The sequence below is a fragment of the Scomber japonicus genome, chromosome 11, assembly GCF_027409825.1.
Source record: "Scomber japonicus isolate fScoJap1 chromosome 11, fScoJap1.pri, whole genome shotgun sequence".
Lineage (NCBI taxonomy): Eukaryota > Metazoa > Chordata > Actinopteri > Scombriformes > Scombridae > Scomber > Scomber japonicus.
The window spans coordinates 26,339,122-26,411,210 of NC_070588.1; the positions used below are offsets into that span (position 1 = coordinate 26,339,122).

At 39.5% G+C, this 72,089-nt stretch overlaps 2 protein-coding genes across 2 annotated transcripts; one reads left to right on the top strand and one right to left on the bottom strand.

The window, feature by feature from the left end:
- Positions 1-19,240: 19,240 nt before the first annotated feature.
- LOC128367678 (C-type lectin domain family 4 member E-like) lies at positions 19,241-23,793 on the top strand. The gene is made up of 4 exons (XM_053328292.1): positions 19,241-19,259; positions 19,932-20,036; positions 23,259-23,401; positions 23,656-23,793. Exons 1-4 carry the CDS (start codon positions 19,241-19,243, stop codon positions 23,791-23,793), a joined length of 405 nt encoding a protein of 134 aa, XP_053184267.1.
- Positions 23,794-44,454: 20,661 nt separating this feature from the next.
- LOC128367679 (CD209 antigen-like protein E) lies at positions 44,455-51,839 on the bottom strand. The gene is made up of 7 exons (XM_053328293.1): positions 51,770-51,839; positions 51,573-51,674; positions 50,975-51,061; positions 50,083-50,187; positions 47,111-47,253; positions 45,508-45,611; positions 44,455-44,622 (listed from the first exon to the last, which is right to left on the bottom strand). The coding sequence occupies exons 1-7, from the start codon at positions 51,837-51,839 to the stop codon at positions 44,466-44,468; spliced, it is 768 nt and encodes a 255-aa protein (XP_053184268.1). The 3' UTR covers positions 44,455-44,465.
- Between the last annotated feature and the right edge of the window lie 20,250 nt (positions 51,840-72,089).

The following is a 72,089-nucleotide window of genomic DNA, read 5'->3' on the forward strand; positions in this document are numbered from 1 at the left end:
TGGAAGGGTGTTTCTGTTTTCAGAACGAACGGTGCGTGAGGAGGTCTGGGGGCTGAGGAGTTCCTTAAGGTATAGGGGGGCATGTCAGTGAATGCACTGGTGGGTAAGGAGGGAGACCTTGTACTCAATTCTGAGTGGGACAGGTAGCCAGAGAAGGGATGGGGGTGATATGATCATATTTGCGCAGCCTCATCAGGATCCTGGCAGCACTGTTCTGGATGTACTGCAGCCTCTGGATGCTCTTGCCAGAGATCTCGATGAGGAGTGCATTACAGTAGTCCAGTCTGGAGGAGACAAAAGTGTGGATGAGCTTCTCTGCATCTGCCAGGGTGAGTGTTGGACGGAGTTTGGCGATGTTCCTGAGGTGGTAGAAAGATGTTTTACAGAGGTGTTTGATGTGGGTGTCAAAGGTGAGTTGAGGGTCCATTTTAACACCCAGGTTGGTGACAGATAAGGAAAGGGGGATTTTTTGGCCAGAGAAGGTGATACTGGTGATGGTGGAAGAGCGGAGCTGATGTGTTGTGCCAACTAGGATGGCTTCCATTTTGGAACTGTTTAGCTACAGAAAGTTGAGCTCCATCCACGCCTCTATCTCCTCCAGGCAGGTGGTCAGTTTATTTTTTGGATAGCATAACATTGGTAGGATACCATGCCTGCTAATTACATTGCCCAGGGGGAGCAGGTAGAGAGTGAAGAGGGTGGGGCCCAGAACCGAGCCCTGAGGGACACAGCAGGTGACATTGTGGGTGTGTGATTTTGCCTTTCCCAGGGCGACGTGCTCGGTTCTGTCGGTCAGATATGAAGTGAACCAATTTTGTACATTTTCTGAGAGTACAATGGTGTATTTCAGGCGGTGGAGGAGGATGTTGTGGTCAACTTTATCAAAGGCAGCTGTTAGGTCCAAGAGGATGAGTAGAGATCTGCTGCCATCAGGAGGTCATTGGTGAGCCTGACCAAGGCTGTTTCTGAGCTACAGCCAGGGCGGAAACCAGACTGAAACTTCTCAAAAAGGTGATTGAGTTTGAGGTGAGTTTGGGGTTAAATGCAACATTGATTATAATCTACAGTCTATGTTTACAATCTATGGTGATCATGGATGCAGAATAGCAGTCGCATTTATGCTGATGCAATCCCTTTGTATTTGTCAGATTTGCAAATACAAGTGTTGAACTATGTGGAGGAATGAAGTCATGTTGTTGTTGCTATGCGTGATTCTGATTGGCTAACGTGGGCTTCAGCTGCTCTTGACGGCATATATACATGGGTTTGTATAAACAGAAACTTTTCTGAAAACGGACTGGTGTGCACGCAGTTTTTTTTGTAAATGGAGAGGGTGAAATGTCCGTTTATGAAAATAGCCGGACACGTGTAAACGTAGTCCGAGACAGAGGAGGGCCCTCCTTCATTATTATGCTATCAATCATCATTTCACACCCCTCTCACTTCATACCACGCCCCCAAACTAACATCAAGGCTAAAAGTCTGAAATCAAAAGATAAGATTTTGAACTGTGAAAAGGAAAAGATTTGGTCAAAATAATATTTTTTTAAATACATTGTTGTATTTTTCAAAATTCAATATCAAAACTTGGACTTTCATTTTCAAATATCTTTTGAATGAGGAAACTAATGATCCAGATGTGGCTCCATTGCACAGCTTTTATGTCGCAGTCAAAGCTGGATGAAATGTATTTCTAAAAAACAAACTTGCTTCCTACATTCAGAAATGAAGAGTAACTTCTAAGATCTAGGAACACAAGGATTTTTTTCTACTACCGTGGTTTGTTCTGCACTCTACCAACACCCTGTAAAAGAGTGTTGGTAGACTTTGTTATTTGCTTTAGAATGATAATGGAAAATGTAATTCCTGAAAATGTATATATTTTAAAATGGTAGAGTGGTAGAGATAAATGCCTAAATGAATGTAATGTATGTGTGTGTGCTGCCTCTAAGGCATTCTTTTATTTCTTACAAATTTCTCCTTTGAATGATTATTTGTGTTTGTTTCAGTTAAAACAATGTATTGACATCTTCTCTTAAGTTTAACTTGTCTTTAAGAAAGACTTATTTTGATATTTGATTACTGATGACTTCACATCCTGTCAAGTCACTTCCTGATAGCTCATTTCCTGTTTATGTTCACTCCCTGGTTGCTCAGAAAAGCATGGCAGACATCTTATGCATGCTCTGAATTTAATCTGTCTCTGTCCGCTAAAAAGCATCATAGAAGCAATGCCGTAAGTTCATTTATTTAATGTTTAGAATGTTAAAAAGAGATAAATAGTAATGTTTTGATAAAAAGTAGATTTGATAAGTGGTTAAAAATTAGTTTATTTACATTTATTTACAAGCTAAGAAACATGCTACTAGACATTTTAACTTCTACTTAAAGTGCATACAGTGATGTAAATCTATGTTTATGGTCGTGCAATGTTATATTTAGTTAAAAACACGGATACTGAATATTTTGTATGGTTTGTTCACAGTTTTCACCAGCATGTTAATGAAGAGGTGTGACAGTAAATGGTTGACCTTACTACGACTCTGTCTTCATTGGCGATGGTTTAACTTGGTGTTTAGTCAGAGTTTTGACACACTGCACGAGAACACTATAGTGAAAAGGCATCATTTGATGTTTTGAAGTGGTCAAGATGGCAACGAGCAACAAGTCATCTGTATCTAGTGCTAAGAGCAGCAAGACATCGGCATCAGCGGCAAGCGTGGCTCTTGCTAGAGCTAAAGCAGAAGCTGCCAAGGTGAGAGCATCATATGCTAGCCAAGAGGCTAAACTGAAATTAGAAAAGGCTGCCAGAGAAGCAGAAAGGATAACAAAAGATGCTCAAAATCAGTTGGAAGTCACTAGGATAGACACAGAGTTGGAAGTGCTAACACTATATCGAGAAGCAGATGCAGCTATGGTAGAGGCACAAGTGTGGGAAGATGCTGCAGAAATGCATGATGTAATGGAAAATATAAAATCTGAATCAGAAGAGATCAGACTGCGACGCACCAGTGATTATGTTGAATCTCAAATTCAGCTTCAGAATCAGTCTCCCTCCCCAATCTTACTGGTTCCCCCTGTCGAACCCTCAGTAAATGCGGGTTCACGAGACAGCTTCAAGACATCACGACCAACTGTACACATTACAGGATCACAACCTATCAACAACAAGCCCAAGACTGGAAAAGGTAACGAAACTCAACTACCTGCACCAAACCTACCTCAGTCAACCAGACTTGAGTCAAAGTTTAAGGCAGAAGGGGAAAATCCCTTCATGAACGTACCTCAGTACCATACTCCCCAAGGTATGCCTCCGGCTGGAACATCCGTTTTCCCAGATCTATTTGCACAATATTTAGCACGACGAGATTTGGTTACGTCAGGACTGTACCAATTTGACGATAGGCCAGAGAACTTCCGTGCATGGCAGTCCTCATTCACCAATGCAGTGGCTGAAGTTAATCTCACAGCAACCCAAGAATTGGACCTCATGACCAAATGGTTAGGCAAAGAGTCCAGCGAACAGGTGAGACGCATACATTCAGTGCATGTAAACAATCCCAAACGAGCCTTAGACAAAGCATGGGAGAGACTGCGTGACTGCTATGCCGCTCCTGAAATAATTGAACAGTCACTGTTTCAGCGGTTGGACAGCTTTCCTAAGATTTCAGCCAAGGATCACACTAAATTACGTGAACTTGGAGATCTGCTCATGGAGATACGAGGCGCCAAGGAGGAGGGATATCTCATGGGCCTATCGTATCTAGATACCTCTCGTGGAATTGGACCAATTGTGGAAAAGCTCCCTTATGGGCTTCAGGAGAAGTGGGTGTCATCTGGGTCATGGTACAAAGAGGACAACCATGGTCGCTTCCCTCCTTTTGATTATTTTTGTGACTTTGTGTGCTATGAGGCAAAGAAGCGAAATGACCCTAGCTTCATTCATCAAAGCAGCAATGCAACACCCGCAAAACCAGAAAAATTCACTGTGAGGAATTTCAGCAACAAACCCATCAGTACACAAAACCGATGTTTCTACAACCAATAATGACCCTAACAAGAACTGCTCACTACACCTCAAACCGCATCCACTTAAAAGATGCAGGACATTCAGAAACAAATCCCTTGGAGACAGGAAGGCCTTTCTAAAAGAGAAGGGTATATGTTTCAAGTGCTGTTCTTCAACCACTCACCTCGCCAAAGACTGCAAGTTTTTTGTGAAGTGCTTTGAATGTGACAGCACCAATCATGATGCAGCCATGCATCCTGGCCCATCACCTCAATCTGTCATGGCTTCTCCACCGCCACAAGACAATGGCGGGGAGAGAGAAGATAATGTGACCGATATTACAACAAGCTGCACTGAAGTTTGTGGTCTAGGTCAATGGGGTCGCTCATGCTCTAAGATCTGCCTCACAAAGATCTATCCCAAGGGTTTTAAGAACAAAGCCATCAAAGCCTATGTAATTCTTGACGACCAGAGCAATCGGTCCTTAGCCAGACCAGAATTTTTTGAACTGTTCGGCGTGGAGAGTACACCGTTCTCGTACCATCTGAGAACATGCTCTGGCATCATAGAAACATATGGCAAGAAAGCAGAAGGATTCCAGATCGAGTCACTGGATGGCAACGTTCTCATCTCTCTTCCATTGCTCCTTGAATGTCTTGAGATCCCGAACAATCGGGCGGAGATCCCTACACCCAGCGCAGTTTTGCACCAGCCTCATCTTCATCACATTGCCAGACATATTCCAGAACTGGACCCAGAAGCAGAAATACTTCTGCTACTTGGAAGAGATGTGCTCAGAGCACACAAGGTCAGACAACAGATAAATGGACCACATGATGCTCCCTTTGCCCAACGTCTGGATCTGGGCTGGGTAGTGATAGGAGAGGTGTGCTTGGGTAACGTACATAAGCCGACAGTTAACTCATACAAGACACGTGCTGGATAGTGGCCGTCACTCCATTTTTCAACCTTGTACGAGCTTTATGCACGTCAAGGAAACTCCACCAAGCTTTAACAGGCCTGGTAAATCACCAGAGAGGTTGCTGGGAAGGACAGTGTTCAGCCAGAATGAGCATGACAATAAGCCTGCTCCATCAATAGAAGACATCCTCTTCCTAAAAATAATGGACACAAGTGTCTACAGAGATGACACCAACAATTGGGTTGCCCCCTTACCGTTCAAAGAGCCACGTCAGCGCTTGCCAAATAACAGAGGGCTGGCGGTCAAGCGGTTTGCATCTCTGCAACGAAACTTCAAGAGGAAACCTGAGATGCAGGACCAGTATGTATCATTTATGGAGAAGATCTTCACTAATGGTCATGCAGAGGTAGCACCGCCACTGGATCAAGACGAAGAGTGCTGGTATCTCCCGTCATTTGGGGTATATCACCCACAAAAGCCCAACCAAATCAGGGTAGTTTTTGATTCCAGTGCCCAGTACTCTGGTGTCTCTCTTAATGACACACTTCTCACGGGCCCTGATCTTAATAACTCTCTCCTTGGAGTCCTCCTACGCTTCAGGAAGGAGAGAGTTGCAATCCTGGCGGACATCCAGCAGATGTTCCACTGCTTTTTGGTGCAAGAAAACCACGGCAACTTCCTCTGATTTTTGTGGCACCAAGACAATGACCTCAGTAAGCCAGTTATCGAGTACCAAATGAAGGTCCACGTTTTTGGCAATGCCCCATCTCCTGCTGTTGCCATCTATGGACTGCGAAGAGCCATTGAAGAAGGTGCCCAGAAGCATGGTGCTGACACAGTGAAGTTTGTCAAAAGGCACTTTTATGTGGATGACGGCTTGATATCTTTGCCATCAGAGATAGAGGCTATTGACCTACTCCAGCGTACACAAGCCTCACTCGCCGAGTCGAACCTCCGCTTGCACAAATTTGTGTCAAACTGTCAGGCAGTGACTGAAGCTTTCCCGCCAGAGGATTGTGTTCCAGTCATCAAAGACCTAGATTTCAATGGAGAAACGGCACCCACACAGCGGAGCTTAGGCTTACTCTGGGAGATCACGTGAGACACATTTACCTACGCAACATCAACTGCTAGTAATCCATTTACTAGACGTGGAGTCCTATCTACTGTCAACAGTGTCTTTGACCCCCTAGGTCTACTGGCACCTGTCACAATCCAGGGAAGAGCCCTTCTCAGGGAACTGGCCTCTCAACCATCTGAATGGGATGCTCCCCTTCCAGAAGACAAGCTGAAGAAGTGGGAAGCGTGGAGAGATTCTCTCCAAGACTTAAAACAGCTTCATGTGCCTCGCACATACACACAAACCTCACTTCGCAAAGCAGTGCACACAGAATTGTGTGTATTCTCAGATGCCTCAACCATGGCTGTTGGTGCTGTGGCTTATTTGAAAGTAGTTCAGGAAGAAAGGAAGGTCGAAGTAGGGTTTGTTATGGGCAAGGCCAAGCTGGCACCCCAATCTGAGCCTACCATCCCACGGCTCGAGCTCTGCGCTGCTGTTCTTGCCGTGGAGATGGCAGATCTCATCAGAGAAGAACTAGATCTTAATTTGGACAGTAAAGTGGTGCTCGGGTATATCTGTAACGAGACAAAACGTTTCTATACATATGTCCACAATAGAGTGCAACGTATCCGTCAATCCTCCAAACCAGAACAATGGCATTATGTACGCACAGATGAAAACCCAGCAGACCACGCCTCGAGGTCCTTACCTTCGTCCCACCTTGGACTGAGTTCTTGGTTCACAGGACCTTCATTTCTACGTCAACTATCGGCAGAGGCCACACGAACTACTGAGAACTTTGAGCTCATTGAACCTGAAAATGACTCAGAAATTCGACCACAGGTGCAGACCTGCACTACTTACCTGGAAGAATGCGTACTGACCTCTGATCGCTTTCAACATTTTTCCACCTTCAACTCTCTAGTGAGAGGAGTGGCATTTCTTATCCACATGGCAAGGTCCTACAAAAATTCAAACCAAAACGACACATGCAGAGGATGGCATAAGTGTTACTTGCCACGCACTGTGGATGAAATGAACCAAGCAAAGGATGTTATCCTGAAAGCAGCACAGAGGGCGGCCTTTGCAAAAGAAGTGTCAGCCCTTCAAGCTGGCAAAGTGGTACCCAAAGACAGCCCCTTGCGAAAACTCAGCCCATTCTTGGAGGATGGACTAATTTGTGTCGGAGGCCGACTAAAGCATTCCCACCTTACACCTGTGGAAAAGAACCCTGTAATCTTGTCCAAAGATAGCCACATCTCCCTACTGCTCATACGACATCACCATGGGCGGGTGGAACACCAGGGTCGTCACCTGACCGAGGGAGCAGTCAGGGCGGCAGGACTGTGGATCTTGGGTGGCAAAAGGCTAATCAATTCAGTTCTCCACAAATGCATAACCTGCCGGAAACTGCGTGGGAAGCTGGAAGAGCAACATATGGCTGACCTACCACCTGAACGACTCAAAACTTGCCCTCCTTTCACATATGTGGGGCTTGATGTCTTTGGGCCTTGGTCCATTACTGCCAGACGCACCAGAGGAGGACAAGTAGAGAGCAAGCGGTGGGCCATTATGTTCAGCTGTCTAAGTTCCAGAGCTGCTCACATTGAAGTGATTGAGTCAATGGATGCATCCAGCTGCATAAACGCTCTCAGGCCCTTTTTCGCACTTAGAGGCCCTGCAAAGAAGCTTCAATCTGATTGTGGCACCAACTTTGTTGGAGCTTGCAAGGAGCTGGGGATGAACAAAACGGTGCAGAAGTACCTTAGTGAACAGGGATGCATCTGGGACTTCAACCCGCCACATGCCTCCCACATGGGAGGCTCATGGGAGCGCATGATTAGTGTTGCCAGAAGAATCCTTGATTCAATGTTCTTGCAGCAAAAGATTCGCCTAACCCACGAGGTGCTTTGCACATTGATGGCGGAGGTCACGGCTATCTTGAACGCACGTCCACTCCTACCTGTGTCTGCAGACCCGCAGCAACCTTTCATCCTCTCACCGTCGATGCTCCTGACACAGAAATCAGGAGTTCCACCTCCTCCTGGAGACTTTACTGATAAAGACCTTTATTCAAAACAATGGAGACAAGTGCAGGCACTGGCTAACCAGTTTTGGACCCGTTGGAGCCGAGAATACTTACCTTCTCTGCAACAAAGGCAAAGGTGGACAGTACCACGCAGAAACCTTCAAGTTGAAGATCTCGTTCTCCTTAGGGACAAGCAGACCACTCGTAACTGCTGGCCCATGGCTATGATCATTGCAACATTCCCCGGGAACGATGGTTATGTAAGAAAGGTCCAGGTGAAGACAACTGACCAAGGCAAAGCCTTTCTAAGGCCAGCGGCAGAAGTTGTTTTACTTCTGCCTAAAGACTGAGATAGAGATTGATGTTATGGACTCCCTTAAGTTTTTAAGTTTAAGTGGCCTCATGCAGGCCAGACGGGGAGTGTGCTGCCTCTAAGGCATTCTTTTATTTCTTACAAATTTCTCCTTTGAATGATTATTTGTGTTTGTTTCAGTTAAAACAATGTATTGACATCTTCTCTTAAGTTTAACTTGTCTTTAAGAAAGACTTATTTTGATATTTGATTACTGATGACTTCACATCCTGTCAAGTCACTTCCTGATAGCTCATTTCCTGTTTATGTTCACTCCCTGGTTGCTCAGAAAAGCATGGCAGACATCTTATGCATGCTCTGAATTTAATCTGTCTCTGTCCGCTAAAAAGCATCATAGAAGCAATGCCGTAAGTTCATTTATTTAATGTTTAGAATGTTAAAAAAAGAGATAAATAGTAATGTTTTGATAAAAAGTAGATTTGATAAGTGGTTAAAAATTAGTTTATTTACATTTATTTACAAGCTAAGAAACATGCTAGTAGACATTTTAACTTCTACTTAAAGTGCATACAGTGATGTAAATCTATGTTTATGGTCGTGCAATGTCATATTTAGTTAAAAACACGGATACTGAATATTTTGTATGGTTTGTTCACAGTTTTCACCAGCATGTTAATGAAGAGGTGTGACAGTAAATGGTTGACCTTACTACGACTCTGTCTTCATTGGCGATGGTTTAACTTGGTGTTTAGTCAGAGTTTTGACACACTGCACGAGAACACTATAGTGTCTTTTGATTTCTTTCAGACCATTACATGCTTGGGTCAGATGAAGAGATCATTGCCAACCTGACTGATCAACTCCAGGCCAGTAATAACAAGCTCTCTTCTGTGTCTGAAGAGAGAGACGTGCTGCATGCCAACCTCACTGAACTAACTAAAGACCTTCAGAGATTGTCTATACATGGTGAGTGAAATCTGCGGCTATACAGTTATACAGTACTGCACACACAATGTAGAAGAGCACCTGCAAAGGACATTATGCTAAAACTAGAGGATGATGTGGCAATCAGTCCTAATTTTAAAATGTATCTTCAATCAACAAGTTTGTTGTAACTTGTTGATTGTAACTTTGTAAAATAAAAATAAAAAAACTTCACATAGAAGTGTTTTTGTGTTTACTCAGCTTCATAGGTTTTAAAATATTGTTGGTCTTACTAGGGAGGTTCGGGGGTATGCTCCCCCAGGAGAACATTTGAAAAACAACCCCTTGAATAGTGGCTTTAGGGTATGGAGCCAAGACACTGCCATGATGTGAAACTGAAAGAAAAAACAAGTTAGCTACAGCGAGGGTATGTTCGCTTCCTGTTTTCAAAATAAAAGCACCAATTATATTATTATGGTTTTCTTAATAATAAAAAGGTAACAGGTGTTTTATTTTGTGAAAATGACCGGAAGTGCGTTACTCGCTACGGCTAACTTGAGTGACTTCGAATTTGCAGGAACAAAACTTTAAACAGGTGATAAGTCGTTTGTCTTTTCGTGGTCAAACGCGCCCGTATTACAGAATGTATGGCAAATGCACGTAGTCCACTGATACAGAGCGTGCAAACGGCCGGTTTTCAAAATAAAATGTTTGTTATTCCTATACAGTCTATGGTTATTCCAAGGCAGTAAAAACAGGCATGCCAATGTGATCTGAAGTGGATTTTCAGACATTAGGCCACATAGTCTAGAAGATATTGAACTAAAATGCTATTATTTTCTCATGAAAAGGCCTGATGCTGTCATACTCATTTCTGACAATGGATTACATTTTACACCTCAAGACTATGTTCACGACTCACTGACTTAGTATCAAACATGAAACACTGAAACATTTACACTAATCAGCTTGTTTTATTTTACCTAGCAACAAGTATCAGTTATAGCTATAAAGGAACCTCACTTCTGCATTTGTAAGGCTTTAACTTCCATATAAGATTGTGATGTATAGAATGATAATGCAGCTTCTTTTCTGTACTTATACACTACAAACCACATTCACACACTGATACACACTCATGCACACTGTTGGCAGCAAGCTAACCCATAGTGTACTGAGCAATCATCAGGAGCTATATGGGGTTCAGTATCTTGCCCAAGGACACTTTGACATGTAGACTGAATTGAACTGATGATCTTCACATTTTTGGATGACTAGCTCTGACTCCTGAACTACAGACTCAGTCTTCCTTGTGTTCGTCTGGTCTGTCCACTTTTTGTCCCTGGCCCAGCCTCCAATCACCAGCCTGCACAGCCCCTCACACAAGATTATGAAAACCACTTTGAACAAATGCCAGGGGCGGCTGTGATTTAACCTGAGCAGTCCACCTCTATGTCACAGCTATAAAAAGGAATGTAAGAAAGCAGAACACAAATGGAAACAATGGACTTAGCCAACTCTGAACCCTGTGCAAACACAAAAAATAAAATTCTCTTTCATAGTATTCGTTTCAATGTCTCACTATGGGATGCACACCTAGCTGCCAACCTACCTTAAAGTCTGTGTAAAGACAATTCATTGATTTACTTCTAAACATATTGTACATGTTGAAAAATGGTTACAGAAAACACGTGAAAAGGCTGATAGCTATGCAGTACTGAATTGTGGAGATAGAGCCTTAAACGTTTTTCTTGATTTTCTGAGTCTGCAAAAAAACGGGCAGGGGAGAACGAGGTTGGTAGTCACATTTTTTACTTTCCTTTGAATTCCTCATAAACCATAAACTGAATAAATTCCCTTTTAATTTGTAATGAAAGCCTAAATTTGTCACAGTCTGTTCTGCTCTTCTCCTGCTACTGGTAACTTTCCATTCACCACACCCCTGCTCTACTCCTGCTAATCAGCCACACCCACCTCATCAGTTAACTCTGTTCACCTGGACTCTCAGCTGCACTCCATCTGTAATCAAGCCTGTGTATATATACTTCTGTTGTCCATTCACTCTTGCCCAGATCGTCATTTAGCATTTTGCAATTGCCACATGCCAGACTTTCCAGCAATTATTCACGGACTGATTCCCTGGTTTCAATCCTGCTTGCTTTTGACCTCCTCTCCTTGTGTCTTCCCCGTTAAACGCACTAGCCTTCTGTCCCTGACCTCGAGTATCGCCTGTTCCTGTTTGCCTGTGGCTGTGTGGCATCCTCCAGCTTCAATCCTGTCAGGAGAGCCTAGAACTTCCAGCTTTGTCAACCTCTTGTCCGTGAGTGGTACTAGCAGAGTCTTACCTACCAACTCTGTCTTGCCTGTTGTCCAACACATTCTGTATGTACCTGTTCAGTTACCTTACCTGTCAGGTAGCAATGGAGTGGTCTTGCTCTCCTTCAGCTGATACTGTTAAAAATATATGGGCTGTCTTGTGCACTTGTGATAACGAACCCCACGATGGGGATGGTTAATCACACACTATGGGGTTGGTTGTCCCTGTGTTATTTTAATGGGGGGAAAAATAAATGTATATTCTTTATTCAACATAAACAGGAACAATCATTCCGTTAAGTGCCTTTTTTGTCCTTATGACAATATTGTTCATTTTCACCTCTGTCTGCTCTGAGCTTCACATCTGGAGGAGTCTGACCCTTGTCTTCCTGACCAAGGTCCTGGTCATTTTGCTATCTTGAAAGAAAGGACTTGATATATGACACCATATGTATATACCAACATGTGACAAGCATCCCCAACTGGGATTTTTTGCTAGCTAAGAAAAAAAACCTACCTATCGCTCTCTTCATACCAGAAGAGTATCGGTTTTACCAGAAGAGAAACACTGAAGAGTTGGATATTTACATTTTCACAGGAAAAACGCTGAACGTCCTCGCACCTCAATGTCAAGCAGTTTAGCAAATTACCTCTGAAGTAACATCTCACCTAAATTCTGAAGTGTTCAGTACCAAAATCTTAACAGCGCCCTCTAGGGCCCGAGATCTGATGAATGTGACAACCAACCCTGTTCTCCCCTACTCCATGACTTATGGAGGAATGGTGTCACAGAGAGGGACACATTTCTTTTCAGCGCTCAAACGAAAAGCCTTTTCCACGATCAAGATGTATTTGGCAGCAGTGAGCCAACACCTGCTGGTTTGCCGCTCTATGAAGGGAGCACACAGGCTTCTCCCTGTCTCTGGACCACTGGTGGCTTCGTGGGATTGGGCTGTGGTTCTGGAGGGGCTTAAGGGCCCTCCATTTGAACCACTGGAGGAAACGGACCTGAAACGCCTGTCCTTCAAGACTGCATTGTTTCTGGCTCTGGCTTCGGCGAAACATGTTACAACGTCCATGCACTTTCGGTGCATCCCTCATGCACTCGTGTTATGTCCGGTTCGTGCGGTGCGCACTGGACTGGGGGTTTCAGGAGGAGCGATCAGCTGTTTGTCTCCTAGGCTAATCCTCATAAGGGGAAGGCTGTTACAAAGCAACACCTCTCCCACTGGGTGGTGGAGGCGATTGCTTTGGATACAAGTCAGGGTCTGCGGCGCCGACGGGTCTGCTACCACACTGTACTTGTGGCTTGGCCGCATCCTGGGCCTTATTCAGGGGAGTTTCTGTTCAGGATGTTTATGCTGCGGCAAGTTGGTGTACGGCTCACTTTTTTTTTTCTCTGTTTCTATATGCTGGACGTCTCTGCCCCTTGTGTAGCATTCTCGGCCCTGGAGTCCTAACTGGAACAGAGCGGCTCTGCCTGTGGGTTGGTGGATGCTAGATGATAAGCTTGTCTGGCAATACAGGAACTACTACATCCCATAGTGAGACATCAAATGAATATTCTGAAAGAGAACTTTAGGTTTTTTACATAACCCTGGTTCTCTGAGTAATATGAGTGAGATATCTCACCAGACAACTCTTCTTGCTTGGGCTAGTGAGAAGAGGTGTTTATCTTGAATGAGACTATATCGTCCACAGCAGCTATTAAAGGTAGGTGGAACTACCTGGTTCTAACGAACATGTTCACCAGCCAATCAGGATTGGTGCAATGAGATTAATGCTTCTGAGGTCTGCAGCAAGGCATGCATCCCATAGTGAGACATCTCACTCATACTACTCAAAGAACCGGGGTTATGTAAATAACCTAAAGTTTTGTTCAATATAAACTAGGGCTGTCAGTGTTAACGCGATTTACATTAATGCAATCATAACGCGTTTTTTTTTAAATCGCATTTTAATTTTGCAAGCCTTTTTGTCCCTTCTACTCACCCTTAGACGGCTCCTCTAGCTGTAGCGTTATGCTTTGAAGTGGCCTCCTGCAGTAAACCTACCGCGGTGATGGAAAGTAAGATAGCTACTGGACTTTTGAACGGTTTGTTTAACTTTAAAAAACTTCGAGATGGTTCAGTTGACAAGTCAAAAGTAAAATGCAATCTGTGTCAAACGGATTTTAACTACCACCAGAGTACGTCGAGTTTGAGTTAGCACCTCCACGCTAAACACTCAGGTGCAGCCAAGTGAGCCTCAGCTCCACCAAAATACCATTTTGGAGTGTGGGAGTCGCAGCAGAGCCGTGATTGATTCCCAGTTAAGACACTCTGGTAAGAAATGTTTTACATTATGGGCTTAAAACTGCCTTGAAATGTAAAATAACAGGATTTTAAACCTCTAATTCAAAACATGATTGATCGCGATTAACTATGGAAATTCTGCCATTAATCTCAATTTTAAAAAATTAATCGTAACCACAGGTAGATAACGACAATAAAATGGTACAAAACCCTAAGATGTTCTGACACCTATTTTAGTGAAGACATTTAATTGGGTTTTGCAGACAAAAGAGGCTCATATTTCCTGGAAGGAAGCGATAATATCGGTTATTCCAAAACCGGGAGAGGATAAATCGGAATGCAATAACTATAGGCCAATTAGCATATTAAACTTAGATTACAAGATATTAAATTCTATCCTTGCCAAAAGAATTGACAAGATTCTGCCACAGATCATACATTTGGATCAAACAGGGTTCATTCATAATAGACAAACCCAAGATAATAAGACGTACATTGCAGATTATCAGACATCGCCCAAAATAATCGCCAGGCTATGATAGTGAGCTTAGACGCAGAAAAAGCCTTCGATTCTGTAAGATGGAACTTCCTGTTCAAGGTAATGAAAACATTTGGCTTTGAGACAATAATACAAACAATAGAAACACTATACAAAAGCCCATCAGCACATCTGAAGATTAATGGAGAACTCACAGAATTGTTTATACTTGAACGATCAACGAGACAAGGATGCCAGCTGAGTCCTCTTCTTTGCTATTTTTATTGAACCTCGGGCTCAAGGAATAAGACAAAACGAAGCAATTAAGGAGATAAAAATGACAGAAGATCAGAAATGGCCGCTATTCGCAGATGACGTATTAATATATCTAAGTAATCCATCACAATCCTTACCAACACTAATGACATTTAAATGAATTTGACTCTCTCAGGCTACAAATTAAATGTTCAAAAAACAGATTCTTAGTTTTGATAACAACCCTCGTACTGATCTCCGTCAGGAATATCAGCTAAACTGGGATGAAAAATCTATAAAATATCTAGGAATTCATATCCCTAAAGATCTGTCAAGAATATCAAAAATCAATTATAAACCTCTAAATAAGGAAATGAAGGAAGATATTCATAGATGGAGCTTGATACCATATCTAAGCCTCAGCTCACGTATTGAATCCATCAAGATGAACATCCTGCCAAGGGTATTATACCTTTTTCAGTCATTACCCATAGAAACACCAGAAAAACAATTTCAAGAATGGGACAAATTCATTTCTGGATACGTATGGGCTGGGGAAAAAACCCAGGATACGATATAAAATACTCCAGCTGTCAAAAGAAAAAGGAGGACTAGCACTTCCTATTCTAATAGATTATTACAAGGCAGCTCAATTTAGGCCTTTAATAGGCAAGTGTACTCTTAGCTACAAAGCCAGATGGAAAAATATTGAACAAATAATGGGAAACGGATTTCCAATCACTGCGTTGATTACAGATGAAGATAATCCATGGATCTCTAATTCATTACATCTCTGGAGTAATGTATTAAAACAATTCAATTTAAAAAAGACATTTGAAATCTTAAAATGGTTTGCATACGACTTACAATTTATACCTAGTCAACACGACCACAGATTCAAGGAATGAACCTCCTTAGGGCTCACAACATACTATTCACTAATAAGTAAAGGTACGGTTAGGAGTTTCCAAGATCTCAAGGATAAATTTGGAATACAGAACCAGGACCACTTCAGATATCTACAAATAAGAGACTATGTTGGGGAAAAAAATGATGTCGATATTTTACAGGTATTTGTAAAAGCTTACCAAGATGAACCTTTTTTATAAAAAGATAATTTCAAAATTATACACAAGTCTACAATCTCTTAATAAAGAAAATACAACTAATGTAAAATCAAGATGGAAAACTGAGGGCAACATCATAATCACACAGGAGAACTGGAGCGAAATATTTAGATTTAACAATGGAAAACAACAAATTCTCCATTCTGGAGAGAATTTACATGGAGAAATGTCACCCGCTATTTCTGCACCCCATTCCAAAAGAAATCATATTCTAATCAGACAGATTGTTGGAGATGCTGCGGAAGCAAAGAGGCGAATCACTATCATAAATTCTGGAGTTGCCCTGTTGTGTGACCCCATTGTGGTTGTGCGTACATCAAATTTTGGAGACTGTGTTTTCAACAAAAAATAACTGTTTCAATTTGCTATATCTGGTTGATCTAGAGGAACTGGAGTGGAGGAACAAAGAAATATCTATTGAGGATATTATTGGTGGCTTGTAAAAAATCCATAACCAAGAAATGGCTGAAGAAGGAGGCACCTAGTGTAGATGAATGGATTGATATTGTACACAGCATCTTTGTGATGGAAAGAGTTACTTTCATACGGTGGCCGAGACCCGCCATAGCTGCAAATAAAAGTAACGCTGCAAACAAAAACAAACGCTGCTGCAAATAAAAAACACTGCAAATAAAAAGACACACCGCAGCAAACAAAAAAAACGCTGCAAATGATTAAAAAAAGCCACAACAGAAGTGGATTACCGGGGACTGTTTTTGCTGAAACATCGGAAGAAGAAACCACAACAACAGGACTACGAATTGGAAAACGAACTAGAAAGTAAATGAAAATGGTAGTGTTTAATGTCGCTACATGTACTTTTTAATGTGTTATTTGGTCAGGTGATGTAGCCCCAGGACCACTCCTAGCAAACTTCTCCACAACATCGCTAAAGTCCAGAGGGGTATTGCACAAAAGTAGAATAAAGAAATCCAGGATAACTGAGCAAGCGCAGCTTGATCTAGTCTGACCGGCGCATCTTGGCTTATTCGGTTGCAGGTTTGCTGAGCCAGAATGAAAAGGTGCGGCTATGTCAAGCCAGGTGTAGATAGTTGGGATAAGTGCGTGTTCACGACATTCTCAAATAGACCCACGGCATCGATCACAGATTGGAAAATGGAAAGGTGTTGCGCTTCATTCTTCACGGCCGCTGAACAACAGCTCCTGATGGAATTTCATGATGAGGTTAAAGAAATTATAAGAAAAAAGGCAACACAAGCTCTGTAATTAAGGAAAAGGAGAAAGCCTGGCAGACAATCGCGGACCGGCTCAATGCCTAAGTAGTGCAATTAATGTACAATTAATAGGTTAAGCATAGTTCAGTGGGTAGAGCACTCGCCTCATGTGTTGAGGCTACAGTCCTCGCTGCAGACGACCCCGGTTCAAATCCCGCATCAAGCACTCCTGTCCTGCATGTCATTCCCCCCTCTCTGTCTCCAGTTTTCCTGTCTCTCTCTACTAACCTGTACATCAAAGGCAAAAAGCCCAAAAAATATACTTAAAAAAAGTACAATTAATACAACAGTGCTCCACTAAAACTGTCAAAATTACAATTAAAGGACTAAAGAAGTTACTGTCCAAGCCCACTAATCAACAGTTTTGATTTAAATTAAATTAAAAACTTTGATTTAAATGTGGCAAGTAAAAGTGCATGCTACTCAGGAAATATAATTAAGTGCAAACAATTATTATAATTAGGTGTAGGGCAGGGGTAAGGCACATCTGCAGCTGCAGGATGCACTTCTGCAGATGAGGAGACAGTGTTGCTGGACTCCAGGCTTGAGGTATCATGTCAATTTTGTGGAAATGTCTTGCTCATGTAGCCCATAATGGATATGAAGTCAGTGATTTGGTGCTAATAGAAAATAACGTGTAACAGGACCCAGATGCTGCTCAGCCTCAGAAGCAGCCAAGTAACATTGTGAGAATAGGCTAGTAAATAGTACAAAGTAAATCTACTGTACATTATACACAATAACGATAGCACATGAATGACTATAAAATGACTGTTGGAATTAAACAGTCAACAGACTTTAATGAAACGATAATATAGTCTATTATATCAACATATTTAGAAAGACCATGGAAATGCTGTAAAACCCATTAATTTGTCACATGATTGACAGAACTGCCAGATAAATCCCTGAGAATAATCTTAGCCTGGTTGTTAGCCTGGTCTGGAGCAGGCTAGCTGCAGAGAATAAATCACCATAGTAACTGGGCCAGGTTAAATTTAACCTGCTTTCATGCAACCGACTTGAGGCTAAATTCAGCCAGGATAACTAACATATCCCGGCTTAATCCCTTATCCTGGTTTTGTGCAATACCCCTCAAGTCTCTGACAAGTTCAGACTCTATTGCCAGTAATCATAAGGACTTCAGGCGTTTTTGATTCATGGTTGTTCTCAGCTCATTTTTGATTCTCCCCAAATGAGAAAATGAGCGCTCCCCCTCACAGCTTGTCACCGGCAACGTGAGGAACATCCTCAAAGCCACATAAACATTAGGGAAGACTAACTGCAGACCAAACATCAATATGATTTTCAGCATGTTTGAGGGTGACTTGTCTGTTTCAGCCAACATGAGGATGAGGATCGGAACTGCAGACACTTAAAACACACTGTTCCACCTACGGGACGGGTCGGAGGTTGGGAGGTAGCCACAAGTTCTTCTTAATGTTTCAAACACCAACCCTTAAACATATATATTCATGCCGTACATTGTTAGAAAGCGTAGGTTACCCTGATTCATTCAAGACCACTCACGAATTATATTTTTATTATGTATACTTTCCTCAATATGTCAATGTATTTAGTCCAACACATAACGTAATAACACAAATAACAAACCATATACAGTCCCTTTTACGTCTTTTCCTGACCTACACGTACAAGCAACAACAACAACGACAGTAATAAACTGCCGGAACTATGTAGCCGTCAGTTGTTTCCACTCTCGTTAGTGGTCTCCCCGTGTTAGCCGAAGCTAACAATACACCGGCATTCTCCAGTTCAACTTCAAACCTGGGGCTACATCGCCTGACCAAATAACACATTAAAAAGTACATGTAGCGACATTAAACACTACCATTTTCACTTACTTTCTAGTTCGTTTTCCAATTCGTAGTCCTGTTGTTGTTGTTGTTGTTGTTGTTGTTTCTTCTTCCGGTGTTTCGGCAAAAACAGTCCCCGGTAATCCACTTCCGTTGTGGCTTTTTTTATTTGCATGTTTTTTTTTTTATTATTTGCAGCGGCGTTTGTTTTTATTTGCAGCGTTTTTTTTGTTTGCTGCGGTGTTTCTTTTATTTGCAGCGGCGTTTGTTTTTATTTGCAGCGTTTTTTTTGTTTGCTGCGGTGTTTCTTTTATTTGCAGCAGCGTTTGTTTTTATTTGCAGCGTTTTTTTTGTTTGCTGCGGTGTGTCTTTTTATTTGCAGTGTTTCTTTTATATGCAGCAGCGTTTCTTATTTGCAGCAGCGTTTGTTTTTGTTTGCAGCGTTACTTTTATTTGCAGCTATGGCGGGTCTCGGCCACCGTACTTTCAACCTAAGAACACAAAAGGAAGTATTTATTGAATACTGGCAAAAATTGATTACTTACGTCTCAACTATCAGACCGAACTTCAGATAATCCTTGATTAGACTATCATAAATACTCCCATTTGATTACTCTACACTTTGTCCTTTTTTTACTTTTATTGCTTACTTTCATGACCTGACGTGTTTACCAGTCTCCATATGTACATCTTTATTTCTCCCCCTGATACTTCTGCAATCGTCTGTAGGTCTTCATGTTCATTGTTTGATTGTCTGTATGTTTATACAAAATAAATAAAAAGTCAATGACATAATAATAATAATAATAATAATAATAATAATAATAATAATAATAATCGTTTGACAGCCCTAATATAAACATATAATAATATTTGCTGAGAAAAGAAAAGTGGTATTATAAAGACAGTACAATAGTAATACTGTATGATCTACCTTGTCTTTTTAATGATGCCAGCTGCAAAAATTTGGTTGAGTTTAACTTCAGCCTTTTGATTGGAGGTATTTCATAGATTGTATGAAAAGATTGCATCTTTTATAATGGAGGAAGAAAAGAGAGAAATATTTTGATTTAAAAAAAGAAACTTTCATTCATATCATTGATTGCTTTGGGTATTTTGTGTTTAAGAAACATGTATCTTGATATATTTCAGACAGTGATGTGATTCGTGGTTTAACTGAAGAGAGAGACCTGCTGAATGCCAAACTCACTGAAACTACTAAGGAGCTACACCGACTGCAGTGTTTGTCCACACAGAGTAAGTCTTTGTCTGTGTTCTTACTGAACAGCTGTTTCTTAACATGCAGTTCGGGACTCACCACAGTGTCATGTGTAGAACTTAGGAATCAAAAGTTAAGGTCATATGACACTTATATTCTACGATCTGTAAATTATAATTAATGTCATGATGACAGTACCTTTATTACAACCTTTTAATTTATTTAAATTTAAATGTATGTATTTATGAGGCACTTTTCCCCCTCAGATATCTTTTTATCGTGTACTTTATAGTTAAAGAGTCCTTCCTAAGTCCTATAAACAGGTAGTGACTGTAGCATCATTAAGTATTTTAGGAGCCAAAAGACAAAATAAACTTAACTGCCAATGGTGTGTGGAGGATTTTTCACAAAAAAGGGATAGGTGTGTAGGGTGAAGGATGAAAGAATGAGGTTTAAGTCAGGTACTGGTGGATGGGTGGAGGCATAGGTTGCAGTACCCGTCTCTAGGAGGGTGTGAGGTGAGACTCTGGTTGTGGGAGATGTCTCTGAGTATGGTTCTGGGGGTATTCCGAATTTTGTCAGTATTTGGTGTAGGTGGTAGTGGAATCAAAAGCGTGTGTTACTGTACCTGTCTCCATAATAAACAGTGGGCCAAGGGGGAAGCACGGCTGGCATGTCTTAAGTGGATATAGTCATAAGGGCTCAAGAATTAATCTGAAGGGAATAGGAAAATAGGTTGAGGATGGCCAGTTTGGTTGGTCTCAAGCGTGTCAGGTGGGTGGACTGATATGTCAGATATCAGGCGTGTTGTGATGGGCCATGATGGGAAGAAGTAGTTAACTTGTAGCAGTGCAGAAAACTGAAGAATGGTAGTAAAAACATGGATTCCAAAACCTTGTTGATGAAAGGGGAAAGGTCACTTGTGCCGAAGGTTCTAATACAACAGGTGAGGAGGTCTGAGGTGAGTGGTGAATGTTTTGACGGGGGATGTGGTTCGGCTTTATGGAGTCCTTTGCTTAACATGCTGATATGTGAGTGAGCTTGAAAAGCTTGAACATGGTGCTCTGGAGGACAGATTAATGATGTTTCCACTGATATAGACTTGAATTGTGGTTGATTTTGTCTTAAGGATAGATGGGCATATGTGATAAAGCTAGAAATAGTAAGAACATCGAGTTATAGAAATGGGCGGCAATAGGATGTGTGGAAGGTTTTAAAGCAGTTCCACCCATTCAGGTAGGATGAAAGGGTTCAAAGAGCGAGGTAGTTGAGGATGGTGTCTTGAGAGCTGAGGACTAGTTGTTCCAGTTGTGGGTTTTAGCAGATGATAGTAGCTGAAAACGGTGGGACTGGAGTCGGGAGAGGGTCAGCAGCTGGTGCCAATTATGAATTTCAGAAATGAGAAACGAGAGAATGAGTCAGCCACAGCATTTTTGTAGCTGGGTATGTGATGTGCTTGAATGGAACTGTTGCTGTGCTGACATACGGGTGAGCTTCCGCCATCATCATGTCAATCATGGCATGATGATGTCTATTACTGCACTGGTGTCAGAGAAGATGGCAACGTTCATCTTTGATCACTTGTGCCCCCAAAAAATGGCTGTAATGATTATTGGGGACATTTCAACGGTTGAATAGGTTACGGACGAGAATTCGGGAATCCATTTGGCAGAGAACCATCTGACGCCATAATAGCTGCCAAAGCTGATGGAAGGGGCCATGTCGGTGTACAGTTTGATGTCTTTTGGCCTGGAGATGTGTTCATTGTAGAAGAAAGAAATGCTGTCCCCTCAGGGCAGGAACTGGTGCCACAGTTTTAATACCATCCTGCATGCACATCCAACATGGCATGGTCATTGAGGGATGGAATGAAAGCGGCTACAGCAAAGAGATGTGACAGGAAGGCTTGGCCTTGAGGGATGATACGATGGCACAGCAGAGAAAGCAGCTGGCATTTAGTGCACTGGTAAGCCAGGGTGAAGTTGGAGGTAAGGAGTGAAATCCTAATTGATTTTTCTGTAGGCAGATACTTTTAGAGAGATGAAGTTGAGCTCAAGAGGCTGCGTCCAGGAAAGACAGCAGACTCAGATGGAGTATGTCCGAGATTGCTGAAGGACTGTGTCCCTCCAGATAATCTTTAAACTGAGTCTACAGGTGGGGAGGGTCCCAGTCCTATGGAAGACGTTGTGTCTTGTGCCAGTTCCCAAAGTAGGGTGTCCAGCTGAGATGAATGACTACAGACCAGTGGCCCTCACACTGCACATCATGAAAATCCTGGAGAGGCTGCTTCTCCACCTCCTGAGACCAGATGTTGAACACACACTTGATCCACTGCAGTTTGCGTTCCAGGCTCATGTTGAGGTGGAGGACACTATCCTCCATATGCTCCAAAAGGCCAACGCTCATCTGGATGTGCCAGGAGCCTATGTGAGGATTCATTTCTTGGATTTTTTCAAGTGCATTTAACACCATAGAACCCTCTTTACTGAGAGACAAGCTCGAGGTGATGGAGGTGGATCTGACAGGACAACCACAGTACATCCGCCTGGGGGAATGTATCTATGGGATGGTGGTAAACAGCACTGGGAAACAGTCCTAGCTTCTTTCCTCCGCACTTAGTACATTGCTGGCCTCAGATACAACACAGAGTCACGTCACCCACAGAAATACTGTGATGACACTGCCATTGTGGCGTGTGTCAGAGATGAACGGGACAGGAGTACAGAGACCTAGCAGAAGTCTTCACTGTCTGGAGCAACACCAACTGTCTCCTGCTGAACACCTCCAAAACAAAGGAGATGGTGGACTTCCACAGAGCTAAGCCCCCTCTTCAGCCTGTCAACATCCGAGGACAGGACATTAAGGTGATACAAACCTAAGTGTCGCGACACTTAGGTTTGTAAGCTCAACAGAGCAGATCGCACCAGACAAGAGGTCAGACAGAATCAGCATAAAACTTCTGGTCAACTGTCAAAATAAAACAACCTGTGCAGACTCCCGATTTGAATATTAGCAACAAACACAAATAAAACAGAAAGATAAAGACACAATTTATCTTTGTACCCTACTAACCCACGATAGAGGCACAAAAATCAAGAAAATGATGATTAATTCATAATTATGATTAAATGATTCACAGTAGGAGTCATTTACTAAAATATGGTGAACCAATTTTTTGCTTAATAAGCATGTTTTTACCCTCATACTGTAGAATTAGACAGAATTGCTTCTTGCCTAATTTCTAATGTTGTGTGTTACAGAGAAAACTTGTCCTGCAGGATGGAAGTTGTTCAGCTGTTCCTGTTATCTTCTCTCCAGTGTGCGTGCTACCTGGTCAACAGGCAGACAGGACTGCAGAGAGAGAGGAGCAGATCTGGTGATTATAAACAGCCTTGAAGAACAGGTACACAGTGTTTGTTAGTATGTTTGTAATTCGCAGAGCTACCTTTTTCATTAGGGACCCTCAACACCCTTCTCACAACCTGTTATCCTTCCTGTCTAGTAGGAGGAATTACAGGAGCATCTTCTGCAGATCTAGCAGGATGCTGAAGAGCTCCTTATCCTATTCAGAGTAATCATATATAAACTGCTTATATAGTGATGTTTAAACAACAATATAAATAGCATGCCTTTCTTTTCCTTTTTTTTTGAAAACAGAAGTTCTTCTCTACCTTCACCAAGGAAGAAACTATGAGTTGGATTGGTTTGACTGACAGAGACACAGAGGGAATCTGGAAATGGATTGATGGAACACCACTGACTTTAAGGTTTGGCTTCAGATTGGTTGTTTATTGACAACACTGTCATGACCTGGCTCTAAAGCCATGACAAGAATAGTGAGGGAGATGCAGGCTACAGGTAAATGATAAAAACAACACAAACTAAAGAAACCATGAGATGTGGACATCAGTCAAATTGGTGGTGTGTGTGGATTTTTGGTCCACAGTCAAGTTTCACTCTTCACCAAACACTAAATCAATAAATAAAAATGTCACAAATCAATTTTCAATTCTGAAATAATCTGGTATGTTTTGATCAAATCATTTTGAACTTGACACAGCTTTGATTTATCCATCCAGCTGGTGTCCTATCTAAGGCAATGACTGATGAGAGTCCTGCATATTTAACATGCCAGTCTGACAGGAACAAAATAGATGTTTCTGGGAAAATTTGAAATACACAGTACTATGCAAAGATTTTAGGGTCTGAGGGTAGACAGAAAATCAACTGAACTGAATGTTTCAATTTTAATTGAAATTTGACTCTGTCATGTTTGTGAAGAAATATGGTTTTCATGGTAGAGAAGAAGAATAGCTATAATGACTAGAAATGGTTTTGTCTAGAATGAGGTACATTCAGTTTTCTTATGTTTCAGTGATGGACTGTGTTCATGTCTGAGATTAACAGTGTCACGGTTCTCTTGTTCACTGACCTGTAGCTTCTGGCCGACAAATCGGCCTGATAATGGAGGTGGAAAGTACGGTGAAGAGGACTGTGCACATTTCTATACTGGCTCTAAAACTCTAAATAACTGGAATGATGTGCCGTGTGGTGCTTCTCTGAAGTGGACCTGTGAGAAAAATGCTGATGTCTAATATACAATATAAAGTGTTTTCACAAAGTAAGCTATGATTTGCAAATGTTCTTTAGTAATTAGTGCACTTTGATGTTTTTATGTGTAACTTTAAAACTTTTCTCTGCTGTGCTAATGACTGTTTGCTTCTGCTCTGCCTTTTAAAGTGATTTCTATATTTGAATGAGATATTTAAATGTCTTGACAGAAAAGCTTCATAAATCAATTTCCAATGTTCCAAACAACAAAAGAAGCACACAGACACCATCAAAATCATAACAGTACAAAATGCTACAGATTAATAAAAAACCTTTACTTGATTAATGTCTTCGCTAAAGATTTTGTGATTGTTGAAAATTGTAAAAATCCCAATTGAGAATGTAGCTTCTCATGTCATCTGTCATATCATAGTTAAAATAATAAAGATATTACCTAGTTTTTTCTTACTATATACCTGAAAATCATTTTACGTAAAATATGTTCAGCAATTTGCAGATCTCTTTAACAGAGTCCATCAGTGTTTGTGAATTTTACTTGATAATTAGTGGTTTCACTCAGGAAACATTTGCTGTTGAGAAAAGTTATCAAATGATTTTAGATCAACATCAAACCAAAACTATTCAACAGATGAGTTAATATAAAGTCACGAAATTTCATCATGTAAGCACTGCACTGGAGTCAGATGTTTGTCCTTTGTAATGATGGTAGTTGATACTGGTTGTGACTTTTCTGTATCATGATATCAATTAAAATATATCTAAACCATCAAAGTTTCATTATGTTTCTTCTATCATCATTAATACAGAAAAACCCTGTTCTACTGGGATGTGAGGTCAGCTACAAATGGAGATTTCATTCATTCAAAAGTGAACCTGGTTAAAAGATTATTTATATTTTCAGTAAATCTATCATGTCAATTTTAAATATTAATTTTAGTCTGATTTAATGTAAAAAAAAATAAATAAATAAAAAAGAAGGTAAAATCCATTTAAAATCAGAAAAGGTCATGATGAAATCATGTTACAGTAAACTTTTTGCAGGTAAGTTCTTTATGTGTACACACACATAAAGAACTACACCGCACATACATAGCTGTTTATTTTGGTAATTCAACAAATCTTATAAAGTCTCATCCCTATACATAGACGTGGTTGAAAATATTGGTACGCTTCCACCTTTAAAAAAAAAAAAAAAAAAAGTTCTCTGTATGAAGTTGAAACTGGCAGAAGTATATGGTATCCATCATTCTTTATTTCACATTGAGTATAACTGAAACATTTGATTTACAACTACAACATATTATTTCATACAGTAAAATAAAATTAAAATTAAAATTTTATAGCACATCCTTTGGAGGCAATAATGTATAATAAGGTTTCTCCACTCTTCTTGAGCAAACTGCCATCTCCTAACTGCCTGACCTTCAGCTCTTTCCAGAGATGTTCAAAGAGAATCAGGCCATTTTCTTATATAGCACCTTTCTACTCTTTATGACCACTCAAAGCACTTTACATTACAACTCATTCACCCATTCACACACATTCATACACTGATAGCAGGGGCTACCACACAGGAAGCTAACCTGTTATATTCTTGTGTGGTGCAAGAATAACGAGTCTCACTCGGTTTCAGTCTTGTATGAAAAAGTAGCTGCCGTTTACTTCACTGTGCCATTTACTCTGACAACGCAAACACACACACGTAAACTCCTCAACCCTGACGTAAAACGTAAAGCAGAATAGTGTTTTACTCATACATAACATAACCATTCATCCTCACATCTTTGGCGCAGCAACGGGAGCAATCTGGGGTGTGTCTTGCTCAAGGACACATTGACATGTGGACTGGAGGAGCCGGAAATCGAACCACCAATCATCCAATTGGAGGACGAACGCTCTACCTCCTGAACCACAGCCACCCTATTGTTTTCTTCTCATCAACTGCTGAGTGCTTTTTGTGCATGTTTGGGGGGTCATTATCCTGCTGGAAGACTCATGACCTGAGACTAAGGGCCCCATCTTGCACTCGACACAGTTGTCATTTTCTTGCCCTGCGCCCAAGTTGTCTAAATAACAAATGCACTTGCACTGGCTTGTGGGCCCATGGGTGTGTTGGTCTCAAAATGTGGTGTGGTCAGGCGCATTGGTGGCACGTTGCTATTTTAAGGGAGAGAAAAGCAATTGCGCCACTGACCAACAAAAACCAGGTCTGAAGTCGCTGGCGCATATTTCACTGTTATTTTTAAGGGTCGATTATCAAGATTTTAATAGGCGGGTACACAATGAGCGTTCACTCTGCCTGTTACACACACAGGGACAGGCAGCGGCACCCAAACATACAAAGAATTAGAAATAAAAGTATTACATCAACATATTAAAAAATACATGTCATTGGTTAGTCATAAGATCTAACCCATCAGATTTAATTATTTGTAAAGAGAGAGATTAAAATGAGAATGAGCCTCACACTACTGTGCATGTGTGTTGGGGGGGATCAGCACCTTGGAGAGTGACGCTGCGTCCAGTCCTAACAACTGTATGAGAGGTTAACATGATTTAAAAGTTTTTGAACAATATTTAACACGTTTTCTTGAGATGACACTGATGATCAGCTTTCCATACTTTCAACAAATAAAACCCTGCTGAGTTTACCTATAACATTATAATTAAAACATACATAGAAGAAAACAAAGCTCCACAGTGTCTGTGAGCAGCTGTATGCACGGTGCACTGACGGGAGGAGATGTGAAAATGCAGCACAAAGTGAGTTGTTGATGTTTTTTTGGAAAATGGGCTCAGAACCACGTCTGTTTCTGGAGGAAACTTGGGGATTTTATCAACAAGAAAAGCATGTGAACATCTGTGGTTAAAACATCTGTACTGATCTGTTAATGAAGGTAAGTGATTATTACAGTGTCTGTTATCCACAGCTGTTTATACTGTAGGACTGATATGTTGATGAATGTGCAGCTTTTGCAGCAGAGATGCTGCACAGAGCGCCTGCTGTCACTGTTCAATTGAACTAATGTATTACCAGTATCATGATGAAAAATATAAACACTCTGAGCAGCAGATGAAAATCTCCTTCCAATGAGCTTACTACCAAACAGCATCCATATGTTGATTTCTGACATCATAGAAGACCCATATAGTAACATTTTATTGAAAGCTGCTTTTGTGTTCTGTACTTGTTCTTGTGACTTTTAGCAAAGTCACAGTTAGCAAATATAGAGAATTTTTAAGTTCCTGCTTCAAGTAACAGGAACACCCACACTTTGCATCTATGTTGCAGTTGTTGTTTTTTTTTACACTTGCTTATTGCATTCAGAAATAAAGAGTAACAACTAGAGATCTGGGAACACAGTGATATTTTTCTACGACAGTGATTTATTCTGCACTCTACCAACATCCTGTAAGAAATCCTTTGCAAGTTGCTTCAACATAACACTGCAAGCTGTAATTCCTGAGAATGTATATGTTTTAAAATGGTATTTGACATAATTGACCAAATAAACATACATGTAGCATGTCTTTTGATTTCTTTCAGACCATTACATGCATGGTTCAGATGAAGAGATCATTGCCAACCTGACTGATCAACTCCAGGCCAGTAATAACAAGCTCTCTTCTGTGTCTGAAGAGAGAGACCTGCTGCATGCCAACCTCACTGAACTAACTAAAGAGCTTCAGAGATTGTCTGTACATGGTGAGTGACATCTGTGACTATACAGTTATACAGTACTGCACACACAATGTAGAAGAGTACCTACACTATAGAAAATTACTTTACTAAAACTATTTTTTTAAATTAGAGTTGGCTGAACATGTGCATATTTTAAGGTTGGTGAACTCAGCAATATGTATTTGACTGTATGCTAAAAAAAAGTAAGTACAGTCTACAAGAAACAACCAGGAAATTGAGAAATTAAAGAGACCCAACATTCCCCCATGAGCAAGCACTTGGTAACAGCAGCAAGGAAAAACTCTCCTTTAACAGGAAGAAACCTCAGGCAGAACTGGGCTCTAGGTGAGCAGCCATCTGCCTTGATTAGGTTGACTTGACAATTGACTTCAATCTGACTTCTGCTGAGACTGATCAGGCGGATGAGGTTAATGAAGTGATCCACTGATGAAGCTGAAGACTGGGTGGTGATGAGGAGTTGGTTAGATGTGACCAGGTGACCAGGTGATGTGAATTTGTGGCCCAGAAATGACAGCAAGGAAACGATTGGCTTTGAGAGAGATCAGTATGAGCAGAGAGAGGATTAGAATGACTGAGGGATGAGAAATAAAACTATGATTTGAGTGTACAAAAAAGATGGTCTTCCTGTCTGAACTTAACTGCCTGTTGAATTCAACATGAGAGTGTGTTCACTTTTGAATGAATGTAAACTCCATTTGTAGCTGACCTCTCACATCCCAGTAGAACAGGTTTTCTGTATTAATGATGATAGAAGAAACATAATGAAACTTTTTTTTCAGTGCCTATATGATGACATTTCCTGAATAGTTTTGGTTTCAATTTGATCTAAAATCATTTGATAACTTTCTCTCAACAACAAATGTTTCCTGAGTGAAACCACTAATTATCAAGTAAAATTCACAAACACTGATGGACTCTGCTAAAGAGATCTGCAAGCTGCTGAACACATTTCATTTAAAATCATTTTCAGGAATAATCACTTGATGATTTAGTGAGACAAAACTAAGTAAAATCTTTATTACTTTAACTATGATATGACAGATGCCAGGAAAAGAGTTCTCAATTGGGATATTTAAAATTTTCAACAATCACAAAATCTTTAGCTAAGATATTAATCAAAATAAAGGTTTTTTATTAATCTGTTGCATTTTGTACTGTTATGATTTTGGTGGTGTCTGTGTGCTTCTTTTGTTGTTTGGAACATTAGAAATTGATTTATGAACCTTTTCTGGCAAAAGTTGTAAATATCTCATTTAAATATAAAAATCACTTAAAAAGGCAGAGCAGAAGCAAACAGTCATTAGCACAGCAGGGTAAAGTTTTAGACCTATACATACAAACATGAACAGATATTAAATACTAAAGGCCTGGCTCTCTCTCTCTCAGCTCCCACACATTCATCTTTTTTATATATTCTACACTCTACACTGATGCACACACAAACACACACAGCACCAATTTGACTGATGTCCACATCCCATGGTTTCTTTAGTTTGTGTTGTTTTTATCATTTACCTGTAGCCTGCATCTCCCTCACTATTTTTGTCATGGCTTTAGAGCCAGGCCATGACAGTGTTGTCAATAAACAACCAATCTGAAGCCAAACCTTAAAGTCAGTGGTGTTCCATTGTTGTGTCAACTGAGGAAAAAAAAGGAAAAAAGAACCCTATCCCTCCAAACCTGCAGAGGGCGACCCCAGAGCCAAAAAATACCAAAATAATCAGGAACAGGAACAGGAAGTGGACCACATTCACCTGCACACCCATGAGGTTTGAAATGTTTGTCTGCACTTCAGTCAGGCCCTCTCACCTCACACACGACCGCAACTGTTGGTTGACCGAAGGACGCAACTGGTAGGGGAAATCAGATCTTAATTGTGGATATTTTGTGAAATTTGTAGGCAAAGTATATTAAGTTGAATTGGTTGTGTCATGATTTAAGTGATTTACTTTATTGCCTATATATATTATTTATGGAGTAGTGAAATGATTGAAAATGTACTGTAATACTTTCAGTTAATGTAACAAACAAGACTTAAGTTAATTTGAATTATTACTTACATTTGTACATTTACATTTATTTAGAAATCTTTTGAAGATGTTTGTTGATTGATTTGAAACTAATTCACATTTTCTGTTATCGTAGATTATCAACCTACTCCACCCTACCCAGATCCATCCATTATCTGTTCTGTTCTGTACCGACAAAACCAAACCCACCTTCAAGGAAAATAAAAAATAGAACTATGGAATGGAGTTGAGTTGTCCCTTGCATCCCTGCGGTGAACAAAGCAGTTTTTCAAGTTTGGGCAAAGTTGTGGTCGAAGACGACATAACTTGACAGTTGATAATCACTCTGACAGTGAAGACAAGGATAAAAGGCCGGACGTCAAGCTGTCGACGCAGAGGGAGGACAAAGAAACTGGAAATTCCTCATTGCACAAAGGATGGCAGAGGAGGAAAGAAGAGGATTAGAGACTCAACCTATGGCAGTTCCACAACCTGTGGTGAGAATAAAGCCAACCAGTCTACCTAAATTCACTGGATGTAAGAGGAATTTCCACAGATGGAAGAAAGACTGGGAAAGCCTGCAAAGACAGGGAGAGCCGACTGGTTCAGTGGAGGTTAAGAAGTTCCAACTCCTTGACAGTGTGGATGAGCGAATAAGCAGAGACCTGCACCTGTCAACATACAACACTGCCGAAGACATATTCAGAGTTCTCGAAAACAGGTATGGAAACAAGCCAACAATCGCCTTGGAAATAATTGAGGATTTGGAGAGGATCCCCCCTTTAAAGTCACATCAGCCAAGAAAAGTAATTGACCTGATTCAAGCTGTAGAAAAGGCACTGAATGACCTCACTGAGCTTGAAAGCACTGGAGCCATCAAGAATCCCCTTGTGATCAGATCGATTGAGCGCAAACTGCCAGACCATATGAAGAGGGACTGGCTCACATTCATGGTCAATCCAGGTAACACAGTCACACCGGACAATCACTTTGACAGCCTTCTCACATTCTTAAAGACTCAGGAGGAGATTCTAGAGAAACTAGACCAACTGAGTGTGAGTGAAAAATCTGAAAAGAAGCTCACTTACCTGGAGAAGAAGTATGCCTCCACAAAGACCACAAGGAAAGGGGGATGTGTTGTCTGTGGAGACGAAAAGCATCGTGAGAAGATATTCTTTTGCAAGCGGTTCAAAGAACTAAAACCTAGTGAGAAGCTAAATGCTGTTGAAAAGCTGGGAGCATGCAGAAGATGCCTCATATGTCATGCAGAGGATGAGGAATGTACGGATACTTACCTGTGTAGGAACGGAGACTGCAAAAGAGGAAGCTCTTCGGACCACCATTACTTTCTTTGCCTGAGAGGAGGATTCAAGGGGAAGGAATCTGTGAAAGGAGGAAAATACAGCACCAGAAGGCAGACACTCACAGAAGAGCAAGAGAGGTTAATATCTGAGCTCACCCCAGACATGGCAGAGAAATTCAAGAAAGCTTTCACCAACATGGCTGCAAAATCACACTGCACCGGAAGGAACCTACCTGGAGTGATGGACTCAAACACATGTGAGTTACCAGTTATTCTCATGCCCCTTGAAGTAACTACCAATGCAGGGCAGAGAATTGGAACTCTCATTGACTTAGCATCAGATACCAACTACATCACTCACAGAGCTGCCAGAAGACTGAAGCTAAAAAGTGAAAGAATCACGCTTGTTCATGGAGTTGGAGGGATGGCCATGAAAGTAAAGACCAAAAGATACTTACTCAAAGTGAGGGTCAAGACACCTAGAGGTACGGAAAGAGCTCATGAACTGATCTGCTATGGCTTGGATGAAATTGCAAAAGTGCAGAGAGTCATCAAACCTCAGCAACTCAAGAAGTTCTTCCCTGACATCAGCCTAGAAGACCTTCACAGACCAGAGCATGTTGAGCTTCTTATTAGCCACCGTGAAGGAAGACTCGCTCCACAAAGGGTAAAGGTAGTAGGAGATCTCGTCCTATGGGAGAGCCCTTTAGGAAAGACTGTTGGTGGAGCACATCCAGACCTTTGTGAAGTAGTGGACATGGCCCTGCACAGTTCTGAGACTCACTTCGCACGATCAATGAGAACCACAGCAGTGAAGTATCAAGAAATTGCTGAGAGGCAGGAGTTCAGAGCGGAAACCAAAAGCACTGTCGCTGGCAGAGAGTTCTTGGACTGGTGGAAGTGGGACAGCATTGGTGCAGCCTGTGAACCCATGTGTGGAGGATGCCGGTGCGGTAACTGTCAACCAGGAGGCAAAGACATGACTTTGAGTGAGGAGAGAGAGCTGGAGATCATCAGACAAGGCCTCACCTATGTGAAAGCGGATGCCCACAGTCAGGAGCCTCACTGGGACACAAAATATCCATGGATTGAAGATCCAAATAACCTTCCCAACAACAGGAATGCAGTGGAGGCCACTTTCCTGAGGTCAGAGAGACAGCTCAAGAAAGAACCAGAGTGGCGTGCAGCATACACAGCTCAAGTCCATGAGATGGTGGAGAGAAAAGCAGCAAAGAAACTCACCAAGGAGACCATCACTGACTGGAAAGGACCAGTATGGTATGTCAGCCACTTGGTGGCGCCAAACCCACACTCCATCACAACACCTGTGCGACTGGTATGGAACAGCAGCCAGAAGTTTAAAGGGCTCAGCATGAATGACCTACTTCTGAAAGGGCCTGATGTACTCAACCCCATCCGAGCAGTGCTACTAAGATTCAGAAGAGGAGTCCATGCTGCCTTAGGTGACATCAAGAAGATGTACAATTCTGTGTGGCTTGAAGACCTGGAGATGCACCTTCATAGATTTCTCTGGAGAGACTGCGAAGATGGAGAAATGGAGGAATATGCCATCACCAGAGTTAACATTGGTGACCGACCAGCAGGGTGTATTGCACAACTGGCTATGAGGGAAACAGCAAAACTGCCCATGTTCACTCACCTGGAGGAGGAGCGTAGGATCCTCGAAGAGGATTCCTATGTAGATGACATCCTGACATCTCACGATGACCTGGAAAAGCTGGACAAAGCCACAGAGACAGTCCAAGAAATCCTGAAGGCGGGCGGATTCTTCCTCAAGCCATGGGTCCGGTCAGGCCAAAGTGGGAGGCAGGAGGATGCATTAGAACAGTGTGCACCAGCAGACCAAGTATTCATTCTTCCCAACCAGATGAGTCAAGGAGACAACAAAGCCCTTGGAGTTGGCTATCTTGTTGGAAAAGACAAACTGTACCTCATGACCTCCATCAACTTCTCGAAGAAAAGAAAGAAGATGAGGACTGACCAGAATCTCCTTGGAGAAGAGGTGAGAGGAAAAACTCCAGACCCACTGACAAGAAGGCAACTACTTAGCCAAGTCGCTAGCTTGTATGACCCAATAGGCCTTGCAACACCTGCCAAGCAGAAGGGAGCCATTCTGGTCAGGAAAGCTTTTCAAGAAGCTGGAGGCAAAGCTCTGACCCGTGATACATGGGACCAACCTCTGTCTGGAAAACTGAGGGAAGAAGCCATCCACCTGTTTGAGGAATACACACGCCTCAGCCAAATCACCTTCCACAGAAGCCTTACACCAGCAAAAAGGACAGAAGGCCCCTGGGGAATAACATTCTCTGATGGAAGCGACCAGAGTTATGGAGCTGTTGCATACTTCAGATGGGAGACCGAACAAGGCATCCTGGTTCGACTGGTTGAATCCAAAGCAAAGCTCACACCACTTGACCAAAAGGGAGAACCAGTGAAGGCTGAAATCTGTGGTGCTGTTTTTGCTGCAAGACTCAGAAAATACATTGAAAAGCACATTCGAATGCAGGTTGAACGCTGGCTCCATCTTCTGGACAGTCAAACCGTGCTGGGAGCAATCCAAAGAGACAGCTATGGGTACCAAACATTCTTCGCCAATAGGGTTGGAGAGATCCAGAAGTCCACATCTGTCGAAGAATGGAGGTGGATTCCAGGTGAGCAGAACATCGCTGATCTCATAACAAGGGGAGCAAACCCAGAACACCTCAAAGAGGACTCTGAGTGGCAGAATGGACCAGAGTTTTTGAAAAGACCTGTGGAAGAATGGCCGACAAAGTCTGCTAAAGATGTAGCTGCATACGCCAGAGAAGGTATAAATAAGCTCCAAAGGAAATCTTTCACAGCGGTACTGACCAGAGCACAGTCAAAAGGAAACAAACAGGCCCAAACTACCACTGCAACTCCAGTGTCTCCAACCTCTGCCGTGACCAAAGCAGACCAAAGTAAGGACCTGCAAAGCAGCCCTAATGGAGGACAGGAAAACCAAGTCCAGAGACCACCTGCTGGTTCTGCAGTGAAGAGGATCCTTGACATCAGCAAGTTCAGCAGTTTAACTAAGCTGACCAGAGTTCTTGCCTGGGTGTGGAGAGCTGCCACAAAGTGGAGAAAGGTGCTGGACAGAACTGCAGGCACGAGTAAGCCAAAAGGGGAGGGAATTCCTTCAGCTTTAGGGAGTGTGAAGATGCACTCAGGGATATCTTCCTTGCAGCTCAGGAACAGGCGACCTTTCCAGACACTGCACTCAACAGACTTGCTGTATTCAAGGATGAAAGTACTGGACTTTTGCTCTGCGGAGGAAGGTTCCAAATCTTTAACGAGGAGGAAACAACAGTACCGATCTTGCCCTGCACATCCTGGATATCCACTCTTCTAGCTCAAGAAGCACACAGTGCAAATCATGAGGAAATAGCAGGTACACTTCTGCGGATGAGGAGGAAAGCCTGGGTGGTAAGAGGCCGGAAACTAGCCCAGAAGATTGTCGACAGCTGTGTGTCCTGCAGAAAAGCAAAGGCCAGGAAATGCCAGCAGATCATGAGTGACCTTCCATCTGAGCGAATAACACCAGCCAAATCATTTAAGTACACAACAGTGGACTTATTCGGACCTTATGAAGTTAAGGATGAGGTGAGAAAGAAGGTGAAGCTCAAAGTGTGGGGAATTGTCTTCTGCTGCATGGCATCCAGAGCTATATACACAGATCTTGTCAGTGACCAGTCAGCTGAAGGCTTCCTGCTGGCTTACCATCGATTCACAGCACTAAGAGGACATCCTAGGAAACTGTGGTCAGATCCTGGAAAGAACTTTGTTGGAGGTAGACCTGCCCTCAAGGAGCTTTATATGTTTCTGGACCGGCTGGAAAAATCAAAGCTTGAAAATGAAGCCTCCAAACATGGCACAGAATGGAGCTGGAAAATCCACCCTGCTGACTCACCTCACAGGAACGGAGCTGCTGAAGCTGCTGTCCGCACCGTGAAGAGGGCTTTGCACAATCTGGGAGGCGATGGAGTGTTCACATGGAGTGAGTTTCAAACCTTCCTTTACATGGCTTCAAACCTTGCTAATGAAAGACCGATTGATGCCAGAATTCAGAGCCGTGAAGAATGTGTAGAATACATCAGCCCAAATTCACTTCTGCTTGGAAGAACTGGACCCAGCGGAGATCCAGGGACTTTTGATTTCGAAGGTTACCCCTACAAGAGACTAAGAGCTATCCAAACAGAAGTGGACCGGTTTTGGAGGAAATGGAGTCAGTTAGCAGGACCAAACCTGTTTGTCAGGACCAAGTGGCACACAGTTCACAGGAACGTGGCAGTTGGAGATGTTGTCTGGCTGGCGGACCAAAATGCCTTGAGAGGACAGTTCAGGCTTGCCAGAGTGGGTGATGTCAACACTGACAAGAAAGGAATTGTAAGGGATGTGTATGTCAGGACCTTCCCCAGCTACCCAGTCTCAACTGTGAAGCCCACTCAAAAACTGAAAAAGCCATCAACCAAAATACCTGCAACAGTTCTTCACAGGGATGTCAGACGGATAGTCGTATTGCTGCCAGTTGAAGAGCAAAATTGAAAAAAAACACATCTGGATCGTGGACATCATTAATGTGGTGTGACCTCCTTGGGTTGAAGAACCAGGAGGTCAAGTGGGAGGTGTTGTGTCAACTGAGAAAAAAAAAAAGGAAAAAAGAACCCTATCCCTCCAAACCTGCAGAGGGCGATCCCAGAGCCAAAAAATACCAAAATAATCAGGAACAGGAACAGGAAGTGGACCACATTCACCTGCACACCCATGAGGTTTGAAATGTTTGTCTGCACTTCAGTCAGGCCCTCTCACCTCACACACGACCGCAACTGTTGGTTGACTGAAGGACGCAACTGGTAGGGGAAATCAGATCTTAATTGTGGATATTTTGTGAAATTTGTAGGCAAAGTATATTAAGTTGAATTGGTTGTGTCATGATTTAAGTGATTTACTTTATTGCCTATATATATTATTTATGGAGTAGTGAAATGATTGAAAATGTATTGTAATACTTTCAGTTAATGTAACAAACAAGACTTAAGTTAATTTGAATTATTACTTACATTTGTACATTTACATTTATTTAGAAATCTTTTGAAGATGTTTGTTGATTGATTTGAAACTAATTCACATTTTCTGTTATCGTAGATTATCAACCTACTCCACCCTACCCTGATCCATCCATTATCTGTTCTGTTCTGTACTGACAAAACCAAACCCACCTTCAAGGAAAATAAAAAATAGAACTATGGAATGGAGTTGAGTTGTCCCTTGCATCCCTGCGGTGAACAAAGCAGTTTTTCAAGTTTGGGCAAAGTTGTGGTCGAAGACGACATAACTTGACATCCATCAATCCATTTCCAGGTTCCCTCTGTGTCTCTGTCTGTCAAACCAATCCAACTCATACTGACTTCCTCGGTGAAGGTCGAGAAGAACTTCTGGTTTCTAAAAAAGAAGGAAAAGAAAGGCATACTATTTATTGTTGTTTGAACAACACTATATAAGCAGTTTACATATGATTACAAATATATTTGATAAGAATCAATTTAGCTGTTTTATTATTTTAATTTAATTATATTGTTTTAATATTTATATTAAAAATCCCACCTGCACAGTACTTCTTTACTGCTTTAATGCATTATGGGGTTTCTTTGTCTTATTATTTTACAATTTAATAAACTGAAAACAAAAACCACACCTTCATCATTAAGAAAATAAATGTAGGAGTGCATGGATAGCTGTGGTTAAAGCATGTGTCACATAATTGCTGGTTCAAATCCAGCAAGGAACCTTTGCTGCAGGTCGTTCCCCTCTCTCTCTTCCAGTTTCCTGTCTGCTTCTATGCTACTACTGTACTAACAAGTACAGGCAAAAAGTGCCCCAAAATGAATCTTAAAAAAAGAAATGAATTTCATTCAATTGTGCATTAATTAGTGTTTACAGAATCTCTGTTGCCAGATATCATGTTTCATGTGTTTGACTCCACAGACGGTCTTTAACTGATACACAGATCTGTACTGATTAATTACTTGCAGCATATGAGTGACTGCTTCTGGAGTTCATTTAAAACACAGTGAAAGGTTAAAAGAATGTTAGCTAGCTTGCTGAGGATGGAATGAAATACCAGAAAAACATGCTACAAAATAGCACAAGATCATCCAAAGAACTTGAATTATTGTCAGGCTGACAACCATTATCCATGAACATAAATACATAAAATAATGAATGAATTCACAAATTAGTATTTTAAAAAAAGTGCAAATATACTAACAAACACTGTGTATCTGTTCTTTAGGGCTGTTTATAATCACCAGATCTGCTCCTCTCTCTCTGCAGTCCTGTCTGCCTGTTGACCAGGAAGCACTGCTACTGGAGAGGAGATAACAGGAACAGCTGAACATCTTCCATCCTGCAGGACAAGTTCTCTAACACACAACATTAAAATTAGACAAGAAGCAATTCTGTCTAATTCCACAGTATGAGGGTTAAAACATGCTTATTAAACACAGAATTGGTTCACCATATTTTAGTAAATGACTCCTACTGTGAATTATACAACATGTGACCAGGATTGACTTGTTGATATTCTACCAACTAAGGAGCATTTCTGAAACTTTAATATTATTTTAAGCATGTGATTGATTATTACATCTTTCAAATTATTTTGATGGCATCAGTTTTAGTTTGATAAATGATATCAAACTTTATGTGTTTATTTGAGCCCAGTCTTTCTGTGTCCCCATGTCAGATGTTTGAGATGGGATACTATAACTAGAAAGAAACATTGTTATAAAAAATAGTAGCTAGTTTGACTCACTGTTTGATCATGAGCTCAATATCAGGTTTGGCCAGCAGATGTCCCCCTTTAAATATATAAAATGCTTTTCAAAGTAGGCCAGTAAAAGCTTTGCTTTTGCTTGTTATGATGACGTTTTCTTAATATTCTGTTAATAACTTTCTTGATATGTTTTTAGGGTTTTTTTGTGTTATTTGTTGTTGTGTTGTTTTTGCTGTTTCTCCACACTAATACAAGTGATGATTCCTCCTCAATGGTCTTTCAAAGTAAAATAAAGGTTAATATTAATGGAACCTGAAGAGAGTGCTATGACATAGAAAGCAAGCTGAGAATGCCAGACAAGTGAAGTGACAAGTTTGAATTAACTTGATGACCATTGAAGTGATTGCCTTGTAGGATGCTGTGTGGTTTTGAGAGCATTGTGAGATTACTTGAAGACTGGTTGATATGTTGAGGCTTTATTCATTATAATGTTGAAGCAAACAAGACAAAGTATACATCTGTGTGTGGCATACACAATACAATTTTTAATTATTATTATTATCATTTTTTAAAACTGACTAAACCAACTAAACAGGTAGTCTGATTGAATACAAATGTTTACATCGAGCCTAGCGGTGCCGCCTAACATCAGTCTGCTGTAGTCTAAGTCACTGTCTGATCTTTCTCAGTCATTGAGTACTCATCAGTCAGAATGGACTGATGAAATGTATTGCCAACCACTGCTGCAGCATCATCCAGTGATCTGCCAAACGCTGTTTCAAGTTGGTGGTAATGTAAAGGTACTTTTAGAGCCTAGCCTGGCTGACCTCGCGTAGGCTAACACTAGCGCCAACGCTATGTCCGAAATTGTTATGACAATTTATTAAATATCCATTGCAGTGATTTGAGTGAGAGTTTGTAATCATCATTGTTCATTCACTCATTTTGTTCAAGATGCAGTGGAACTGTGATGTAGCAAGAATACCTTTTTCAAAGATTCAAATATATTCAAAGATATTATTTAGTTATAACAATGAGGCAATCATCTTTTCAGTTTTTATGGTGTGGTGATTTGAGTGACAGTATGTAATAATTGTTCTTTCACTCAATGTGTTCAATATGAAGCAAAGAGCTGTAATGTAGCAAGAATACCTTTTCATAACTTGCAACTTTTACTCTTTTCATTAAATAGTTTTGCATTGCACTAACAGTGTCTCAATCCCTCTATTTAATGTCGATTGATTAACATGACAATAAAACAGCAGTAACAATAGTCATCATAATCATAATTTAGTGAATGAAGACAAAATTAAACTGAACAGGGATGTTGAAGAGTAACCTTGAAGGTGTTTAGGCTGTATATAAAAGCTATGGTTTCTACTACATTAGCTGAAATGCATTGTATTTATTGGACATTGCCACCTAGTGGACAACAAATTCAACAGCATAACCCTAACCCTACCTGAAATAGAACTACATGAGTGCTTTTGATTCCAGTGAGCCACCTGCTAGGCCTATTGACCTTAATTAGGCATAAGCCCTTAATTGAGTATACAGTAACTTGAATGTATTATATTTTAAGTCAAAATTTTGCCATTATAAGTCTCTTAAAAGTCCCCTAAAGCCACTATTTAAGGGGTTGTTTTTTCAAAATGTTCTCCCAGGAGAGCATACCCCCGAACTCCCCTAGTAACACCAAAACTATTTCAAAACCTATAAAGCTGAGTAAACACAAAAACAGTTCTTTTTATTATTATTTTACAACGTTACAATCAACAAGTTACAACAAACTTCTTGATTGAAGATACATTTTAAAATTAGGACTGATTGCCACATCATCTTTTATTTTTAGCATATCAATCAATCAATCAATCAATCTTTATTTGTATAGCGCCAAATCACAACAAAGTTATCTCAAGGCACTTTACACATAGAGCAGGTTCTAAACCGAACTCTTCAATAATGTCTTTTGCAGGTGCTCTTCTACATTGTGTGTGCAGTACTGTATAACTGTATAGCCACAGATGTCACTCACCATGTACAGACAATCTCTGAAGCTCTTTAGTTAGTTCAGTGAGGTTGGCATGCAGCAGGTCTCTCTCTTCAGACACAGAAGAGAGCTTGTTATTACTGGCCTGGAGTTGATCAGTCAGATTTTTTAGGATAATGAAGATCTCTTCATCTGACCCAAACATGTAATGGTCTGAAAGACACATATATTACAGTCATTTATTCAGTCACTTGTTAGTTTGGGGGCGTAGTATGAAGCGTGAGGGGTGTGAAATGATGATTGACAGCATAATAATGAGGGCCCTCGGCTGTCTCGTTCATTTTGCAAGCTCAAAGTTAGCAGCTTAGTTGGTAATATCAATCTTCTGCTCCCTCAGGAGAGACACTCCTCTGCTGTACTATATTTGTCACAGTCTGTTCTGCTCTTCTCCTGCTGCTGGTAAATTGCCATTCACCACACCCCTGCCCCACTCCTGCTAATCAGCCACACCCACCTCATCAGTTAACTCTGTTCACCAGGGCTTCATCAGTAATCAACTGGACTCTCAGCTGCACCTCGGCTGTATCTATCCAGTATATATACTCCTGTTGTCCACTCACTCTTTGCCAGATCGTCATTTGCATTTGTTTTATCTACATGCCAGACCTTCCAGCATTTCTTCACAGAATGATTCCCTGGTAAATGCACCAGCCTTCTGTCCCTGACCTCGAGTGTCACCTGTTCCTGTTTCCATGTGGCTGTGTGGCGTCCTCCAGCTTTGGTTTTGGCTTCTGCTTCACATTCTGCCTATACCTATTCAGTTACCTTGCCAGATCGTCATTTGCATTTGTTTTATCTACATGCCAGACCTTCCAGCATTTCTTCACAGAATGATTCCCTGGTAAATGCACCAGCCTTCTGTCCCTGACCTCGAGTGTCACCTGTTCCTGTTTCCATGTGGCTGTGTGGCGTCCTCCAGCTTTGGTTTTGGCTTCGGCTTCACATTCTGCCTATACCTGTTCAGTTACCTTGCAGACTGTAATAAAGACTTTTTCAAACTGCTCACTGGTGTTCTGTGCTGCTATTGGGTCCTACCACTTCCTCCACCCGTTACAATATTGATAGGTAATGTTTGTAACATAAGGAGGTACATCACGATAAAATATGTGTTTAGGTGGAGGATTTGCTGAAGGTAAGCTAAAGTTGGAAGAATATGGATAACATTCAGTTAGCTTCAAACTATAGATGTTTTTATATTGCAACCAAGGACTGGTTAATGTAATTAACAGTGTCTTAATTTCTTAACAAAATCTTCACCTTCGCAGTCCACCAGTATGTTTCCTCACCTGCTACACTCATGCTATGTAAAACACTCAATGGAGTTTTCTTCTTCTTTCACAACTCACTTTCACAGTTTTTGTTTTATGATTCACCATCTATTTAAAAATCTATTAATTGCCCATGTGATCAATAAAATAACCATAAACAACTTTCTTCATTTATTAAGATTTGTCTGTTTTCTGTATATTATGGATAAAATTAACGTTCTTCCTAATTTCAGTTTGACTTAACCATCAGAATGTGAATCAGACTCACAGTGGACACCAAGGCCGACGAGTCCAGCCAACAGGAAAACAGTCAGCAGCCCCAGAGACTGGAATCTCCTCTCAGAGCTCTGTGGACCTGATGACAGAAACAGTGAATACAGTCAATGAAAGAACAGTAAACAGAAAAGATCAGATCAGTATTAGGATAGTAATTTAGATCTTTGAAACATTTCTACCTGTCTGTTTAGTTGAAGTTGTTGGGTCAACATTTGCATAAATTTCATCCATCGTTCATGAGAAAGCCAACTATTTCGTAAAGGGTCAGTCTGTAGCACAAGCTACAATGCATGTACTGAAGCTCACACAGTTTTTCAACTGAATAGTAGCAGCAGGTGCTTTAATGAGGAAGCAGATGAATTTAGGCAGAGCCTTGTGGTATTTGTGGCCAAGACCACAGAGGCAACTGCCATACACTGTTACGACTGATCTACAGTCTACACAGCATAAATGATTGGTACTCTTTGATGTTGTATGAAATAATTGATTTTGTAGTGATACTTTAAGCAGACTGTTGTGTTTTAATTAGTATCACAGATGTTTCCAATCTTACAATCACTCATGCAGCCAGTTTAAAAGGAGAAAATTACTCTGCTGCTTCAAGTGGGTTACACAAGCTGATCTTCAAGTTAAAGGTACAACAAGTTCCACCTGTTGCTGTCTGAAGGAAAATGGGCTCCAAGGTAGAAGACCAGGAAGACCCCTCTTCTAAGAGACTGATAAAGACGCACAAAAAAACCTTTCAGTTGGACCATTGAGGTCTTCAGCCTCTCCACAACATCTTACTTCAAAATCAAAGGAACACTCTGAAACTGGCAGAGGTCAGTGCAGTAACAGGTTTACTTTATTATAATAATAATAATAATGATGATAATAATAATAATAATAATAATAATAATTTACTGTATAATAGGCAGAAGACATGTAGACCAAGTTGGTCCAGGGATCAAAAACTCAAACATTAATACTAAACTTCGTGCATTCCAACAAATGTTGGAATTCCAACATTGTCGTGCATTCCAACATTTGTGTTGCACTTCGTGCAACACAAATGGGGTGTAAGTCCAATACCACTATATGGCAATATAGTTCAGAAAGTGGAAAGTCTACTTGATGTCTCTACCACTATTGTCCTGATGGCTGCTCTGCTTCCAGTCCTCCTGTCCCTTCTCCTTGTCCACACTGCTGTGGCCACATTACTTATTGCAGGCATTGAATGATGTCCTTCCACCTCTGTGTCCTATCTGGCTCATCCATGGCAAATGCTATTGTATAACAGTGATTTCTAAACTGTTCTAAACCATTTATGAGGTGAGATTAGCTACATTAGAGTTATGGCTGAATCAATTCTACTCAGTAAGGATTGTTTGGAGATCACCTCCAAACCCTAACCCAATACAGCCCTTTACTGTCTATCTAGAGAGAGGAGTGGGACATTCATGCTACACAGTATACCCTGACTCTGAAAGCCCAAACAGAATATTGCCTACAGGTCTTCAGTAAAGATTAAGGCCAGCGACTGCACACAATCTGAAGTGTGTGATCACCATGTCTAATAACATATGAGCATCTTAAAATAAATGACTTGCTGTAACATTTAAATAAATTACAATACTTCTTTTCAAAAGGAAATAAGCATGAGCCAAATACAAAACTGGGTCATAAAATCACCAATTGTTCAGCAGAAATATGAGCATGTCTGCTTTCTCTGGGAGGATCCTATATATCTCTGGCCTTATAGTGTCTCCAGCTGTGGAGAACACCATCTCAGATTGGATGGAGGACTGCTGAACACACAAAGGAGTTTGAGCAACAGGTGCAGTGTGTGTGCAACCACCAGAGAGCAGAGTCAGCTGGTATAGGGATGGGAGGCAGGCTTTGGTAGAGTCAATTGCAAACTGTTCTTCTAAGGCTGTGTTGTGTTGCTTTAAAGGTAGAGTCTAAAATTAAATGAACCATACCCAAATGGTTTAGTTTAGTGTCATATTTTATTTGAGATGTAGGAGTATTGTTCCAGGACATTTAGTTTTAATGTGGTTGTTGTTTTCTACACTTGATGCTCCACCTGTTGAATGTCCTCTGTATTTGAATTTGGGGTTTAGATCAAAGTACAAGTTGAACTCCCTGCATGTTACATCTTTGATTAACAGATCTTACAGAACCAGCTTCAGTTGAGACTTTTTTTATTCATTACTAAGCATATTGTGATAACTTTAATACAGTTGAAGTAGGTGGTTTTGTTTTTCTGTTATGAACAATTGTTCTCAGTCCGTGTGAACTAACGTCCACATTCAGACACACATGCTAAAAATATCATGTCATGCTGTTACTTTTCTCAGTATGCAGGAAGTTAATGTTCTATTGTGTTCTCTCCATCTGAGAAACACAATATTACATACAAGAACAATTATAGATGATAATATATATATAATATTATATATTTCATTTCAACACTCTCATTTTAAGTTGATGCTAAGGCATTTTCTCACAGATCCATTTCTCAGAAGCATCACATGAAAGATCGTTCCAGTTGTTTGGTCCAGTCTTTTCAGGTCTGATTGTCACACAGTCTTCTTCTCCCCACCGTGGATCTCCACCTCCATTATCAGGCTGCTCTTTCTCCCAGTACCTAAGTCAATGAAAATGAAAATCATGACTGTCAATCTCTGACATAAACTCTCTGGTAGAGCTGCTAGCTTGGCTAAAACACAAGTACCACACAGAAACATTTACAAAGGGCCATGAATGAGCTTCTAGTGACTGTCAAAGTTCCAGTGGACTCTCTATGTTTTAACATGTAGTACTTTGCCCTTCTCTTACTCACAGTACACAACTAATCCCATTGTTGTTTCTACTACAGTCAACTCCTATCTGTGAAAATCACTTCTTTTCATCTTCTAAAATTGATCACAGGTTTATTTCCATGGCCAGAAAAGATCAGTGTTGTCTGATAGACTTGTATGTTGGGGGTCAACATACAAGTCTATCAGCTTTGACCAAGTGAACTGAGCAGCTCTGACTTGATCACTAGTATTGACTACTTCCAATTACAGGATTTTGTAAGAACTCATTCTTCGATGTTCCCTCAAATCCCACCTGATGATCATATGCTTCTAGCTGAAACTTCCACCAAAGGCCATGTCTCTCATCTTTATGACCTGCTTTTACCAGCAAATGAATTAATTGCACAGGAAATTAGAACTGAATAGGAGACATAGTTAATGACATAGCTATTTTGAGTGGCTGCCTGCCAATAAAATCTCAAAGTAGAGATTGAGTCTCACGAGACTCCTGATCCTATATGAAATGTATGTTATTTCTTCATGAATTATTATTGTTATATTAATTAGTTACTCTGACAAATCACAATACCATTATTTCTGCACAGCTATATTTGAATGAGACATATTAGAAAATTGAATAACTTAGGCTGTTATAAAAATAATAATAATAATAAAATAAACAAATAAGCTTGAGATGAATAACAGAAAGGTGAATTATATTTCTGTCTTACTTTTGAGTCAGCAGAGTTCCATCCGTCCATTTCCAGGTCCCCTCTTTTTCTCTGTCATTCAAACCAATCCAGCGTGTTTGCTTTGCAATACAAGTGAGGAAATCCTGTTCAATATGAAGGAAAGAAAGCCACTGCATTTATCATTTAGTTTCAACCATAAAGGACTAATCTGAACAATTCTGATAAGAATACTTTAAAGAAGTTTTAGTTAAAAAAACATTTTTTAGAATTTGAATCTGAAAGGTTAGAGAGCAAGTCAAGCCAAACACTCATGAGTGAGGAAAAAAACAGTTAGTATAAATGAAGAGCAGTAAAGGCGGGAACTTTCCTCCAGGACAGACGTGTTGTGTACAGTACAGTACAGTACAGTACAGTAAAGTACAATACAGGGTAGACAGAAGTAGCAGTAGTGGAATATGGAGAAACAGAATTACAAACATGTAATATTCAGTAAAATAAGTTTGACAGTTTTTGTAAATACTCTTAATCAACCTATTGTAGTGTAAAATGTTGGTGATAATAACTAACAATGAACAATATTGTATCTGCTAAAAGGGTACTTGATTGTTGACTATTATTTGTTAAAGATGATCAAATCTGAAGGCATTATGTTAAACGAAGAGGTGTAATTCTGCATCTACTGAGTGAATAAGTACTTTATGATTGAATAAGCATAAAAAACACAATATATGTGATTATACCACACTTTAATTATTATTATTATAGAAAAAGAATGCAGTAAGAAAAGTAATTGGGTAACATAGAAATTGAAGAAAGCTGTGGTAAGCAGTAGCTGTGGGGAGTATTGGGTAACTATGAGTGAGGACAAAACAGAACTCAAGGCTGAGAATGATGTAATCCAAAAGATTCCAAAAGACCAGAAGCACCTGCAAACCAAGAAGTGAATGAAGCAGCCACAAAGAGTGTAGTAGGGGGCATCTTAGGAATAGGTGCCAAGAAAATGAGATCATGTGGTTTTGAAAGAAAGCTGATTGGTTGAAATTCACTCCACAATGGGGGGATGGTGGGTGGTTGAAACGTTTTGCATGCAGTATAAAAGGGACCCCAAGTTTTAGTTCTTTGTGTTATGCATAGATTCTGTCTGTGTATAAGGATTCCAGGTTTTGCTGTCGACAATAAAACTCTAACTGCATTCAGCTGGATGAGTCCTGGTGATTCCTGATTGAATCTTTTTTGGACTTCAACATTTTTAGAACAACAAAATACTTATTGATAATTAGAGACCACACTATCAACACCTCCAAACTTAACTAATTAATATGTTGCCCAGACACAGTAACTTCCTGGAGTCCCTGCTGCTTGCAGCTTCACTGTGATAACAAGACCCTCAACTGCTGAACTTCATATTCAGTGTGAAGGCATGAAATTGGTCTCAATAATTTTATCTAACTCAGCAAAAAAGCAAATAAGGGTCTTTCCCAAATTGTCAAACTATTTCCTTAAACACCAACGCTCTCTCTCACACACACTCACTCACACACACACACACACACACACACACACACACACACACACACACACACACACACACACACACACACACACACACACACACACACACACACACACACACACACAGTACCTGTTCTTCATGACTATCTATGACCACCAGATCTCCTCCTCTTCCTCTGCAGTCTTGTCTGCCGTTTTCCCAAGAATCAGATTTAGTGGAGATGAGATAACAAGTATAGTTGAACATAGTCCATCCTGCAGGACAGGTTTTCTCTGTAAAATGCATTAAACATGAGAAATTAAACAGTGGACACAGCTTATATCCTTTTATTTGTCAATATCTGGTTTCAGAGACTGTTGTAGTAAGATAAAGCACATTTTTAACACTAAACTGCATGAATACTACTCATTCTAAAACAGACACATTTCTCAGGTATAAAACAAAGTCATTTACAAAGGATTGGCAGCTAAGTTTATTTTATCTGTTGGCTAAAGAGAAGAGAGAGCTAAAACAATTCATGATGCTACAGTCACTTCCTGTTTATAGGACTTAATTAACTCTTTAACTAGAAAGTACATGATAAAAATAATTCTGAGGGGCTAAAGTTTGACAAAAAATCAAGTCTAAATAAACTGAGAGGTTGTAATAAAGTTACTGAAAACACCATGGAGGAACACTATGATGATAAAGGCTTTAAAAACAGAATGCAGGAAAGCAGAGTGTAAGTGGAGAAAAACTAAACTTCAAATTCACCTTGACCTCTACAAACAAAGTCTTTGTAATTTTAAATATTAGTTACTTCAAGCTAGACAGCAACACTTTTATGAAATTATTAATAAGAACATCAACAACACTCGTACTCTGTTTGCTACGGTTGATAAGCTTACAAACCCCCCTCAACACATAGCTCCAGAACTCCTTTCCACAGAAAAATGCAATGAATTTGCTTTTTCAGTGAAAAAATCCAGTCCATAAGGCTAAATATCAACACAAATCAACAAAATGATAAAATTACGCAATCCCTAAGACCTCCCAGGAATAACTCAACTGCGATGTCAGAATTTAAAACAGTTGACCAAAAAACCATAGAGGAAACAGTGCAGCATCTAAAACCATCAACATGCTGTCTTGACACAATGCCATCAGACTTTTTAAAAAAAACTATTGTGAACTCTGTCCAAACAGATTTGCAACAAGTAATAAATAGCTCACTTCAATCAGGCATGTTTGCTAAACCCCTAAAAATAGCTGCCATTAAGCCACTCTTAAAAAAGAGAACACTGGATGCTTCCATGTTAACCAACTACAGACCTATCTCAAATCTTCCTTTTATAGCCAAGATCGTTGAGAAAGTGGTTTTTAATCAACTCAGCAATTTCTTGAACTCCAGTGGCCTTTTTGACAAATGTCAATCAGGCTTCTGACCTAACCACAGTACAGAAACAGCTCTTATTAGAGTGTTAAATGACATACGGTTGAACACTGACTCAGGCAAGGTGTCAGTTCTGGTCCTGTTGGATCTCAGTGCTGCGTTTGACACTGTGGATCACAGTATACTGTTGAACAGGTTGGAAACTTAGGCAGGACTCAGCGGAACAGTCCTACACTGGTTCAGGTCCTACTTGGAAGAGCGTAGTTATTTTGTGACCATTAGAAGTTATGAATCTGATCGAATGGCTATGAGATGTGGAGTTCCTCAGGGGTCAATTCTTGGACCCCTTCTGTTCAGTCTATGCTGCCTTTGGGTCAAATTCTGCAGAACTCTAATGTAGACTATCACAGTTATGCAGATGACACACAGATATACCTAGCACTGTCCCCAAATGACTACAGTCCAATACAGTCATTGTGTCACTGTTTAGAGCAAGTAACTAATTGGATGAACCAAAATTTCCTTCAATTAAATCAGGACAAAACTGAGGTCATTGTTTTTGGCAATAAAGAGAAGAGGATTGCTGTCAGTAAACATCTGGAGTCACTCTCTCTAAAAACTACGGACCAAGTCCGAAACCTTGGCGTGCTGATAGACTCAGATCTGACTTTCAGCAGTCACATCAAATCAATCACCAAAACAGCCTTCTATCAGCTTAAGAACATATCCAGAGTGAAGGGTTTTATGTCTCAAACAGACCAGGAGAAGTTGATTCATGCTTTCATCTCAAGTAGACTCGACTACTGTAACGGTCTTCTGACTGAACTCACAAAAAAACACAAAAAAGCATTAAACAGCTGCAGCTCATTCAGAACCCTGCAGCTCGAGTTTTAACCAGAACAAAGAGATCAGAGCACATTACTCCAGTTCTGAAGTCTTTACACTGGCTCCCAGTCAACTATAGAATAGATTTTAAAGTTCTACTACTGGTCTACAAATCACTGAATGGTTTAGGTCCAGAATACATGAATGACATGTTAGTAGAATATAAACCCAGTACAGCTCTGAGATCTACTGACTCAGATCAGATAGTTGAGCCCAGAGTTCAAACTAAACATGGTGAAGCAGCTTTTAGCTGTTATGCTGCACACAACTGGAACAAACTACCAGCAGAACTGAAATCAGCCCCAACTGTGAACACTTTTAAATCCAGGTTTAAAACACTTCTCTTCTGCTGTGCTTATGATTGAGCTCTTTTAAAGCACTTCACATTTTAATCTTTAATTTGAACTCTATGTCCTTTTAATGATTTTAAAGCAAATCATTATTTTATGCTGCAATCTTATATTTAATGCTCTATTCTAGTATTTTATTTCTCTCTTTCTATTTTTCTGTACTTTGTTTTTATTATTGTTAGTGTGTGTGTGTGTGTGTGTGTGTGTGTGTGTGTGTGTGTGTGTGTGGAGGGAGGGGTGGTGGAGGGTTAATTGTATGTTTTAATGTTTCTCAAATTATATGTTTTTCTGTTTTATGTAAAGCACATTGAGTTGCCATTGTGTATGAAATGTGCTATATAAATAAAACTGCCTTGCCTTGCCTTACTGAGACAAGGCAACTGACAGTGTATTTAGTTTACAGGATATATAGGATATAAGTGTTAACACGGTGGTGAGTCCTGAACTGCATGTAAAGAAACAGCTGTTCAGTAAGAACACAGACAAAGACTTACTCTGCTTAGACAAACTCTGAAGCTGGTGTAGCTTCTTAGTAGTTTCAGTGAGGTTGGCATTCAGCAGGTCTCTCTCTTCAGTTAAACCACGGATCACATCACTGTCTGAAATATATCAAGATATATGTTTCTTAATCACAAAATACCTAAAGCAATCAATGATATGAACTAAAGTTTCTGTTTTCGTCAAATCAAAATATTTCTTTTTTTACTTCCTCAATTCTAAAACATTTTTATCAGTCAAGTCAAATTGTATAATTATGCAATCTATGAAATAGCTCCAATCAAAGATTAAAGTTAAAATCAATTAAATTTGTGCAGCTTACATCATTACAAAGACAAGGTAGATCCTATCACTGTTGTACTGTCTTTATAATAATACCACTTTTCTTTTCTCAGCAAGAATGTTAATATTGAACAAAACTTTATTTTTTGGTGTGGTACTGATTAAAATGTGATTTGAGGAAAACAACAAGACAAAAAGGTTGAAAAAAGATGGAAAAAGTCAAGAGGGAGTACCAACACAAGCAATTCAATTCACAGTCTACATGTCAAAGTGTCCTTGGGCAAGATACTGAACCCCATATAGCTCCTGATGGTTGCTCAGTACACTACGGGTTAGCTTGCTGCCAACAGTGTGCATGAGAGTGTATCAGTGTGTGAATGTGGTTTGTAGTGTATAAGTAAAAAAAAGAAGCTGCATTATCATTCTGCAGTGTAGACCACAATCTTATATGGAAGTTAAGCACCCATTTCGAAATACAGAAGCAAAATCTATACCACTCCAAAAGTGTCCTTTTAAACCCAAGTTTTCGCCATGTGTGCAGTTGCCAGATGGTCAGTGGGTACTGATCAGCTGTTTCTTAACATGCAGGTACAGACAAGGACTCACTCTGCTGGTGTAGCTCTTCAGTAGTTTCAGTGAGGTTGGCATTCAGCAGGTCTCTCTCTTCAGTTAACCCACGTACCACATCATAATCTGAAATATATCAAGATACATGTTTCTTAACCACAAAATACCTAAAGCATCAATAATGATATTAACTCAAGTTTGTTTTTGAATCAAATCAAACATTTTTTATGTTGACTTCCATTATAAACAATGTTAATCAGTCAAGTCAAACTGTATGATTATGCAATCTATGAAATACATCCAATCAAAGGCTGAAGTTAAAATCAATCAAATTTGTGCAGCGTAGCCTACATCATTAGAAAGACAAAGTAGATCCTATCACTGTTGTACTGTCTTTATAAATACCAAGAATGTTAATATTGAACAAAACTTTATTTTTTGTGTGGTACTGATTAAAATGTGATTTAAGGAAAACAACAAGACAGGGACAAGGTTGGAAAAAGTCAAGAGGGAGTACCAACACATGCCAGAGTGTCTAATAAATATTTTGGTAAAACATGTTTATGTTTCAAAGTAGAATAATGATCCTGAAAATAACAGGTTGACTCTGATGTTAACTTATGAAAATCAGACTCACAGTGGACACCGAGGCCGATGAGTCCAGCCAGCAGGAAAACACTCAGCAGCCCCAGACAGAGAACAACAGCTCCATGAAATCTCCTCTCTGAACTCCTCGGACCTGAACAAAGACCAGTGAACAGGACTAATAACAGATTCAAACATACTACTCACAACTCAATCTGTCAGCATCTCTGTCTGACTCAACATTCTTACCTGTCTGATTGGTCAAAGGTCTTGAGTCAACAGGTTTTACATATTCAACATTGGCATAGATTTCCTCCATTGTTCAAAGTCAACTATTTCTGAGAGGATGAACTGTGCAATACAGGCTGCTGTACATGAACTGTAGAAGACACTGTCCACTTGTTTCAACTTCTTGTTTTATTCAAGGAAGGAAGAGGAAGTCACAACTTTTAGTGGTGATGAAAATTGTCTCATGTGCCAGCAGCTTTAGTGTAACAACTTACTAGAAACAGATATAGACTATTGTAGAGGTTATGAGTATAGATGTTTCTGGGATGGACTATGTAATGTGATAATTAGTGAAAATGAAGAGTATTCTAGTTAGTTGCATTGATGACTGATCACCAGTCATTAGGATTCATTATCTGGATGTGTTATTTAGGGTCACAGCATTTTCTTGCATACTTAGATGAAAAGTCAAACCTTTATTTTACCCCTCTCTAGCAGAGTTGTCTCTATTCTAATAATCTGACAGATGGACTCTGTCCTGGGTTTACGAGTGCCTTATATATGATGATAGAAATCTTATTACTAGATAAATGAGTAAGAATAACTTTTTGAGTCCAAACCAAAGTAGACAGAAAACAGTGAAGTATATCTGAATGGTAATGAATAAAAAATGAATATCTACGCACTATATATGTAGATATAGTGTGATTATTCAGGAAAATGAAGAGTATTCTAGTTAGTTTGATTGATGACTGATCACCAGTCATTAGGATTCATTATCTGGATGTGTGATTTAGGGTCAGAGTGTTCCCTCACACACTTAGGTGACAGAAAACAGTGAAGTAAATCTGAATGTAGAAGACACTAGATGCTTCCTCACTGCTCTGCCCTGCAGACCATGACCCAAAGAAGCTGTTTCAATCCCTTAAACACATCAAGATATGAAGAGAGGAGGCTTCCAGAGGAACATACAGTGGTGTTTTATACGAGGAAATCTTTTAAACATAAGCTAAGATGTGAAATAGAAAGTACATCACAGTCAATCAAGATGAAAAAGCTTTATACAGTAAGAGTAACAATTATCATTATTAAAACTATATATTAACCCTACTGTATAATACCCAGTAAACAACTAAATCAACCAGAAATGGAGGTGACCTCAAACATTTGCAATGGTGACAGTCATACATATGAAAAACAACTGTCAAAACTGTGTTGACATGACATGTCAAGGTGTCTGCCTAATGTTGTTTACATGGGCGGATGTCATCTTTAGCTATAACACCAACAGAGGGGTATTGCACGAAACCAGGATAAGGGATTAAGCCGGGATATGTTAGTTATCCTGGCTGACTTTAGCCTCAAGTCGGTTGCATGAAAGCAGGTTAAATTTAACCTGGCCCAGTTACTATGGTGATTTATTCTCTGCAGCTAGCCTGCTCCAGACCAGGCTAACAACCAGGCTAAGATTATTCTCAGGGATTTATCTGGCAGTTCTGTCAATCATGTGACAAATTAATGGGTTTTACAGCATTTCCATGGTCTTTCTAAATATGTTGATATAATAGACTATATTGTCGTTTCATTAAAGTCTGTTGACTGTTTAATTCCAACAGTCATTTTATAGTCATTCATGTGCTATCATTATTGTGTATAATGTACAGTAGATTTACTTTGTACTATTTACTAGCCGATACTCACAATGTTACTTGGCTGCTTCTGAGGCTGAGCAGCATCTGGGTCCTGTTACACGTTATTTTCTATTAGCACCAAATCACTGACTTCATATCCATTATGGGCTAAATGAGCAAGACATTTCCACAAAATTGACATGATACCTCAAGCCTGGAGTCCAGCAACACTGTCTCCTCATCTGCAGAAGTGCATCCTGCAGCTGCGCCTTCCCCCTGCCCTACACCTAATTATAATAATTGTTTGCACTTAATTATACTTCCTGAGTAGCATGCACTTTTACTTTCCACATTTAAATCAAAGTGTTTAATTTAATTTAAATCAAAACTGTTGATTAGTGGGCTTGGACAGTAACTTCTTTAGTCCTTTAATTGTAATTTTGACAGTTCTAGTGGAGCACTGTTGTATTAAACTTTTTTTTTTTTAAAGTATATTTTTGGGCTTTTTGCCTTTGATGTACAGGTTAGTAGAGAGAGACAGGAAAACTGGAGACAGAGAGGGGGTATGGCATGCAGGATAGGAGTGCTTGGTGCGGGATTTGAACCGGGGTCGCCTGCAGCGAGGATTGTAGCCTGAACACATGGGGCTATGCTCAACCCAATAATTGTATATTAATTGCACTACTTATGCATTGAGCCGGTCCGCGATTGTCTGCCAGGCTTTCTCCCTTTCCTTGATTACAGTGCTTTGTGCTTGTGTTGCCTTTTTTTCTTATAATTTCTTTAACCTCATCATGAAACTCCATCAGGAGCTGTTGTTCAGCGGCCGTGAAGAATGACGCGCAACACCTTTCCATTTTCCAATCTGTGATTCTGTGATCGATCCCGTGGGTCTATTTGAGAATGCCGTGAACACGCACTGATCCCAACTATCTACACCTGGCTTGACATAGCCGCACCTTTTCATCCTGGCTCAGCAAACGTGCAACCGAATAAGCCAAGATGCGCCGGTCAGACTAGATCAAGCTGCGCTTGCTCAGTTATCCTGGATTTCTTTATTCTACATTTGTGCAATACCCCTCAGGAACTTTAGTCACACATATCAAAGATAATCACTAATAATGAATATCAATCAAATTATTATTCATAAGGGTTCATAATAGCGGGGGCACCACTCTTGAAAACAGAGAAACGATAACCAATTGGTTCAGTCCCATTAAATATACTTAGCTATTAAGACGCACTCTGGTTAATATTAGTTTAATAACTATAACCAAATGACAACTTAACATTGAATGACTTGTAGTTATTGGTATATGCAGAAGCTTTTATTTACAAGAATGACAAAACCAAGGGAAAAACACACAAGGAATCTAACTCAGTGTGCCTATGTACAGATGTGGTTGTGTGTGCGCGTGTGCATGTGTGTGTGCGTGCGTGTGAGTGTGCGTGTGGGTGTGAACAACCAAGGACTGAGAAGTTGAGTTTCTTCAGGACTTCCATTGTCTTGAAACATGTGGTCATTTGGTTAGACCCAACACAGGTTTACTTAAAATCACTTTTGGGGTATTTTAAATTGACTTGCATTCATTTCTTGGAGACTTAACACTAACAATAACCACTACTCACCTTGAAGTGTTTTACCAACCGGGGACAGGGCTTTTGAAAGAATGAAAGAATGAATAAATGAATCACTTCCTTTGTAATGTTACATTTGTATGGTAAAAAATATAATACAAAAATTTTATACAGATGTTTGTTTTCTTTTCCAGTATATTCATTTAACAATTAAAGGATGTCTTAATTGTTCTAAATGAAGACATGTTGAATCTTTTGCTATGTATTTTGTTTTGTGTGATGCTATTCAGAGATAGATGCTGTGAGAAAAAAGGCATGGAGGAAGAATCTGCTTCATACAGCCACTTGAGCAAGGATTTCTTCCAGGACTTGAGATGAAGTATTAACTGCAGGACATTTAGTTTTAATGTGGTTGCTGTTTTCTACACTTGATGCTCCACCTGTTGAATGTCCTCTGTATTTGAATTTGGGGTTTAGATCAAAGTACAAGTTGAACTCCCTGCATGTTACATCTTTGATTAACAGATCTGTTTGTTATGATTTTGGCTAATGACTATATTATGTTGAGATGCTTGTATTGTACCTGAAAATCAACAAGAGGAGCCAGCTTCAGTTGAGACATGTTTTATAAGCATATTGTTATAACTTTAATACAGTTTGGAGAAGGTGGTTTTGTTTCTGTTTATGAGCAGTTGTTCTCAGTCCGTGTGAACACGCCCCCACATTCAGACATACATGCTAAAAATGTCATGTCATGCTGTTACTTTTCTCTGTAAAGAGGAAGTTCACCCAGAGGAAAGCAAAATCCAAGAAGAGATCTCATTGTTGTTTCTTTCATTTCTCCTAGACACAAATGAGTTTTTTGATATTAAGGTGAGACCAAAGGTTTTTCCCCTGCTTCACAAATTCAACTCAGGAGAAACAACCACATATAATCTCATGTTTGATCCATACAAGAGATCTCTATATAATCTAAAATAAGTGTATGTTCATCCTCTTAAACATGAGACCATGAGATCATAGAAAGAGCTCAAAGAAACCTTTGACTCCCAAGATCTCATTATTCTTCTTAAATATGTCTCAGTTTTCTCATAGTGACCTCAGGAGAAAATATCTCATCTGTGTCTCACTCTGATAAAAAGAAGAGATCTCTAAATTATATTAAATAACTCTAATTTAAGTCTCCTGAAGATGAGATCATGAGATTAAACAAAGAGCTCGAAGAAAGCTCAGCTATGACTCCCAAGATCTCATACACCTTCTCAAATATGTCTCATAGTGAGCTCAGGATAAACAACCGCATATACCTCATCTGTGTCTTACTCTGATCAAAAGGAGAGAAATGATATTAAATAAGTCTAATTTAAGTCTCCTGAACATGGATCAGAGAAGCTTCATGAAATCTCATAAATAAAAATTTGAGTTTTACACCACTACATTTTGTTATGCCCAGCTCGTTGGAGAGCACAACAAACAGGGAGAACCACACCGCGAGAGTTCAAAATTAATAAAATAATTTATTAATGGTAACAAACAAAATCAACCAAAGTCAAACCAACATGAACCAAAGCTACAATCAAAATCAAAACTGAAGTGCCTGAAAGGCACCAGTCTTCCAGGAGGGCCAGAGTGTGAGAGAGAGCCATCTTTGTTTTCCTGGGCTTAAATAAGGCTCCTACAGGTGATCTCAATCCTTGACGAGGAGGGAGGGACCAGACCATCTAAGGAAGAGAGAAAAAAACAGGAGAACAGGAAGCAAGGCAGACTATCCCCTTTACTATGGAGGCCCAGGGCCGTCACAATTTCAAATTCTGTATTGTAATTATTGTATTACTGAACCCTGTAAGTGACAAGAAAACAAGACAGAAAATAATGCACTTTTAAATTCCAAGTTTTCCAATGTATTAATAAGATAATAGCATAACTAGACTACCAACCAATAATGATAACTCCCCAAAATGAGACCAGATAGCAAGTAAGGTAGAAATACTGTAATGGAAATAAAATCTTCATTGGGCCAGCTTGAGGTGGACACAGAGTGTTAATATCACTCTGAGCAGGAGCCAGGCCAGTCTGGACCATTAGCTCTGCAGTCTCTCACATTGTGGAGTGGAAGTTGTGGAGTTTTGAAATTCTTACACGTCGACAGCATTATACATTGACACGCTTGATAAAAATGCCCAGATATCAGTAGTCAATTTCTTTTAATTTTGGGCGGTGAATTTTGAACCTCCATGCTGTCTCGAATTAAGCTAACTACTAACATTACAAGTAGCATGGTTTCCTTTGATTTTTAGCACGCACAATCAAAGTTGTCACATATCAACATCACACTTGGAAATTGGTGTGAATGTTGTGTTTGTGAAAATATCCATATAACTTAACCTCTTAAGTAAGAGCGCCCACTGTAGCAAGGTAGGTAAGCTAACATGTAGCATACCAAAATGACATGGAGAAACTCAGCTAAATGGTCATACAGTACCAAGCATTGTCACTCTAACGAATGACAGTTCAAACCCCAGGGCCCAGGCAATTATATGCACATGAAAAAAAAAAAAAAAAAAAAAAAAAACAGGAAAGGAGTGCATGTCCGCTTATGTTGCTTCTGCTAATTTCACCACTTCAAGCTAACCACACAAACAAGCTGGCATGAAAGTAGAGACTCTGCTGCAGGGCTCTCAAGTCTCACGCATTGAGCGCGAGACTATTTCTGTCTTTTGTTTGCGACCATGGTGAAGTTAGTTTCAGGTTGAATATTTGACACTTGAATCCACAATGAATATCCGAATATGGCGAAATAACCAACCTGAAACTAACTTCGGTGCTGTTGTGTTAGCTACGGTTGAGCAGTGACAGTAAGAAAGCCGGTGAATCAGATCAATAGCACGTTATTTTCTGATTGTTTCACAGCGGTTACGTTCAACAGCATGAGTCTTTTATTGATAAGTAAAGTTTAGTTATCTAGAAGAAGATCTGTTTAGTTTAATAAGCCCAATATGGACTGGAAGGACTTTTTTTAACCTCTTAATTTTGCTCTTAGAAAATCACACATTTCCACATCCAGGCAAGCGGGCAGTCCTGTCCTCTTGCCTTTCGGCTCGGTTCCTAATGAAAACGATATAAAAGGCCAGGAGAAAGAGTCTTAGCCAGATGGAGTGATGGAAGATTTTACAGTGCCACAGTGAATTTTTTCTTTATTGACATGTTACACCAGGTACACCTGTGAGCATTATCTGTAGGCTTCATTGCTTTACATGCCCAACGCCTAAATAAACTCTCCTATAACGTGTACCTCGTTTGTACTCCTACATAAAATAACCAGTAGCCGTGATAAATGTGCTAAGGTTGCTAATATTAACACGAGCTGCTGCTCACCTCTTAAACCAACTCAGCTTCAGCCTTGAAATCCTTCCCGAGAAGTATCCACTTCCTCAATAAAATGCTTGCTACCACTGTTCTATTGAAAAAATGTGTTAGAGTTACTGGTATCATGAAAAACTATATAAATGACAATCTCCTTCTAATGAGCTTACTATGAAACAGCCTCCATCAGTTGATTTCTCTCTAAAGTGTGACAAAGTAGGAGACCAATATAATAACATTTTACTGAACTTTTTTTTGTGTTCTGTACTTGTTCTTATGACTGTTAGCAAAGTCAGTTAGCAAATATAGCGCTTCTTAAAGTCTCTGTTTCAAGTAACAGGAACACCCATACTTTGCATCTATGATTAGTACACATGTATCATCAAAAAAGAAAAACAATATTATTATTATTATTATTATTATTATTATTATTATTATTATTATTATTAAATAAACAGTGCAAAAGATGAAAAACTGGCAAACATCAACCACCATTTCATGGTGCATCTAAGACAGGATTTCTGGTCCACAGCAAAGTTTTACTCTTCACCAAACAATAAATCAATAAATAAAAATGACAAATCAATTTAGTTTCATTTCACTCAATTATGGAGTAATCTGGTGTGTTTTGATCATGTATGCAATGACAAAGCATTTTGAATTTGACACAACTTTGATTTACCCATCTAGCTGGTGTCCTATCTAAGACAATGACTGATGAGACTCCTGCATATTTAACATGCCAGTCTGACAGGAACAAAATAGATGTTTCTGAAAAAAGTTGAAATAGTCAGATTTAATCAGATGTTTGTGAAAAATACTGGTTACACCAATTGGACACTGGGTTGCATCAATTGATAACCAGTATTTTTCATAAAGATCTGAAACACTGCATGACCATGTTCCTTCTACAGTCAAACATCATTGCTTGTTGGAGAAACGGACACAGAAAACCAAGTATGACAGTCAACAAGGTTCAGTGAACTTGGTTCTTCAGTTTAGAAAAAGGAACATCCGACAAATTTAACTCATGTTTTCTATTGTAGAAAAAAACCTGATAACAATAACTCATAAGTCAACTCATAACTTGGATAAAAATTCAATCTGACAATAAGTCAATTCATGAGTAATTGTTGAGAGTGTCTAACCTTGTCGAGCAGCAGTTGTAATCATCTGGGGTCCTTCTCTGTAAAACCACTTATATGGTGGTCTTCACAATTTTAACAAAATGGCCTCTTACATGTTAGTTACACGTTGAGACGCTTCATGTGTGACATGACTCGACATGATTCCCCACATCAAATTTAATGTATTCCATTAACCTTTATTTAATATGAAACTGTGACAATGTAAGATCATGTGATTGAGAATTCGAGGTTTTTAAAACAAGTGTAATTGGTTTTGATGGTTACATTTTTGCCATAATCCTCTAATATAGTCTCTCAAAATGGATTAAAAGCAGAAAGTTTATACTGGTATGTGCAAGGTATTCATGAGTTTATTTTCACATTTTAACCCTTTTAAATTTGACTAAACCACTCTGACACAAAAAAGTAGCCTCACATCATTGACACATATGTGACTAAAGTTCCTGTTGGTTTTGTGGCTAAAGATGACATCCGCCCCTGTGTAAACAACCTTGGGCGGACACCTTGTCAAGTCATGTCACTACAGTTTAGACCATTATTTGACATGTTGATGTCTGTCTCCATTACAATGCTGTGATGTCAGTTCAATTTTATTAGATGTATTTGTTTTATTGGGTATACTGCATATAGCTGTACTTTTCTATTTCCCCTCTTAGTTTAATTTTGAAAGACTTCCCTTATATAAAACACCTCTCCTCTGGAAGCCTCCTCTCTTCATGTCTTGATGTGTTTAAGAGATTGAAACAGCTTCTTTGGGTCATGGTCTGCAGAGCAGAGAGGAATCTAGTGTCTTCTACATTCAGATTTACTTCACTGTTTTCTGTCACCTAAGTGTGTGAGGGAACACTCTGACCCTAAATCACACATCCAGATAATGAATCCTAATGACTGGTGATCAGTCATCAATCAAACTAATAATCACATTATATAGTCTATTCCAGAAAACTTTTTAAGACAACATCTATACTCATAACCTCTTCAATAATCTATATCTGTTTCTAGTAAGTTATCAGACTTAATCATCATCATCACTATCACCTCTGAAAGTTGTGACTTCCTCAATTTGAAAAAACTGAGAGGTTGAAACCAGTAGACAGTGTATCTTCTACAGTCCATGTACGGTAGTCACTGCTGCACAGCTAACTCTCTAGGAAATAGTTACTTTTGAACAATGGAGGAAATCTATGTCAATGTTGAACATGTAAAATCTGTTGACTCAAGACCTTCAACCAATCAGACAGGTAAGAATGTTGAGTCAGACAGAGATGCTGACAGATTGAGTTGTGAGTAGTATGTTTGAATCTGTTATTAGTCCTGTTCACTGGTCTTTGTTCAGGTCCGAGGAGTTCAGAGAGGAGATTTCATGGAGCTGTTGTTCTCTGTCTGGGGCTGCTGAGTGTTTTCCTGCTGGTTGGACTCATCGGCCTCGGTGTACACTGTGAGTCTGATTTTCACAAGTTAACATCAGAGTCAACCTGTTATTTTCAGGAGCATTATTCTACTTTAAAACATAAACATGTTTTACCAAAAGACTTATTTGACACCCTGGCATGTGTTGGTACTCCCTCTTGACTTTTTTGTTGTTTTGACTTGTTGTTTTCCATAAATCACATTTTTATCCATTTTGAAAAGTACCACACAAAAAATAAAGTTTTGTTCAATATTAACATATTTGCTGATAAAGAATAGGGGTATAATTCTAAAGACACTACATCAGTACTAGTATCTACCTTGTCTTTCTAATGATGTCAGTTGCACAAATTTGATTGAATTTAACATCAACTTTTGATTGGAGGTATTTCATAGATTGTGTAATCATACAGTTTGATATGACTGATTAACATTGTTTATAATGGAAGTCAACATAAAAATGTTTTGATTTTATTCAAAAACAAACTTGAGTTAATATTATTATTGATGCTTTAGGTATTTTGTGTTTAAGAAACATGTATCTTGATATATTTCAGATTATGATGTGGTACATGGGTTAACTGAAGAACTCTCCATTACCAAAGCAAACCTAACTGAAGAGAGAGACCTGCTGAGTGTCAGCCTCAATGAAACTACTAAAGAGCTACACCAGCTTCAGAAGCAGAGTGAGTCCTTTTCTGTACCTGCATGTTAAGAAACAGCTGATCAGTGGGTACTGATCAGCTAACATGGAACTCGTATTTGAACAGTGGATGCCATTGTGATAAGTATGTTTAAAAGGACACTTTTGGAGTGGTGTAGATTTTGCTTCTATATGGTAAATTAAAAAATAATTAATAACTTTTGATATATTTGTTTATATTATACACACACACACACACACACACACACACATATATCTATATATATTATATAAGAATCACAAAATCCTGCACCACACCTGGACTTGCCTCAATGCACACTGTTTAGGAACCACTGTCTTAAATCTTCAGGAAGAAACGTGAAACACTGCAACATCTTCACTTATCAGCTTGTTTTTTGTCACCTAGCAACAAGTATCAGTTACATCTATAAGGAACCTCACTTCTGCATTTGTAAGGTTTTAACTTCCATATAAGATTGTGATGTACTGAATGATAATGCAGCTTCTTTTCTGTACTTATACACTACAAACCACATTCACACACTGATACAGACTCGCACTGTGACCCCTGTGCACACACAAAAAATAAAGTTTTGTTCAATATTAAAATATATTATTAATATTTGCTGAGAAAAGAAAAGTGGTATTATTATAAAGACACTACAACAGTAACAGGATCTATTTTATCTTTTTAATGATGTCAGCTGCACTAATTTAATTGAGTTTAACTTCAGCCTTTGATTGGAGGTATTTCATATACTGCATACTTATACAGTTAGACTTGACTGATGAACATCTTTTATAATGGAGGAAGAAAAGAAAGAAATATTTTGATTTGATTAAAAAACAGGAACTTTAGTTCATGTAATTGATTGCTTCAGGTATTTTGTGTTTAAGAAACATGTATGTTGATATATTTCAGACAGTGATGTGATTCGTGATTTAACTGAAGAGAGAAACCTGCTGAATGCCAACCTCACTGAAACTACTAAGGAGCTACACCAGCTTCAGAGTTTGTCTAAGCAGAGTAAGTCTTTGCCTGTGTGCTTACTGAACAGCTGTTTCTTTACATGCAGTTCAGGATCCACCACTCTGTTGTGTATTGAACCTATGAATCAGAAGTTATTCTCAAATAACACTTTTATCCTACAATCTGTAAACTAAATATACTGTCAGTTTATGTAGTCTTATAAACAGGAAGTGACTGTAGCATCATTAAGTATTTTAGGGGCCAAAAGATAAAATAAACTTAACTGCCAATCCTTTGTCAGTGTAGGGTTAGGGTTGACTTTGTTTTATACCTGAGAAATGTGTCTGTTTTAGAATGAGTAGTATTCATGCAGTTTACAGTGAGAGGGAAATATCTGAGTAAGCTGACCAACATCATTGACTGGCTGTCAATCAGCATCCTTGATGTGTCACATCCTAATAATTCTGACCATCTGGCAACTGCACGAATGGTGAAAACTGAGGTTTAAAAAGACAACACATTTTTTTGCAGGGTATAGATTTTGCCTCTGTATTTAAAAAAAAAATGTGCATACAAAGTACTGACGTGGTAAGGATTAAAAATGAATTCATAACTTTCTGTATATTTGTTTATATCATTATATTAATGCATGATTATCACAAAAACCTGCACCACACCTGGACTTGCCTCACTGCACACTGTTTAGGAACCACTGTCCTAAATCTTCTGGCTCAGACTCTGTGAGTGATGACTGAACCAGGAAGAAACATGAAACACTGCAACATTTTCACTCATCAGCTTGTTTTATTTCAAACAGCAACAAGTATCAGTTATAGCTATAAGGAACCTCACTTCTGCATTTGTAAGGTTTTAACTTCCATATAAGATTGTGATGTACAGAATGATAATGCAGCTTCTTTTCTGTACTTATACACTACAAACCACATTCACACACTGATACAGACTCGCACTGTGACCCCTGTGCACACACAAAAAATAAAGTTTTGTTCAATATTAAAATATATTATTAATATTTGCTGAGAAAAGAAAAGTGGTATTATTATAAAGACAGTACAACAGTAACAGGATCTACTTTATCTGTTTAATGATGTCAGCTGCACTAATTTAATTGAGTTTAACTTCAGCCTTTGATTGGAGGTATTTCATATACTGCATAATTATACAGTTAGACTTGACTGATGAACATCTTTTATAATGGAGGAAGAAAAGAAAGAAATATTTTGATTTGATTAAAAAACAGGAACTTTAGTTCATGTAATTGATTGCTTCAGGTATTTTGTGTTTAAGAAACATATATCTTGATATATTTCAGACAGTGATGTGATCCGTGATTTAACTGAAAAGAGAGACCTGCTGAATGCCAACCTCACTGAAACTACTAAGGAGCTACAGCGGCTTCAGAGTTTGTCTAAGCAGAGTAAGTCTTTGTCTGTGTGCTTACTGAACAACTGTTTCTTTACATGCAGTTCAGGATCCACCACTCTGTTGTGTATTGAACCTATGAATCAGAAGTTATTCTCAAATAACACTTTTATCCTACAATCTGTAAACTAAGTATACTGTCAGTTTATGTAGTCTTATAAACAGGAAGTGACTGTAGCATCATGAACTGTTTTAGGGGCCAAAAGATAAAATAAATTTAACTGCCAATCCTTTGTCAGTGTAGGGTTAGGGTTGGCGTTGTTTTATACCTGAGAAATGTGTCTGTTTTAGAATGAGTAGTATTCATGCAGTTTACAGTGAGAGGGAAATATCTGAGTAAGCTAACCAGCATCATTGACTGGCTGTCAATCAGCATCCTTGATGTGTCACATCCTAATAATTCTGACCATCTGGCAACTGCACAAATGGTGAAAACTGAGGTTTAAAAAGACAACACATTTTTTTGCAGGGTATAGATTTTGCCTCTGTATTTAAAAAAAATGTGCATACAAAGTACTGACGTGGTTAGGATTAAAAATTAATTCATAACTTTTTGTATATTTGTTTATATTATTAGAATAATGCATGATTATCACAAAATCCTGCACCACACCTGGACTTGCCTCACTGCACACCGTTTAGGAACCACTGTCCTAAATCTTCTGGCTCAGACTCTGTGAGTGATGACTGAACCAGGAAGAAACATGAAACACTGCAACATTTTCACTCATCAGCTTGTTTTATTTCAAACAGCAACAAGTATCAGTTATAGCTATAAGGAACCTCACTTCTGTATTTGTAAGGTTTTAACTTCCATATAAGATTGTGATGTACAGAATGATAATGCAGCTTCTTTTCTGTACTTATACACTACAAACCACATTCACACACTGATACACACTCGTGCACACTGTTGGCAGCAAGCTAACCTGTAGTGTACTGAGCAACCATCAGGAGCTATATGGGGTTCAGTATCTTGCCCAAGGACACTTTGACATGTTGAACTGGGAATTGAACTGATGATCTTCACATTTTTGGAAAACACTTGCTCTAACACTTGATCTACTGACTCAGTCTTCATTGTCTTCGTCTGGTCTGTCTGCTTTTTGTCACTGGGCTCAGCCACCAATCACCAGCCTGCCCAACCAGTGATTAAATAAACACAAAGTTTATCATTTTGCATATTTCCCCATTGTGGGACTAATAACTGAATATCTTATAATTTATTAAACAAAAACTGATGCCATCAAAATAATTAGAAATATGTGATAATCACAACATTTTATGCAGAACTGCAGCAAAAAAGGCAAACATGACTAAAATAATATTAAAGCTTCAGAAAGGCTCCTTAGTTGGTAGAATATCAACAAGTCAACTCTGGTCACATGTTGTGTAATTCACAGTAGGAGTAATGCACTAAAATATAGTGAATCAATTCTGTGCTTAATAAGCATGTTTTAACCCTCATACTGTGGAATTAGACAGAATAGTTTCTGGTCTAATTTCTAATGTTGTGTGTTACAGAGAGAACTTGTCCTGCAGGATGGAAGATGTTCAGCTGTTCCTGTTATCTCCTCTCCAGTAGGACTGGTTCCTGGTCAACAGGCAGACAGGACTGCAGAGAGAGAGGAGCAGATCTGGTGATTATAAACAGCCTTGATGATCAGGTACACAGTGTTTGTTAGTATGTTTGCACTTCCTGGTATTTGAAAAATAAATGTTAATTAATTATTTTATGTATTTATGTTCATGTATAATGTCATCTTGACAATAATTTGAATTATTAACCCAAGTGTTTCATTCCATCCTCAACAAACTAGCTAACATTCTTTTAACCTTTCACTGTGTTTTAAATAAACTCCAGAAGTCACTCATATGCTGCAAGTATTTAATCATTACAGATCTGTGTATCTGATCAATTTCTGATCAATTTCACAATTTTATGGAATGGTAGTTTAATTGTACAATTCAGAAGACACAAAAAACCCATAATGCATTAAGGAAGGAAATTAAGTTATCAAAGAAGAAAAAAATATGATGATTATTAGTAATTGTTGTTGTTATTGAAATAATAAAACAGCTAAATTGATTCTTATCAAATATGTTACCTACTTATATAGTGTTGTTTAAACAACAATATAAATAGTATGCCTTTCTTTTCCTTCTTTTTTAAAATAGGAGTTCTTCTCGACCTTCACCAACATAAGAACTGAGATTTGGATTGGTTTGACTGACAGAGACACAGAGGGAATCTGGAAATGGATTGATGGAAGACCACTGACTTTAAGGTTTGGCTTCAGATTGGTTGTTTATTGACAACACTGTCATGACCTGGCTCTAAAGCCATGACAACAATAGTGAGGGCGATGCAGGCTACAGGTAAATGATAAAAACAACACAAACTAAAGAAACCATGGGATGTGGACATCAGTCAAATTGGTGGTGTGTGTGTGTGTGTGTGTTTGTGTTTGTGTGGGTTAGAGTAGTAGTAGTAGTAGAGTGTAGAATGTAAAAACAAGATGAATTTGTAAATGCAAAACTATTAATGTACTAACTACATGTACAAATGAGCTGAGAGAGAGAGAGCCAGGCCAGGAGGGCAGCGTCCTATAACAGGGGAGCATCAGGCCCAGGTGTTTCCAACTAAGACTCTGCCCTCCAGATACCTGCTGCACAAAGACGCTTTTCTGGTTAATCACCAATGAAAAAGATGACAAACAATGGTAAATTAAAGCTGCAAGCAGCGTTGGGTGGGACCTCGCCCCCTTGCGCACGTTGGGCCCGGCCATTCTCTCTCTCTCTCTCTCTCTCTCTCTCTGACAGCAATGTCAGTGAAATAGTTGACAGACTGCACAGATATCTAAAAACATAATAATACAGTCAATAAACTTGAACTAGAAACAGAAAACTGAGGCACCTTTTCCAGTTTTCTCCACTGGGTGGCACACTAAGACCGCAAATGAATCTGGATGACTGCACAGCACAAATGAGCCAGCTGCGCACACACACACGCACACACACAGTCGTTGCTATGGTAGTTAATGACTGGACAGCATGAGGACAGAGCATGCACAGACAGTATGGAGATTTAGGATTGAATGGGAGAGGAACAAGGTGCACATGTGGGTCCGCAGATCAAGAAGTATAAAACATAGACAGACCAAATTACACACATCTATAGATGAGACTCTTGGCTACATTTTGACGTTTGAATGGAGTCTGTAGCTGAAAGTATGCAGGAATAATGTATATATTTTGAAAAGCCTGAAAAATCGTCAAAAATCACACACTTAAGAGCAAAATGTCCACTTCCTGTTGGATTTAGGTCAGGGGTCTCAGCACGTGATTTGTAGGTCTTGATAAGACAAATAATTGAGTTTTCGTAGTGTTTCTAGGTGGCGCTAGAGAGCTTAACGTTGTTTGGTTTTCCATTTTATCTAATTTTTTGCCAGACCTGATGTGTGTCCCAAATTTGGTGAGTTTTCACGCAGGATTAGGGTGTCAAATGAAGGCTCAAGGAGGCAGTAGAATAATACAAAAAAAGAAAAGAAAAAAAAAATGACACAAAAACAATAGGGTCCTTGCCTCCACGCTAGGGCAGGACTCCTCTGGAGTCCTCGCCCTCTTGCCTTTCAGCTCGGTCCCCAATAATCAAACTAAACAAAAATTTCATGGTGCATCTGAGACAGGATTTCTGGTCCAGAGTCAAGTTTCAGTAACCCAAACACTAAATCAATAAATAAAAATAACACAAATCAATTTAGTTTCGTTTCACTCAATTCTGTAGTAATCTGGTATGTTTTGATCATGTATGCAATGACAAAGCATTTTGAATTTGACACAACTTTGATTTACCCATCTAGCTGGTGTCCTATCTAAGACAATGACTGATGACTCCTGCATAGTTAACATGCCAGTCTGACAGGAACAAAATATATGTTTCTGGGAAAAGTTGAAATACACAGTACTATGCAATGGTTTTATTCTATGAGTACAGCCCCAAAATTGATCCAATATTGTAACTTTAATTGATATCTGACTCAGTGATGTTTGTAAATAAATATTTCTTTCAAGGTAGAGAAGAAGAGAAGAAGAAGAGGTATAATGACTAGAATGAGGCACATTCAGTTTTCTTATGTTTCAGTGATGGACTGTGTTCATGTCAGATTAACAGTGTCACGGTTCTCTTGTTCACTGACCTGTAGCTACTGGGAGACAGGTGAGCCTAATAATGGAGGCCAAAATCATGGTGAAGAGGACTGTGTACATATCAAGACTGGCACGAAAACTGTAGAAAACTGGAATGATCTGTCGTGTGGTGCTTCTCTGAAGTGGATCTGTGAGAAAAATGTTGATGTGTAATATGTAAAAATACTTTTACAAAGTTGCATGTGTAAGTCTAAAACTTTACCCTGCTGTGCTAATGACTGTTTGCTTCTGTCCTGCCCTTTTAAAGTAATTTTTATATTTAAAAATGTTCCTTAGGGCATTTTCACACCTGTAGTTTGTTTTCTGTACAGCGTACAGAAAGAAAAACTTGACATAGTCTAGTTTTGCTACAAGCCAAATTTTGGACAGATTATATATAAATATATACAGTGGGGCAAAAAAGTATTTTTGTCAGCCACCAATTGTGCAAGTGCTCCCACTTAAGATGAGGTCTGTAATTTTCATCATAGGTATACCTCAACTATGAGAGACAAAATGAGAAAAAAAAAATCCATAAAGTCACATTGTCTGAATTTTAAAGAATTTATTTGCAAATTATGGTGGAAAATAATTATTTGGTCAATAACAAAAGTTCATCTCAATACTTTGTTATATGCCCTTTGTTTTCTCTAAGTCTTCACAAGGTTTTTACACACTGGTGCTGGTATTTTGGCCCATTCCTCCATGCAGATCTCCTCTAGAGCAGTGATGTTTTGGGGCTGTCGCTGGGCAACACGGACTTTCAACTCCATCCAAAGATTTTCTATGGGGTTGAGATCTGGAGACAGGCTAGGCCACTCCAGGACCTTGAATGCTTCTTACGAAGCCACTCCTTTCTTGCTCGGGCGGTGTGTTTGGGATCATTGTCATGCTGTCATTGTCATTGCTTTAAAATAATGATTTTAAAGCAAATCATTATTTTATGCTGCAATCTTATATTTAATGCTCTATTCTAGTATTTTATTTCTGTCTTTATATTTTTCTGTACTTTGTTTTTATTATGTGTGTGTGTGTGTGTGTGTGTGTGTGTGTGTGTGTGTGTGTGTGTGTGTGTGTGAGGGGGGGTTAATTGTATGTTTTAATGTTTCTCAAATTACATGTTTTTCTGTTTTATGTAAAGCACATTGAGTTGCCATTGTGTATGAAATGCAGTATATAAATAAAGCCTTGCCTTGCCTTGAAAGACCCAGCCACGTTTCATCTTCAATGCCCTTGCTGATGGAAGGAGGTTTTCACTCAAAATCTCACGATACATGGCCACATTCATTCTTTCCTTTACATGGATCTGTCGTCCTGGTCCCTTTGCAGAAAAACAGCATGATGTTTCCACCCCCATGCTTCACAAGTAGGTATGGTGTTCTTTGGATTCTTTCTCCTCCAAACACGACAAGTTGAGTTTTTACCAAAAAGTTCTATTTTGGTTTCATCTGACCATATGACATTCTCCCAATCCTCTTCTGGATCATCCAAATGCTCTCTAGCAAACTTGAGATGGGCCTGGACATGTACTGGCTTCAGCAGGGGGACACGTCTGGCACTGCAGGATTTGAGTCCCTGGCGGCGTACTGTGTTACTGATGGTAGCCTTTGTTACTTTGGTCCCAGCTCTCTGCAGGTCATTCACTAGGTCCTCCCGTGTGGTTCTGGGATTGTTGCTCACTGTACTTGTGATCATTTTGACCCCACGGGATGAGATCTTGCATGGAGCCCCAGATCAAGGGAGATTGTCAGTGGTCTTGTATGTCTTCCATTTTCTAATAATTGCTCCCACAGTTGATTTCTTCACACCAAGCTGCTTACCTATTGCAGATTCAGGCTTCCCAGCCTGGTGCAGGTCTACAATTTTGTTTCTGGTGTCCTTTGACAGCTCTTTGGTCTTGGCCATAGTGGAGTTTGGAGTGTGATTATTTGAGGTTGTGGACAGGTGTCTTTTATACTGTTAACGAGTTCAAACAGCTGGTAACAGGTAACCAGTGGAGGACAGAGGAGCCTCTTAAAGAAGAAGTTACAGGTCTGTGAGAGCCAGAAATCTTGCTTGTTTGTAGGTGACTAAATACTTATTTTACCGAGGAATTTATCAATGAATTCATTAAAAATCCTACAATGTGATTTCCTGGATTCTTTCCCCTCATTCTGTCTCTCGTAGTTGAAGTGTACCTTTGATGAAAATTACAGGCCTCTCTCATCTTTTTAAGTGGGAGAACTTGCACAATTGGTGGCTGACTAAATACTTTTTTGCCCCACTGTAATATAAATATAATGTGTTAATCGTGATGTAAGGGACGGCTTATTTTATGTATTTTTCAATCGGGGAGCTGTGCACACACCAAACGTTTTTTATCACTTATTTGCACATCATGTCTTCTTTTTATAAAGTCACTGAGGTTGAAACAAGGTTTTGACAATGTAAGGAGTAGAAAGAAGACATATTTGTGTTAAAATGTAGGGAGGAAAAATAAACAGTGGTCAGAAAATTAAATACTCACATAAAGTATAGATACCTGGAAAGTCTATTTAGTACAGTAACTGAGTACAAGTACATACTTCATTACTTCCCACCTCTGCTATTGTTTTGCAAATAGTACAGTTTGAAAATGAGGTGCAGCTGTGACTGGAAAATAATCTGATGATGTTGGAGTCACCGAAAACGCATTGCACGTCACTTCAGGAAGAAATATAAATGAAATATAAAATATATGGAATGAAATGTATAATTGTATCCACAATTCAGTTCCCCCATACCCATAATTCATTACAAGTAGATGCTCTCTCACCACTGGAACCACACCAGAGCTCAGCAGTTGGTGCGGATCGAGACCACCTATGTTTGAGGTCTCGGACCGGTTCATTTGGTTCTGACCTGAGTGTGATTGTTGCACTCTGACCGATGCAAACAAACCGAAACAAGGAGTCAAATGAACTACGGTTCAAATTAAAGCGCACTAAATGCTGTTGGTGTGAAAACGCTCTTAGAGTTCATTAGAGATAAAAATGTCTGCATAAAAGGACTGCTATAAAAATATTATAAATTAATATTATTTAATACTTTAAATTAATTATTTTTTAACCAACATCAGTCCTGACAATAAATATCAAATATTGATTCATTTTCAGGATTTTAATCCTTTAAATGCCCGTTTGTTTACGTATAACCCCTGTTTTTTTAAATGAAAAAAACACAAGAAAAAAAATAACAAGAAAAAATAACAGCACTGGTTAATAACTAATCTAAGCTTAATAAATAACTTTTTTATTTATACAGCCCCTTTTAAAAACAAAGTTTACAAAGTGCTTTGACAGACAAGGCAAGGCATTACAAATACAAAGCAAGACACACAACACAGAAAGCAGTATCAAAACCGACATTATCCAGATGTAGGTAGAGGATGCATTTTCTATATAGATGACCGCAAAACCAACACATCCATCTGGGGAGTAGCAGGGGTGCTAACCTGTTGATATGCCTTATGATGTTTACAAAGTTTAACAATCAACAATCATAAACTGTCCTAAGTACACGCTAACAAGATAAACAGATGCTGGTATGCTGCATAAATATATAATACATGTCCCCCTGTTTGTGCTTGTGCTTGAACAACTGTTCATAAACAGAAACAAAACCACCTTCTCCAAACTGTATTAAAGTTATCGCAATATGCTTAGAAATTAATAAAAAAGTCTCAACTGAAGTTGGCTCCTCTAGTTGATTTTCAGGTACAATAAAAGCATAGCAACATAGTAATGTTGTGTTAGTACTGTACTGTACTGTGTTAGGGTTAGTACATCTATAAATGAAAGATGTAACATGCAGGAAGTTCAACCTGTACTTTGATCTAAACCCCAAATTCAGATACAGAAGACATTCAACAGGTGGAGCATCACATGTAGAAAACAGCAACCACATTAAAAACAAAAAGTTCCTGTTG

Bases quoted from the DNA above. Each gene is read 5' to 3' on its own strand.
- LOC128367678 (XM_053328292.1), top strand. The intron at 20,037-23,258 runs GTAAGTCTTTGT...TGTGTGTTACAG, and splicing joins GCAGTGTTTGTCCACACAGA to AGAAAACTTGTCCTGCAGGA. The intron at 23,402-23,655 runs GTACACAGTGTT...TTTTGAAAACAG, and splicing joins TAAACAGCCTTGAAGAACAG to AAGTTCTTCTCTACCTTCAC.
- LOC128367679 (XM_053328293.1), bottom strand. From the start codon at position 51,839: ATGGAGGAAATCTATGCCAATGTTGAATATGTAAAACCTGTTGACTCA. The intron at 47,254-50,082 runs GTAAGTCTTTGT...TGCATTTTACAG, and splicing joins TCAGAGTTTGTCTAAGCAGA to AGAAAACCTGTCCTGCAGGA. The intron at 44,623-45,507 runs GTAAGACAGAAA...TCATTGACTTAG, and splicing joins GGAACTCTGCTGACTCAAAA to GTACTGGGAGAAAGAGCAGC.